This window comes from Ziziphus jujuba, chromosome 10 (genome assembly GCF_031755915.1).
Source record: "Ziziphus jujuba cultivar Dongzao chromosome 10, ASM3175591v1".
Lineage (NCBI taxonomy): Eukaryota > Viridiplantae > Streptophyta > Magnoliopsida > Rosales > Rhamnaceae > Ziziphus > Ziziphus jujuba.
The window spans coordinates 11,047,642-11,108,589 of record NC_083388.1 but is presented as its reverse complement, the minus strand read 5'-3'; the positions used below and the strand labels follow the sequence as shown (position 1 = coordinate 11,108,589).

Sequence of the window (60,948 nt, the reverse complement as noted above, 5' to 3'; positions counted from 1 at the left end):
AAAGTGAGGTTTTAATAGAGCAACCCACAATTGTGGCCAATTATGATGCTACATGCAGAAGCAGATAAAGTGAAATATTGAAATGACTGGAGAGGAAGTAGTCAATTCACCTAAAATAGAAAAACAAGAAAGTGAAGTATAGAGGTGGAAGACTAGATAGAAGCGACGCAACAGACAGATTGTTATAAGCCAATCAAAAGCAGTCCTTAGACTGTATATATACATATCATATTCATGTTATATTTAATTTTTTCTTACCATACAATATATGTCTAAAAAATGTGCACAGAAAGTTGCAGACTATAATCTGAACATATAGGTTAAGCTGGACTGCAACATGTCCACCACTTCTATATGAGTATGTCAACTAATGTAGCTACATCTCTTCCCCATACTGCTTGTGTTTAACCTGATTTGGTTGTAAAAGCTCAGACCTACCGACACCTATATATGCTATACAAATCATTCACTTCATATTTATTTTATCTTTATACAAATCCAAAAAGAAATATAATTTGTTTCCTAAGGGTCAAGTACGTTTTTAAAAAAATTCTTCTTTTCAACCCACAAAAGCAGTTTTCTAGACAGAGTTTGAGTATCATGCACTAGTGAGATAACACCTTTAGCTTAAGGATTTAAACTTTGATCAGGGTAAAAATCCTTATATCCCTAAGTTGTAACAAATACATATATATACATATGTTATGTTTTTTTATTACAAACTAACATTATTCTTCATCAAATTCATTGATTTCCCTGCCTTCATCCTTTATTTATTTTCCATGCTCAGGGATGTCTGTCGATGGAACAAAAAAAAAAACATTTTTTTATAAAAATTTAAAAAAAATATATTAAAAAATGACATTTCGTCTGGGTGTCGTTCATCCCAGACGACATGTCGTTCAATCCATCTTCAACCCTTGTCCGGGTCGACCCGAACCCGCCTAAACCAGTACCGACCCGATTCTTGACCCGGTTATTTCTTCCACCTCCGGCCACCGATCAAGGCCAAACCGGTCCCATTTTTTTCCTCTCTTCATTTCCTACTAATGCCCAATATCAATCTATCCTAAATCTTCAAAAAATAAACCCGCCTAAACCAGTACCGACCCAATTCTTCACCCGGTTATTTTTTCCACCTCCGGCCACCGATCAAGGCCAAACCGGTCCCATTTTTTTTCCTCTCTTCATTTCCTACTAATGCCCAATATCAATCTATCCTAAATCTTCAAAAAATATAAACACAAAAAATATAAATAAAAACCCACACTCCACGGAAACGAAAGAAATAAACACAAAGGTAAATCCACACAAAAACAACCCACACCGGTCCCACGGCAACAAATAAACAAAAAGATTCAACCAATTACCTTATTCCCTATGCTGAGATGAGATCCTAATGTTTGGCTTTTCCACGACAGCTTCGGTTTGGTTGTTTGTATTTGTGTGTTCGTGTAAAGCCGTTTGTTTGCTTTTTTTGTATTTTTGTATTTGTATGAAAGTGTAAAGACGTTAAGAAAAGGAAAAGTTGATTTTTGTTTGGTTTTAAAAATAAGAGGATATGTAAGTAATTGTTTTTTGTTTGAAGGTTATAAGGGATATTGAGGGGTAGATCAAAAAAGATATGAATTGAGGGGGCAAAATTCATGAAGCTTGGTCCTATGGGGGTATTGGGCCAAATTCCCCTTTTTTTAACATTTGAATATTAATGTGAATGATTTGTGGGCTTTAATTGGGCTTTTAATGGTTTTAAATGAGTTTTAATTGTTTCCGTTTTGGGTTTTTGAAAGAAGGAAAAAATCTTTTGAAAAAAAAAGGTGAAATTAAAGAAAAGAGTTTTTTTTTTTTTAGTTTTTCCTCCCTTCACGTGGTTTAAAAAAAAGGTTTAAGAAAAAAGAGAGGAAAAAATTGCTTTTCAATATATTTTGCATATTGTTAGTGTGGTAAAAATAAGGTGCACTGAAAGATCAAAGGGAAAGCTTTAGAGGTGTTGTGTTCGAGAGCTCGAGAATCTGTCGTATCCTGGAGACAACGGTAGGAAAAACGTATGTGGGATGGAAATTATCTTAAGGAAACTGTGGTACCACACAGGCCTTCAACTAGCAGATCACCAAACTAAAGGAGATATAGGTTCTTAATAATTTATTTTATTTAATTTTCCTGTATTTTGATTACATATTTCAGATTCACACGTATTTACATGTATTTATACATTATTTCCAATAATCTTAAGACAATTCCGTATATGTAGATATTTGTGAGTGATTGTTTTGATCTGCCTTTGATGACATTTTTTTAGGTATAAATATATATTTATTTTTTGCTTTCAAACCCGTATACAACATTATGATCATTGTGATGGGCTTTTATTTCTTATTTAATTATTTTGTTTTGTTTAATTAAATTTTTGCCCATGATTGTATGTTGTACAATGTTTGAAATTTTTGGTTTGTGTCGGGTCTGATAAAGGAAAATAAAAATATATTCCCATGGTTTTAATTTTGTGGGTATACAATTTTTGTTTGTTTTATAAAATTTTATTCTCATAAAATGACATGCCATGTTTTATTTTTGCTTTGTTTTTGTTTCGGTTAGAGTTAAAAAAAAAAAAAGGTTTTGGCTTCAAACCTGGGTAGATTGTGTGATGGGCATGTTGTGATTTTTTGGTTTTATTTTATTAAAATGTATATATATAGCTCTTTAAAATATACATGCCCTGTTATGATCTCTTTGTTCATTTGTGTATGGAAGCAAAATACTATTTTTTCTCTCCTGTGGGTTTAAAATTCTTGGGCAATTCATTATGATTGTTTGAAATCAAAATTTTTCCCAAAATTGAATTACCTATGAATTTTTAAACATTTTGATATTTTTCTGGTATTTTTACGTCGCCGGAAAAATGGTTAAAAAATTGAAACCGGATCGAAAAACCCGTTTATCACTAAAATGGGTCAATTTTGATCCGATTGAGGTTGAAGATAGGTCAGAAAACGGGTGGGTCGGAAAAATGGGTTTGGATAGGTTTCTTGGTTGGTGGGTTTAAATTTTAAATTCTGATGGACCCGGTCCAATTCCAAAGCCTAGCCCGTGGTTAGAACAAGCTATTGTTCAGCCCAAAACTTAGACCCAGGTTGGACCCAGGCACAAAAGGAGTCGGCCTGATTAAGAATGGGCTTGCCACATGTTGCAATGAGAGAGTACCACATGGTGAGACGAGGCATCAACAAATGGCGCATAGTGGTAAGGCGACGTGGTCCCCCATGGAGAGGCCACATGTCGAGCCACAAGGGGGCCACATGTTGACCTATAACTGGTGACATGTTTCAACATCTGCCGATGACACATTTTGAATAATGGAGACACCATGTGTCGATTGGATACAGGTGACATGTGTCAGTTTCAGTAGGTGACATGTGTCGCGCTCAAAAGATGCCACATGTCAACTTGAATCGGGTGAAACGTTTCATCCTCTGAAGTACGGTCATCGTGGTGACACATGGTGATGCCAAATCAACTCAACGGTGACATGTGGTAGTGAACAACGATACGTGAATAGTGACTGATAAACAGTGATGCCTAAACAGTAACATGTGAACAGTGACATGTGAACAGTAACATCGGTGATGATATCAGCCTTGTGGGACTTTTGAGGGTGTATACATTAATTTTTGTAGTGTATACAGAAACCTTTCCTTTTGGAAATTGCTTTAATTAGTTTGTTGAGATAGAAAATAACAACTGATTGATTTCTGTGTTTGTGATTTACAGAAATGGCAAGTGGAGATGTGCCTATTGCATAAGTGCCCACTTAGACTTCTGTGTTTCAAGTGCTTCCTTCTAGAAATCATGCAGAGAGACCTGAGAAGTTCAATGGAGCTAATTTTAAGAATTGGCAGCAGATATGTTGCTCTACTTAACTACTCTAGGCCTTATGAGATTCCTGACTGAAGACGCACCACCAAGTGATGAAGAGAGTGACAAAGAAACTCTTATGACGGTAGATGCGTGGAAGAATTATGATTATTTATGTCATAATTATGTCCTTAATGGTCTATGTGATGCTCTATATGGAGTATACTGTGGCACGAAGTCAGCGAAAGAGCTGTAGAAAATTTTGGACCGAAAGTATAAGATTGAAAACGCTAGGTCTGGGAAGTTTGTGGTAGGCAAGTTCTTGAACTATATGATGGGGGATACCAAGCCACTGATGAGTCAAGTACATGATTTGCAAGTGCTCTTCCAAGAACTTCTAGCCGAAGGGATGTTCATTAATGAAGCCTTTCAAGTTGCTGATATAATTGAGAAGCCGCCTCATAGTTGGGGAGACTTCGGAAATTATCTCAAGCACAAGAGAAAGGAAATGTACATAAAGGCTCTTGTTGGAAAGCTTCGAATTGAAGATAACAATAGGAGGTTTGATAGAAGATCCATGAAGGCCGAAGTGAAGGCCAATGTTCTGGAGCATAGTAGTAGTTCCAAGAACAAGAAGAAACTTGGAAACAATTCCAAGTTATGACCTAAAGAGGCATCTTCAAGCAGGCCAAATTCCAAGGCAAGTGTTTTAATTGTGACAAGATGAGTCACAGAACGGTGGAATGCAAATGTCGAAAAGGAAGAGGAACAAAGAGGTAAGGATGATGGAGCACATCACAAGAGAGGTTGATGAGATTAACCTAAGCGCTGTTGTCTCTGAGGTGAACTTAGTGGGTTCAAATCCAAGAGAGTGGTGGATAGATACAAGTGCAAACTGCCACGTGTGTGCAGTAAGAGCATATTCACCTCCTTCGAACCAAAGGAAAATGGGGAGAAGTTGTTCACAGGTAACGTTGCCAAATTTGAAATTCAAGAGGAGAGCAAGACAGTCCTGAAGATGACCTGTGGGAAGAATCCAACTCTTAATAATGTATTGTATGTTCCATTTATTTGTAAGAATTTGGTGTCTAGATCGCTGCTAAGCAAACATGGATTTCACTTAGCGTTTGAATCAGACAAGGTTATCTTGTCCAAATATGGAATGTTTATGGGAAATGGCTATGTAGTCAATGGTATGTTCAAATTGAATGTAATGATTGTAAAGCCAAAGAATATTAATAATAAAGCTAGTACTTCTTTCGTTTACTTGCTTGAGTCTTCTATTTTATGGCATGATAGACTAGGCCATGTTAATTTTAATTCTTTGTAGAGGTTAATTTACTTGAATCATATTCCCACATTTGATATTGATACCAAACATAAGCGTGAAACTTGTGTAGAGGTAAAATTAATGAGGTTATCATATCAAACAATTGAAAGAAATAATGAACATTTGGATTTAATACATTGTGATGTATGTGATTTAAAGTTTGCACCGACTAGAGGTGGTAATAAGTATTTTATCACCTTTATTGATGATAACACAAAATATTGCAATGTGTATTTGCTTAAGAGTAAGGATGAGGCCATAGAGAAATTTATTCTTTATAAAACAGAAGTTGAGAATCAACTCACTCGAAAAATTAAAGTGATCAAAAGTGATCGTGGTGGACAGTATGTGACTCCATTTGGAGAGTATTGTGCCCAACATGGTATTATATATGAAGTTAATCCACCATATTCGTCATAATCAAATGGTGTGGCTGAACGAAAAAATAGACCTTTGAAAGAAATGATGAATGCAATGCTAATAAGTTTTGGAGTACTTCAAAACTCATGGGGGGAAGCCGTTTTGTCGGCAAACAACATTTTTAAATAAAGTGTCCTGAAAGGACCAAGTTAAGACACTCTATGAATTATGGAAAGGAAGATAACCTTCCTATAATTGCTTACGAGTGTGGGGGTGTTTAGTTAAAGTTGTCATACCCACTCCAAAGAGAGTGAAGATAGATCCTAAAACAGTTGATTGTATCTTCATATGATATGCACAAAATAGTATTGCATATCGGTTTCTTGTATATAGGTCAGAAATTACTAATATACACAAAAATACGATAATGGAATCGAAAAATGCGTCATTTTTTGAACATATTTTTCCATATAAAGTGGAAGAAAGACCGAGTTCATTAAATGAATTTATGATACTATCGATGAAGATAATCAAGATAGTGATCAAGAACAAGAAACTGATGTTTAGATTGAGGTTGAGATTAGATGTAGCAAGAGAGTACGAATAGAAAAATTCTACGGTCCAAATTTTTTTACGTATATGCTAGAAAGTGAACCTCACAGCTTTCAAGATGTTACAAATTCTCTTGAAGGGAATTTATGAAAAGAAGCTGTAAAAAGTGAGATTGATTCCATCTTGCAAAATCATACTTGGAAATTAGTAGATCTTCCTCCAGATTATAAACCTTTAGGTTACAAACGGATTTTTAAAAGGAAAATGAAAGCAGATGGAACAATAGATAAATATAAGACAAGGTTTGTAATTAAAGGATACAAGCAACAAAAAAGTCTTGATTATTTTGATACATATTCTCCAGTGAGGAGAATAAATTCCATAAGGATGGTACTGGCGATCGCTGCATTACGGGATCTTGAGGTACATCAAATGGATATGAAAACAACCTTTCTTAATGGAGATCTAGATGAAGAGATCTACATGGAACAATCTGAGGGTTTCTCTGCACCAGGAAAAGAAAAGGAAGAAAGTCTGTAGATTGGTGAAATCCTTATATGGACTAAAACAAACTCCGAAGCAATGGTATCAAAAATTTGATAGTACCATGCTAAGTGATGGATTTAAAATAAATGAATGTGACAAATGTATCTACGTAAAAGATACAAAGAATGGATATGTCATTCTTTGGTTGTATGTAGATGATACTCATAGTAGGTAGTGACGACAATATGGTCTGAACTATGAAAGCAATGTTGAAATCCAAATTTAATATAAAAGATATAGGGCTTGCGGATGTGATTTTAGGAATGAAAATCACAAGGACTTCGAATGGAATCATTCTTAGTCAAATGCATTATGTGGATAAAATATTGGCTAATTTTAGTAAAGATAATACTAATATAGCCAGAACACCCATAAATGTGAGTTTACACTTATCCAAGAATAAATGAGAGAGTGTATCTCAAGTGGAATACAAGGGTGATTGGAAGTCTAATATACTTAATGAATTATACAAGACCAGACTTAGCCTACGCTATAAATAGACTGAGTAGATACACGAGTAATCTAAATGATGATCATTGAAAAGGAATCATTAGAGTATTAAAATGCTTACGATATAATCGTAAATACAGACTGCACTATACAAGATATCCAGCTGTTTTAGAAGGATACAGTAATGCTGATTGGATATCAGATATCAAGGATTCAAAATCCACTAGTGGCTATGTATTTACATTAGCGGGTGCATCTGTAATATGGAAGTACTCAAAACAAACAGTAATAGCTCTATCCATGATGGAATCTGAGTTCATCGCATTAGATAAATGTGGTGAAGAGGCAGAATGGCTACACCAATTTTGGAGAACATTCCAAGGTGGCCGAAACTTGTGCCAGCAATAAGTATATATTGTGATAGTTAATCTGCAATTGGCAGGGCGCAAATGTGATGTATAATGGAAAGTCTAAACACATTCGTCGTAGACACAATTCCATTAGACAACTAATCTCAACAAGAGTTATCTCAATAGACTATATAAAGTCTAAAGATAATGTTGTGGATCTGTTAACCAAAGGGTTAAATAGAAAATTAGTTGAGAAATCATCGAGGGAAATGGGATTGAAGCCCGTGAGTAAAGTCGATACAATGGAAACCCAACCTAGTTGACTGAAGATCCCAAGATCTAGTTTCAATGGGACAATGCAATTGTAAAGACTGGTATAGTTCACTGTGGGAGTTAATCCTCTACCCATTCTTTTGATGAAATAGTGATAGAAAGAGGTTAAGCATGAAATATGCTTTTAATGATTCCTATAAGTGTGTGTTTAGTAATATTTGCATAGTGATGCTGATTACATTGGAAATAGGAGTCACCTACATGAGAGAGAAGAGTGGCAGCTTCAAAGAAGAATTGTTAAGGGTGTAATTATTTAGAAACTCTTGCAGAATCGAACAGGTGTTCAAGGCCAAAATGAATACAACAATGAGAACTGATGTGTACCAAGAAGGAATATGTGTGAACTACATTTTCATTCACACAAATGACTTAATGATTCAAAGATATTGTATCTACCATTACTTAGTAAAGAAGATATAGTCTCATAAGGGAAGGTTCAAAGAGTAACATTTACCTATCCTATGCAGGTTTCAACTGCAGAGCTTTACCACTAGAGTCTTGCATAGTCCAAGTAGTCAAATCATTCATGTGGAGGATTGTAACATTTTTTTTAACGTTTGAATATTAATGTGAATGATTTGTGGGCTTTAATTGGGCCTTTATGGCTTTAAATGAGTTTTAATTGTTTCCGTTTTGGGTTTTTGAAAGAAGGAAAAAATCTTTTAAAAAAAAAGAGGTGAAATTAAAAAAAAGAGTTTTTTTTTCTAGTTTTTCCTCCCTTCACGTGGTTTAAGAAAAAAGAGAGGAAAAATTTGTTTTTTGGCATATTTTGCATACTATTAGTGTGGTAAAGATCAAGTGCACTGAAAGTTCGAAGGGAAAGCTTTGGAGGTGCTATGTTCGAGAGTTCAAGAATCCGTTGTATTTTAGGAGACAACCGTCGGAAAAACATTTATATCGGTGGGACATAAATTATCTTAAGGACACTATGGTACTATACAGGTCTCGGATAATTTATTCAACCAGCAGATCACCAAACTAAAGGAGATCTAGGTTCTTAATAATTTATTTTATTTAATTTTCCTGTATTTTGATTACATATTTTAGATCCACATGTATTTACATATATTTATACATTATTTCCAACAGAAACTTTGGTTTTTTTTTTAAATCTATTTATTATTTTGTTATGATTTTTAAATCTCTGATGATTATCTTCATTAGAAATTTCAGAGATTAAGCTGAAATTGTCACATTTTTTTATGATTGTTTGTTTTATTTAATATATATATATATATATATATATATATATATATGATGGTTGACTTTGAAGAAATTTGATGTTTCTCTTGTCATTGTTATCTATAAAGAATGAATTTCAACTGATTTGAGCTTTGGGTTGCAAGTAATGAGATTAGACCCTAAGTTGCTAATGCAACTTTGATTTATTTTTTTTAAAATATGTTTATTATTATTATTTTTTTTAAAATCTCTGATAATTATCTTCATCAGTGACTAATCTTCATCAGGATTAAACTAAAGTTATCATTTTTTTTTTATGGTTGTTTATTTTATTTTAATATATATATATATATATATATATATATAGCGAATGACTACTATCAAGTCCGGCCGGACGGTGTACTTTCGGACAAAAAACATGCTAAAATCCACAACTATTGGATTGTCACATTTGGCACGGATGGATGAGATTGAAGTGCAACTCACGTGTGATCATCATCATCACCACCACTAGGGAAAATTTTCTAATAGAATAGGGAGCCATTGGTACTACTATCATTCATTGTTTGACACGTGTATTACATTGATAGTCAGAAAATGGCTTTTCTTTCTGCATTTCCATTTGTTTTTTTTTTTTTTCTCTGTTTTGATATTTTATCTTCACCAAACTTTCTGCAGATGGGTTTGAGATTGGGAAAATAATAGAAAATAGGAAAAGGGTGATCTTGGATATCCACCCATTTGCTAACTGTGCAAGAGTTGAGATAGAGAGATATTTCGAACATCAGAATAAAGTAAGCCACTCCACTTCACTAAAAAAAAAAATAGAAAAGAAAAGATAAGCCTTTGCATCAAGCTGCCGCCATTGTTATTCATTGTTGAGCTTTTATGAGGGCTTTATATTGAAATTGTGACAAAGTTTGGATTTTGAAAATGGGCAAAAGAAACACTGAATTTGTTTTTAATAATTTAAAAGTTTTATTTTATTGTATAATTAGATATGCAAAGAAATTATGGAATGATTTTGGAAAATTTTATTTATCGAAGTGTCGATGATGATTCATTTTGGTGCAAAAAATAGAGAAGCTCAATAATTTATGGTGATATGGCTTTCTTTGAAATGGTTAGGGTTGGATTTGGGGGAATTTTGGTACCGGCGGAGCGAGCGAGCAGGAAGGGGAGATTTGGGCCAAACTTTCACATGTGAGTTGCACTTCAATCTTATCCGTTCGTGCCAAGTGTGACAATCTAATGGCTGTGGATTTTAGCATGTTTTTTGGTTCGAAAATACACCATCCGGCCGGATCTGATAGTAGCCATTCCCTGTACATATAGTAGTTATACGGTACAGACTACACATAAATCGACGTTTTTTGAAAATAAATATCGGTTTTGCTTTATATGCTATGTAAACATATATAATAAAAGTCGATATTTTTTTTTTCTCCAAAAATATCCGTTTAGGTGTGTTTCGCATATAGACTAGTCCGCACTATAAAATTTTCCTATATATATAATGGTTGACTTTGAAGGAATCTGGTGTTTCCCTTGTAATAGTTATTTATAAACAATGAATTTCAACTGATTTGAGCCTTGGGGCTGCAAGTAATCAAATTAAACCCTAGTTTGCTGATGCAACTTTGGTTTTTTTCTTTTTAAATCTATTTATTATTATTATTATTAAATATCTGATGATTATCTTTATTAGAGATTAAGCTGAAGTTGTCACATTTTTTATGATTGTTTGTCACATTTTTTATGATTGTTTGTTTTATTTTACATAAGCTCTAGTTGTACTACTAAACCAAGTTTTTATAGTCCCATTATAAATTTATATTTATATTTTTATTTAAAATTATTATTTACGACATTTATTAATTAAACATATTTGTGTTAAGAAGTATACGATTGAACATTTCAAATGTATTTATAAATATGTGATTACACATCTTAAATATTTTTAAAAATATGTGATCGAACGTTTTGAAAATGAATATCTCAGATGTGTTTAAAAATATACGATTAAACATTTCAAATACATTCAAAAGTATACAAGTGAATGTTTTCAGATATGAACATCTCAAATATTTTTAGAAGTATGTGACTGAACATCTTAAATATGTTCACAAGTATACGATCAAATATTTTTAAAAATGTTCATAATTTTGATATTGAACACTTTAACAAATACATTTTTTTATTGTCCAAATGTGTTCTAATCAGATAGAAAATTTTATGTAATTTTATAACTATCAGTTTTATCCAAAATCATTGTGAAAGATTTTTATAGAATAATATTTAATTTTTAAGCGATTTATGAAAAAAAAAATTTTTTTCTTGCTTAATTTAGAGTCTATAGATTGTAGATATTTTAAGTATTAAAAATAATATATATAGTTATTTTTATATTTTTTATATATTTAAATAGTAGTGTACAAAAATAATATTATATAGTATTATTTTAGAGTTATAATAAAAACTTCTTTTCATTTTGATATATATGTAATGATCGACTTTGAAGCTATTTGGTGTTTCTCTTGTCATTGTTATCTATGAACAATGAATTTCAACTGATTTAAGCTTTGGGATTACAAGCAATGAGATTTAACCCTGGTTTGCTGATGCAATTTTGGTTTTCTAATCTATTTATTATTATTATTTTTTAACCTCTGGTGATTATCTTTATCAGAGATTAAGCTGCATCTCACATGTTTTTTTATGGTTGCTTGTTTTATTTTAATATATATGTAATGGTCGACTTTGAAGGAATTTGGTGTTTCTCTTGTCATTTTTATCTATAAACAATGAATTTCAACTAATTTGAACTTTGGGGTTGCAAGTGATGAGATTAAACCCTGGTTTGCTGATGCAACTTTGGTGTTTTTTTTTTTTTTTTAATCTTCTTTTATTTTTTTATTATTATTATTATTTTTAATCCTATTGATTATCTTGATTCAGTCATGGTAGTAGCTTCCTTTTCTTTTGCAGAGAAGAAGCTGAAGTTTTCTCTCAAACTTTACAAGCTTACTTCAGAGTTATGGACTTTCGGTATGTTGTCTTTGGAGAATCACAATAAGTTTTTGGTTAATATTTTTCATGTTTTCATTTAGCTTTTAAATTTGTTGAAAATCCTATGCTTTTTTGTGCTGATCTAACCCTGATGAAACTTGTGCTTGAATAAATGACGCTGTATATATGCTATATGTATTCATTGCCAGATCCTCCAGGATCAATACTCAGTTTGTGGGCTAATTCTTATAATCTGTTTGAACTTTTTAGGCGGTTAAGTTGTGCTTGTTGTATCTGAAACTATGCCTGAATGAGTTTTAACATTTTTATAATTGTCTACCAAGCAGAATATGATCTGCCAGACATAACCTCAACAGCAACATCTACTTTTCACACACCATTCTTCTTAATATTAAGTTCAGTAATCAACTGCATCAAGCTTTGGATATTTGACTTCGCTTCTAATTAGAGCAGAGTCTTTGGTAACAATGGAAGTTGCTCAGAGTTCCATTCACCGTGCAAACTCGAAGCTCTTCTGTGAATATATAGGAGCTAAGTTCTGCAATGTTAAATTTTCGGATGTTCCCATCAACCCAAATGTTGAATTCCATTTCATTCTGTCCTTTGCTATTGACTATACTTCTGATTCTTCATCCCACAGTCCTACTAATGGGAAATTTAACATCTTCTGGGACTTCTATAATCTTAGCCCCTCCAAAGTTCTTTCCATCAAGAATAGCCATCCAAATGTTAAAGTGGCCTTGAGCTTAGGAGGGGATACTGTGGGAGATGTCCATGCTCACTTCAATCCTTCTTCAGTGGACTCATGGGTTTCTAATGCAGTTTCTTCGCTAAAACACATTATCAAAGAGTACAATTTGGATGGAATCGACATCAACTACGAGCATTTCAGTTCTGATCCCGACACCTTTGCTAGGTGTATTGGACAACTCATAACTACCCTCAAGAATGATGGAGATATCTTTTTTGCTTCTATAGCCCCATTTGACGATGCTAAAGTTCAGAAATATTATTTGGCTCTCTGGAGGAGTTATAGCCATGTCATAGACTTTGTTAATTTCCAGTTTTATGCTTACAGTAAAGGAACAACTGTGAGTCAGTTCATTAAGTACTTCGAGACCCAAAGCTCCAATTATAATGGTGGAAAGGTCTTGACTAGCTTTCTCAGTGGTGGAAGTGGTGGATTGTCACCAGAAAATGGCTTTTTTACTGCCTGCAATCAGCTCAAGAGTAGCAAGCGACTTCATGGTATCTTTGTTTGGTCAGCAGATGACTCAAAGGCAAATGGCTTTGTCCATGAGAAGCAATCACAAGAGCTATTATCAACTCTCAACTAGCCTCTCATTAAATTAGACCTTGTATTGTATGTTATGAGAGTACGTAAGTTTTCATGCCTGTTTTCTACCTGACTCAAGAGTACTGTACTACTGTGTGCCGTTGCTTATCTTCTCAGACGTACGAATTTCTGGTTGTGTTTCTATTTATGTGTGTGTAAAAAGATTGCATTTTGTGTAAGTATTTGTGAACGAATGAATAAAATTTCTCTATCTAATGGATGGCAGCACCAGAAGCCGAAGCAGAAACAAATAAACCTCCCTAAACTAATTATTCGTTTGAAGTTGATCAGTGGATAATTTTGTTTATTAAATGTTTGGAAAAGTATGTTGGAGTTTATGAGAAAGCTCAAACTTTCTGAGCAGATAACAATATAATAATTGTATTTTTATAAGTCATGATTGTTTCTCAGGACTTCAAATCATTTTACAGTCCTTAGCCATGAATCTGCTGAAGTGCATGCCTTTTTCATTTTACCCAAGTTTACTAAATCATTAAAATTTCAGTATGGATGAGCATGAGTTTGTTCTAATCTTCTATTTCTCAAGAAATAATCAACTACAACATGTGTGTCAATGAAGTGAGATGGATATTATTTATTTATTTTATTTTGGGATGGTCGATTAATTGATGACCTTCTACTCACATTTTCCCTCTGTTTCTAGGAAAATTAATAGAAATAAACATGCAGATACATATTTATACATGTTATCTATTTTATATATCATAGATTCATCTAGGTTGCTGTTTGTTGTTTTACAATGTGAAACCAAGAAATACAAAGATAGTTTTGAAATATAGGTCCATTGCAGTTCACCATTGTAACACTCATTAGTGTTCTCTGTTTCATGCATATGATTTTCTATAAATATTTTAACTAATGCAGAATGAAAATATAGCAGCAATACATGGAAAACAGAGTTTTCATAAACCAAATAGTAAAATATCTATTACTTAGTAAAACTGCCCCAAAAAGAGATGGTTGATGGGTCAATATGGCTCCAAAGTTAGCTTAAACTGCAAAGATCATATGGATTCAAAAAAACCTAGATCATAATGGAGAAAACAATTTACTCAAAGGAACCCAAAAAAAAATAAAAAAAAAATAAAATAAAAAAGAAGAAGAAAAAGCAGTACAGTACAGTAAGGAAACAGTTTATTGAAAAATACAGTAACAGACGAATTATGAGTAAACAAATACTTGAACAGATCACTATCATTGTTGAAAAAGTTTCCAAGTAGACATATTCTTGCAGTAAAAAACAAAGGAGGATTCAAACAAGTTAGGCTGCTTTCCTGTAGTCAAAGATAATCTCATTCTTTCTTTAACATAGTGTGAAGTGGAGTAACGGACTTGCATCACACAGCTACGTCTACGGCACATGTTTAGACCGATTGGCATTCTTCTATTCTCTCATCCACTATATAAATCAACCTAACAATTTCTATTTCACTCACAGCCACAAAAACTTTAATCTTCAACAGCAATGGAACTCTCAAAGCTTTTCATCACCCTTTTCTTCCTTCAATCAATCTTCATCTCCCACATATTGATCCAAGCGTCCCCTTCTAATTCGGACGTCTTCCGAGAATACATAGGTGCTGAGTTCAACAATGTTAAGTTCTCTGATGTCCCCATCAACCCGAATGTCCAATTCCACTTCATTCTCTCATTCGCCATAGACTACGACACCTCAGGTTCTTCCCCTACAAATGGCAAATTTAACATTTTCTGGGACACTCAAAATCTCAGCCCTTCCCAAGTTTCGTCCATAAAAACTGAGCATTCGAATGTTAAAGTAGCGGTGAGTCTAGGAGGGGATAGTGTTGGAAGTGGCCATGCTTACTTCAATCCGTCCTCTGTGGATTCTTGGGTTTCCAATGCAGTTTCTTCACTCACAAAGATTATCAAAGACTACAATCTAGATGGTATTGACATCGATTACGAGCATTTCAATGGTGATCCTAATACATTCGCTGAGTGCATAGGACGACTCATAAAAACGCTCAAGGCAAATGGGGTTATATCATTTGCCTCTATAGCTCCATTTGATGATGATCAAGTTCAAAGCCATTACTTGGCATTGTGGAAGAGTTATGGTCATCTAATAGACTATGTGAATTTCCAATTCTATGCATATGATAAAGACACGTCAGTGTCACAGTTCTTGGATTACTTCAACACACAAACCTCAAATTATAATGGAGGAGAGGTTTTGGCAAGCTTTATCAGCGGTGGAACTGGTGGATTATCCCCTGAAAATGGTTTTTTCAAAGCCTGCAATAGGCTTAAGAGTCAGAACAAACTTCATGGTATCTTTGTTTGGTCTGCAGATGATTCGAAAGCAAACGGTTTTCGCTATGAAAAGCAATCTCAAGCACTTCTGGCTACTCCCCACTAGCCAGAGACAGACCTTTATATTTGATTCCATGGTATTTTACTGCATGATGCTGTGTATCTTCTAGTATGCAAAACATTTCTGGTTACATTTGTATGTCTATGTAAAATGATACATATCGTGTTAATTAATACACTTTAATTTATTGTGTGTTTTTGAATGAATGAATTTAAAATTTCACCGACTACAACACCAGAAGAAGAAAAGAAAATTATTTTTCAGACAAAATAAAGCAAAAATATCAAAACCGAAACGAAAACAAGACAGAACATCTGAGGGGACAAATGGATGAATTTTCATGGACATAACTTGTGATCTTCTCCTATCCTTGAAGCTATAGGATATATTTATATCGTCTTCAATCATCTCGGATTTGGAAAAGAACATATTATGAAACAGCTAGATTAATTTGGTTGGTTTGATGAAGTTGAGTCAAGCATAGTTTTAATAATGTGCTCCTGCTTTGGATGATTAAGAATCATAGGACTAATATTATTAACAATCTCCTAAATTTCCCCACAGTGGGGGAATCCAAAGAACATTTGAATAACGTAATTGCTAATTGTTTAAAATGGCAATGAGATTGCTGTCTGTTTATAACTAGTAAGCAACAAACAAAGAATAAACTTTGTTACATGTGACGGTCAAATAAAATATTTTTCACAAAAGTATCTATGCACAAATTTTCTTCTTCTTCTTCTTTTTTATTTATTAAAAATACCTCAATTGTGTGTTGTTCTTCAACTTAATCCACATATTAATTGGCCAAAATGTTGGTTGAGAGCAGAAGAGAAAAAAACACACAAAAGTTTAGTTCAATTCAATCAGAAGTAGCTTAAATCCTTCACATATTTCAAGCTTCTAAAAGAAACATTTCAAAACCAATTAAGGGCAATGAAATTAATTTTACGGAACCATATATATATTTCTAGGTAATATCTGTCTAATTTATATGGGATCTAGCGTACAAGGTGGTACAACATGACAGAAAAACCACATAAGATAAAAAGGACAAGAATCCAACATCTATAATGCAGTTCAATTCTACTTTTACTGAAACCGACAATATTACTGGCTTTGACAATTATTTGTATTTTTATTTATTTTTTTAAATTTTTTATGGTACCAGCTTTTTGCTTTACCATTGGTCTAAGCTCCCATTGTTCAGTTCATACACTTGGCGACCACTTTTATTATTATGCATTCATTTCTACTCTCATCAAGGCAACAAGGCAGAGATAAAGTTAGTAAAATTATAGAAATACATATAATATATACACATTTATACAATACATATAATATATACACATTTATATATCCATATAAGAGAGACAGAGGAGAATGTACTCTTGGCGGTAAGAACAAGAGCCCTCAGCTACTTCTCATGGCAGAATCCATATTTTTCACCACTATTATAAATTTACTGTGATGGGTAGTACTAATGCAGTCTCAGGTTTCTCATCAACAAACATATTGGTAGTGCATGGAGTTGTTGTTCACTACCCTTTTGGTCACCCTCCTCTCCAGCACTCCAACTAAGAGTAAGCATCCTAATTAAACATGCTTATGCATAATCAGGAGAAAAATAAATGCAAAAATCTTTATTTTAATATTAATGGATCTATAATCAAATCATAACAATATATGTGTATGGGATTGTTTTTTTTTTTTTTTTTTTTTTTTGTAGGTGCCAATTCCAAACTCTTCCGGGAGTACATAGGGGCAGAATCTGATTCAATAAAGTTATCTGATGTGCCAATTAATTCCAATGTAGAATTTCACTTCATCCTTGCCTTTGCAATTGATTACTCAACTGGTAGCAATCCATCACCAACAGATGGAATATTCAATGCGTTTTGGGAAAGCAAGCATATTACGTCTGCTAAGATTACTTCAACCAAACGCAATCATCCCAATGTCAAGCTTGCTCTAAGCTTAGGTGGTGATACTGTTGGCAACAAGAAGGCAAATTTTGCACCCAAATCTATAGACTCTTGGGTTCAAAATGCCATTTATTCGCTCACCAAAATGATCAAACTATATAATATAGATGGTATTGATATTGACTATGAGCACTTCATCACGGATCCCAACACCTTCGCGGAATGCATCGGACGGCTCATATCGAATCTCAAGAAAAGTAGGACCATCAAGTTTGCTTCCATTGCCCCTTATGATGATGATGATGGGCCTGTTGAAAAGCATTACAGGGCTCTTTGGAACAAATATGGGCATGTCATAGACTACGTGAACTTCCAATTTTATGCTTATGACAAGCCAAGTGTGTCTCAGTTTGTCAAATACTTCGACATACAAGCTTCTAACTACAAAGGAGGTCAGATTTTAGCCAGCTTTATCAGTGGTGGTAGGCAAGGTTTGGGCCCTGAAGATGGGTTTTTTGAGGCCTGCAAAGAGTTGATGGGCCAAGGGAAGCTTGGGGGTATTTTTGTATGGTGTGCTGATGAATCGGAAACGTATGGTTTCAAGTACGAGAAGAAATCTCAGGATATGTTGGTTTCCTGATCTTGATTGGGCTTGTGGGCCCATTTTTATGTTTTCATGAACAAATAATGATGCACACCATATGATGTTCTCTTTATCTTTCATGGAAACAGTAAAGACAATAATCTTTCTTTACCTTCACTACGGAAATCAGAAACTTAAGTGCAATAGTTTTACCCTTTAGAGTGCCAAAAAACCTTTTTATTTCCCTTTCGTAGTTATCGACACATATATGTGGGATGTGTTGACTTTTCCATATAATTTTTTTTGTTCTTTGGTTTTTATGAATAGTTTTCCATATAATTGATTTTAGTATTATATTTGTTTGAAGTTGAACCACCCGTCGGTATACTTTTATTACACAAGATGCTACTATCTCATGATTGGCCTCTTTATTATGGGCAGTGAATATTGCTTCCCCCTTATAATTTTTTCTAGACACTACCTCACACCACCATTTTTATATATATATATATATATACACCAAGTCAGATTTATATTATATTAATATGATAGTTTTGATATCAATTTTTTTTTATTAGTAGTTGGATTATTAAGAGGTGAAATTGAAAAATTAATTAATAATCTAATATAATTTTAATTATATACTAAAATACTATTTAGAAAAGATGAACTTATAAATATTTGATGAATCATCAATCTTTTTTAAATTGCCTATACCCAACTTATATTGTGGCATCAGACAATAATATATATATATATAATTGTAATTCTATCAAGTCAACTTCTTAGTTTTATTATTAAAATTTCGTTTTTCAACCATTTGATCACTTTAAATGTTAAGATTAAAAAAAACTCATTTATGGTCATTTGAATTTTTATAGTATTTATTTTGCATAAATAATATTTTAGTATGTTATTAAATCAATATTTAATCAATAGTTGAATTTTTAAAACTTAGCTATCGGTGAAACTCAAACACTAATAAGGAAAGATTTGATTCTAAAACAATCAGATCAATCTTATGTGAGTATAAATCTCTCTCTCTCTCTCTCTCTCTCTCTCTCTCTCTCTCTCTCTCTCTCTCTCTCTCTCTCTCTCTCTCTCTCTCTCTCTCTCTCTCTCTCTCTCTCTCTCTCTCTCTCTCTCTCTCTCTCTCTCTCTCTCTCTCTCTCTCTCTCTCTCTCTCTCTCTCTCTCTCTCTCTCTCTCTCTCTCTCTCTCTCTCTCTCTCTCTCTCTCTCTCTCTCTCTCTCTCTCTCTCTCTCTCTCTCTCTCTCTCTCTCTCTCTCTCTCTCTCTCTCTCTCTCTCTCTCTCTCTCTCTCTCTCTCTCTCTCTCTCTCTCTCTCTCTCTCTCTCTCTCTCTCTCTCTCTCTCTCTCTCTCTCTCTCTCTCTCTCTCTCTCTCTCTCTCTCTCTCTCTCTCTCTCTCTCTCTCTCTCTCTCTCTCTCTCTCTCTCTCTCTCTCTCTCTCTCTCTCTCTCTCTCTCTCTCTCTCTCTCTCTCTCTCTCTCTCTCTCTCTCTCTCTCTCTCTCTCTCTCTCTCTCTCTCTCTCTCTCTCTCTCTCTCTCTCTCTCTCTCTCTCTCTCTCTCTCTCTCTCTCTCTCTCTCTCTCTCTCTCTCTCTCTCTCTCTCTCTCTCTCTCAATGTAATGCTTTATTTCTAACAAAAATCACATAGGGGAGAGCTTCCTATTATTAGGTCTCTCATCGTTGGGGTTGAACATTAAAGGTTGTGTTATTCTTGATTTGTATTATTAGAAATCCTATATTTAATAATTAGTATCTATTTAAGTTAGTCTTGTAAAGTAAACCTAATAATATTATACTAAAACCTATGACATAAGCGTTTTAAATTTATTTTAAAAAGATAAGTCCAATCTAATTAATTAAATAAATCCAAACAAATCTAAATATTTTGATAAAAGACTTTTAACATGATGTTCTCGTTATCCCCCTGGGAAACAGTAAGGAAAATAAACTTTCTTTACTTTCACTACAGAAATAAGAAACTTAAAGGCAATACTTTTACCCTTTCGATTGGGATAAAAAAAAAAACTTTTTTATTTCTTAGGTAAATATCAGCTTGTATCCTTTTTCTTACTGAGGTATGTGGGATGTATTGACTTTTCCGTATAATTGATTTTAATATTAAGTCAAATATTAGATTGAAGGTGAACCACCCAATATACTCTTATTATTACATAAGATACTATTATCTCAGGATTGGCTTCTTTATTTTGGGCAGTGAATATTGCTCTTCCCTTATAACTTTTACTAGCCAGCGTAACTCATACCACAATTTATATATAAATTTATAGAGTCATATTTATATTAAATTAACATGATAATTTTAATATGATATTTCTTTATTAATTCTTAAATTATTTTCAAAATTGATATTTAAAAAAGTAATTAATGATATAATATAAAATTAATGATATACTAAAATACTATTTACGCAAAATGAATGATAAATATTTGATGAATTATAAATGTAATTTTAAATATTAACCATTAAAATAATTTAATAGTTGGTGACGAAAATTCTAATAGTAAAATCGTTAATATGATATGAACTTGATTATATATATATATATATATATAATTTATATATAGGAATATTTTATCAGGCGACGTTGGGTAACTTATGCTGCTTGACTAGCGTTCAATTCCGGGTAATTCATGTGAAAATTATTACTTTCTTTTTGAAATTGCTTATGCCCAGCTCACGTTAGACGACATCAAACAATACTATATATATATATGTATATAGAATCTGATTTCTATCAAGTTAGCTTGATGGTTTTACTGTTGAGATTTCTTTTTCAATTCTTTAACCATTTTAAAGGTTATGATTAAAAAAATTATTTATGGTCATTTGAGTCCTTATAATGTTTACTTTGCACAAATAATGTTTTAGTATGTTATTAAACCTATTTTAATCAATAGTTGAATCCTAAAACTTAGATATCGATGTGATTAAAAGGCTAATAATGAAAAATTTAATTTTAAAACCATCAAATTGATCTGATGTGAGTCTAATTTTTTTTATATATGTACACATGCTTTATTTCTAACAAAAAAACATAGGAGAGAGCTTCTGATTATTAGTTCTCTCATCTTGCAGCTTGAATATTAAAGGTTATGTTATTCTTGGTTTGTATTATTGGAATTCAATCGGGTTATTCTATTCCATCTGTTAGAAAAAAAAGAATTTAAATAAAAATACTTAATAGCATGATGATACATTTATACAAAATTTCTATCCTGAACACATGCAAAGGAGCCGTAGACAGTTAAGAAAAATCCAATTCACAAAATCATTAACGCCTTCTTTTTCCCTCTCATAGAAGTTATTTGACAAAGACTTGTCATGGTAAGAAAGAAGGGAGGAACAAGCACACTTGGAGTGCGCAATACAACAGTGAGTTATATGCTAGTTAGTCTTGTAAGATAAATCTAATAATATTATACTAAAGACCTATTAGATAAGCCTTTTGAATTAAATTTAAATATGTAAGTCCAATCTAACTAATTAAGTAAATCCAAACAAATCTAAAGATTTTGATAAAAAAACTTCAATATTATTGGGTTGACTAGGTAAAATATTTGTGGTATATATCTATACAAAACTCCTCAAACTAAGGAAATTCATAACCTTATTAAAAAAGGATTGCTTATGTGATAAATGTTAAGCATTTTCATCCTTTTAAATCTAAATTCAATAACGAATTGTCAATCCATCCAAAAATAAATTTGCTACATAAATATGTCTTATTTTAACTAAATTTGAAAATCTTAATTATCATCGTGAAAAAGAAAAACCTTAGCCAATCTAAAATCATAACCATTCATCACGAGTTGTTGTAACTTATATAAATTAATAATGGACTCAGAATGGTAATATGCATGAAACTTTGTTAATTTTCTTATATGTTGTACATAAGGAGAGAGAATATGTCTTTTTTTTTGTTCGTATTTCTTGGTGTTCAACATACTCTTTTTTTCTCTTTCCTTTTTTAGGTAAAAAGAGGAAAAGAAAAGGAACAAGTTCAAATGCAATATCACCTATCTAATCACAAGCACTTAGTATTCCATATACCATGATTTTTTTTTGGAGAATTCCATACATGATGATATGAGTTTGATTGTATGCCAATCGTATATCTCTCAAATAATTTCCTTCATTTTTTTTTAGTCAAACCACTCAATAAATGCATAATACATATATGTACAACAAGAGCAATACTACATATACCAAATTTTTTACCAAAAATTTGGTAACTAATTATGTGACAGTTTTTTAATGGTGTTAAATTGATATTATCATATATATATATATATATATATGGGAAGACAAACTTTTTAAAAAATGCCAAATTATGGATATCAAAATTTTGGTAAAAAAATTTGATCACTCTAGATTTATCCATACAACAAAATCAATATTGTTTATGTGCAAGGTGATTGTATGTTAATTAATAGTTAAAGAATAATAATGTTAGAGCTATTAAAATATTTATTAAATTTATTTATCAAATGATATATATTAAGTTATGATAAATTGGTATTTTCATATAAATTAAATATGAATAAATTAACCCTTAAATAGATAAATAAAAAAAAAACCAATTAAAAATAATGTGACACGCAGCATACGCACCATCTGGTTTACCAACATGTTTACCAAGAGTATACATATCATTGATTAATTGATTAATATATTACTATAACTTAAATATGGATAAGTGAACAAGTTATTGAACATAAACCAATCAAATAATAACATATGTATTTTTGGTAAATATATTGATATATTATATGGTATCTCTAATATTATTCTTTGATGAAATCTTTTGATAGATTTTTAACATGTGAGGATCACATACTAGCAACATGATGTTTTTAATATAAGGTCTTCCTTAATTAGTATTTGGATCACATTAAATGTTAAAATTTAAAATTAAAAAATAATAAAATATGAATTTAATGATATATTAAAATACTATTTAGTTAAAAATGAGTTTGGATTAGTGATTAATAAATGTAATTTTAAATTTTAGCTTTTAATATGATTTAAGGGTTGAAAAAAGAAGTTCATACATTAGTTTTGATATTAAAAACTTGATTTGAACTTGATTGAATCTTTAATATAATATATTATTAAATCAATTTTAATATAGTATAGATCAAGGTGATAAAAAAATTGATGGTATATAAAAATGTCAAAATTAATTTGAGGTGAGAAAGTCAATAATAGTCCATTAGTTGGACATTTGGGAGTTTTCTTTTGATAGTTTACATAAGAACATACAAACAAAATGAAAAGGAATATAGTCGGTGTTGAAACCCTTATCTTAATTAAAGGGCATGCGCCACATTTGCCCCTGTATCATTTTATTTGACATTTTGTGTCAACTTGGCACCGAAATTCTATAGAACCTTTTGGAGCGTGAAATGACCCCTGATCTTGATGTGGAAACTCGACACTGATCAAGATGGATTTCAACTTAGAAATTAGTAATTGGAAGTTTGATATCTAGGTCAAACATCTAAAGCATATAAATCATTGTTAATATTGTCAATCATTTGCCAAATGTAGGAGTTGGCCGTAAAGATTGAGCCACTGGCTCAAAAATTAATATTGAGAATTAGACGCTCGTCCTAATTAGGATTCTTAATTAGGATTTTGAGATTTAAAGAGATTAACCAGAAAATTCAATCATAATCATCAAACCTCACAGCAAACATATAAAATATTAAAAGAGAAAAAAGATTTAAGATAATATGGAGATCAATGTAATCCCTACTTCCATCCACTAATCAAGAAGTTTGAAAGTTTGATGACTACAAAAAAAAAAAAAAAAAAAAAAAAAAAAGGTTCAAAGGTGAGAGATGAAACTTCTCATCCCTCAATTTTTGCTGCTCCATTTTTTTCTTCGAGGACGTCAATAAAAGGGTTGAATACAATAACCCTATGAACCATGCGTAAACATACATTCAACGTAAGACTTATTAAATAAAATTGTCCTGCGGACGCTACCCCTTAAGTTCTAAACTTTATAATGATGAAGTTTCGCAACTCTTAAGTTTTGCTGCTCTATTTATTTATTTATCAAGGATGACGATAAAGGGAAAATTTTTTTTAGATCTCTTCAATTATGCTTTAATTATATCTAGATTTTATATTTTTTGAAAAATAATTAGGTATTTTTTTTTATATCAAAATAGATTTATCTGTTAGTTTTTATTAATTAATTTTATTAGTTAAAAATTGAAACTTTATTTGTAAAAATTAGATTCATCTATTAGTCTTTACTAATTAATTTCAATAGTTAAAAATTAAAATTCTATTTTTACAATGTCATTCATTTATAAAATATTAATTTTTAGTTTCCATTTATCTTTTAACTGTCAAAATTAATAAACAAATACTGACAAAAACTTATATATATTCATTTTGATAAATATAGAAAAATAAGATTTATGATAATTTTTAAAAAACAAAGAATATAAATATAATTATAACAAAATTATGAAAGTTTAAATGAAATTTATCTTAAATAAATTTGTCATCTGGTTGCTACCCGCGAAGTCATAGCTCACTGGACAACTCGACCCTGTACACTCTCTAAGCCATTCAACAAAATTGGTTTGGGCATTACAATCCAACATAATAAAAAGCTTATGAATGTCTTCTAACTAAGTAATTAGTTGCTGGTTCAAGAATGATCAAATATTTTTCTTAATCAACAATTCTGATTTCAAAATTTTCTCACTTCTAAGTAAAAGAAAAAAGATAATTAATTGTTCCACCCTAGAGTTTTTAGCTTTCCTTAATTTTATTTTATACATGTTTGGCTACAGAAAAACGATTACTAAACTATGTGGAAAATTTTGAATATTGCATGACCTCTCAGTCTGGCACACCCTCACTAAAGAAATGGACAAATACTTGTCGATAGTCGTCCTCACATATTTGCAAGAAATAATGATAATAGATTCATATATTGTCAATCAAGAAACTAAATATATATAATAACAGTGAAACATGATATAATTGATTCATTTAAACGAAGAACAATAGGGAATTGAAGAGTGACGGCTACTATTACCAGAACATCATGGACTATTGCAACCATTTATTCTAGCAATCATTAGAGCCTCTATATATGCATATATTAAATCAAAAACAAAGAGAAGAATGATATGCTTTTGAAATTTTTTGGCTAATTTACCGCAAATAGAAGTCACTAGTTAAATTTATTTTGATTTATGGATTGCCATACGGCATCTTGGCATCATGAGGCTGATAACACATTAACCACATGGGTCAGAGAATCACTTACTCTAGTGGGGAAAACTATCAATTGGCTTGTTGACCCATATTGACAAGCCGATGACAACCCTATATGGGAATGTTGGGTCACACCCAGTTTCAATATTATCTTCATTCTTTTTCCTTTTTGGTAATAAAAATTATCTTTATTTATATTGGCACGAGAGTTCACCTTTTTCTTTTTCTTTCTTTTTTTTTTTGGGTAATTGAGAGTTCACCTTTTTCATCTAAGAAGAAACCCCACCTACAATATTTTTCAATGTTTCACACATGAAAGAAGACATTATTGCCTAGTGCGTAGGATTATAGGGCTGGGATTGCATTATGTTTTGCAAGCCTAGGATTTTGCTAGGTTGGATACTGAAGATGCTCTTCTTTTCTTTCTTTTGAGTAACTAGCTAGGCTGCTATTTGCCCAAAAAAAAAAACTAGGCCGCTAGCCATATAGAAAAAAAAAAAAAAAAAGTTCATTTCATCTAAACCCATAAGAGTCAAACATTAATTTCAGTGGACATATATATATATATATATATAAATTGCCATATTATTTGTTCTTGTCATTAGTACTTCAGATGTTTTAGGTCCTAAATCCTCCGTAGAAACTTTCGGAATGTGGCTTGAATCTTCTTAAACCATACACACTTTCACACTTTGCCTTCTATATTTTTTTGCATACCCTAAATTTATTTTTCGTTGCATCAATATGACTTTTTATATTTTTTTCTGTTATTTTTTTTAACAGGTTTATCACATGAATAGGACATAAAACGAAGAATGAGGAATCAAAATGTAATTTTAAATAGTTTAAAATGAAATGACACAAAAAACGTCAAGTACAAAAACTATTGAAAAACAAAATTATTAAAAAGGATTATTATTGTTATCATCATCATCATCATCATCATTATTATTATTATTATTAAACAATTGGTAAAGTACTAAAAAAAAGTGCAATTTCAAAAATAAAATAAAGATCTTTACATATAATAAAATAGAAATTTTCTCAAAAACTGTACTTTAATCCTTAACTGTTTGTCCTACTTGCTATTTATGTGACAAATCTTTTAAAAAATTGACAGCAAAAAACATAAGGGACTAAGAGTGCAATTAAAAAAAAAAAAAAAAAAAAAGGAAGCAAGTTTAGGGCCTATGGTACCAAAAATAGCCCAGGGAGGCACAGTGTCAGGCCACCATTCCAAACCTCTTAGATCCACTAAAAAATTTTGCTATATAGGAGGTAAGAGATTATATTATGGACAAAAATTAAGGCATTAAAATGGGGTAATAGTCTGTCGTCCCTATATCTATGCATACTAAAGTATAGCTCATAGCCTCTCAAGGCATTATAGTAGAACGAGGATTAAAATGCATGTCTATTACTAATGAGAAATTAAAAATTAACACCAAGAGCAGGTTTTGTAGTGTTTTTGGATTTTCAATGAGTGAAAAAATAAAAAATAAAAAACATTTGACTAGCTACACGTTGGGCAAAGAGTAAAGTAGTACTTTTATTATGTAAAAAAATAGAAAATAAAATAAATACTCTGGGTGCTTCTAAAAAAACATGATGGTTATTACTTCTTCAGTAAGTGATGTAAGATGAAAATAAGGCATCTAGTGCATTAATTAAAATAACAACATATTAAAAATAACTTTAAAAACGCTTTTTATTGTCTGTAACAAAAAATTCCACCATTTTTTACAAAGCTCTTTTATTAGATAATGCTATAAAAAATTGTGCTACAAAAAAATAAATGCTAATGAAGAAACATTTCCAAATAATATAGCAAACTCTTTTATTAGATTTTGGACACCAAAAATGCAGAAGGATGTGATATTATTTTGTTATTCACCTTTTCATATTTGTATCTTATATTAATTTGTCAACTATCAATGGCACATCTCTCTCTCTCTCTCTCTCTCAACTTACAAAAAAAAAAAAAAAAAAAAAAAGAACTTCTCTCTCTCTCTCTCTCTCTCTCTCTCTCTCTCTCTCTCTCTCTCTCTCTCTCTCTCTCTCTCTCTCTCTCTCTCTCTCTCTCTCTCTCTCTCTCTCTCTCTCTCTCTCTCTCTCTCTCTCTCAACTTAAGAGTTCTTTAAAAAAAAAAAAATTATGTGGGTATGACGTTTTTGACGCTCAAACTTTTAGAGCCATATCTTTTTTTAGATATGTGCATTTACAAGAAGATGTGAAGATCAGGAATATATAGCTCATCAATAATAATAAAAAAAATAAAGTTTCTCTCTTATTCATAAAATTTTGAGGGAAAACATGGAATATCTATGCAAAGCAAAGTATCTTGAATACTAGCACTAGTACAAGCATAAGAAAATAATGGGTTTGAGTCTTTTAAAAAGGAAAAAAAAGAGGGTAGGTTTGAGCCTTTGAGGGGACATGGTACATCAAGTTGGTAGATTATCACTGTAAGCTTTGCTAGGATACGCAATGGGAAATCGCAGAGTGATTGAATTTTGTGGGATTTATGTATATATACCAGAATTTTTATAGTGACATTATTAATATTTTTATTAAAATGTAAACGTCAATTTAGATAATAATTTTTTAAAAAATTATAGTTTAAAGTATTATTATTGATGATATATTTTTTTAAATTATTGTTTAAATTTATATTTGCATTTTAATAAAATATGGACGTCAACATTGGAAATTAACTATATATATGGAAAAGTTTCATATAGTACCTTTTGATTTTAATTATTATTTTAACGGTTAAAGATTAAAATTATATTTTTATAATATTATATTCAAATTCAAATTGAATTTTTTTTTTGAACTTAATGGGTAAAATTAATTGGGAAAAACTAACAATTATTGATAAATGAATCTATTTTGATAGATATAGAAAATTAAAAGAATGTTAATGATTATTTTTCAAAATATAGGATTTAAAAATAATTATACAAATTTGAGAGAGTTTATATAAAATTTGCTCATATATATACTTATTTTTATTTTTTCTTTTATCAAATCGGTAATGATAATATTATACAAATAAAAATACAAATAAATTCAATGGTTGTGATTAGAGAATTTGAAATGTTCCCAAGAGACTCTTTATTTCTTTATTTGGTTAATATTCTTTATTCTAAAAAATCAATGGGTTCCTAACGATTTCTCATTTTGATTTTTAAATTTGGTTTGACGCTCCAAATGGATAAATTCAAATCCAATCCCTATTTTCATATTATGTTATTTAAGGAAGAAAGCAAAAAGGAAACAATATTAAATCCTCAAATTAGATGTTGTTTGCATATAAAAAATATCAACTTAATCACCTAAATCACCAACTGTTCGTTTTGCATTATTATTGGGATTTTTTTTCCCCCTTTGATAGAACTTTCTATATGGTGTAACTTCTCTTTGATCCTTCTTTTTATTTTTATTGGTTGAATGACAATAAGCTTCTTGATTATGTGCTTGATTATGTCTATCGTGTCTCTTATCTGATCATGCCTCCTCAAGTTTGTGGGTGGTGTATAGTGCACCCAAAGCTTGGATTGGAATTAGCTGAATAGGTTTCCAGATAGTGGTTTTGTTTGGAATAATAACAATATGAATGTGAAGAGGAATGTATTTGGTAATGAGATGATCGATACCAACTTTCTCATGGATGAAGCGGTAACCGATTTTAATGTGCTTAATGTGCCCATAGAGAATTGGATTTATGGTTATATGTATCGCATTAATGTTTTTGTGAAACAAGTAAGGTGGTCTGTGAAAGGTAACACTAACATCACGTAAAAGGAAAATGATCGATTTAATTTCAATAGTGGCAGTTCCCATTAGCTAATTGATGGAGGCACAGAAGCAACGACAACACTAGTAGGAACAGCAGCAACAACGGTACGAATAACAACAACATCAAAACAACACCATTGCCAACAGGAACAGTAAGAACATCAAAAACAGGGAAAAATATACTGCTACAATAGCAGAGAAACAAACCCAATTCAAATAAAATGACCGTTGGGGTGGTGTACTGGTACGAACCTAGATCGACTTATTCCTACACCCATATTATATTAGCCTAGATTGAAATTAAGTTCAGATTTTAATGGTCACCTTGACCCTTAATCAACTTGTAATTAGAAATCTTGGTATATGATGAAGACGCTACAATAAGTGATGGATGTCTTATTGATAAGTCAAACTAAAATACGCGATCTCTATTCGATGTTTTAGGTTTTCAAAGAGAACAAAGAAAAATATTTTCACAAATAATTTTTAAATAATAATATAAGCTGCTATTCCATTAAAAAAGAAGCCCTTAAATAGGATAAAGGTACAAGAAATCAACCCTAAATCAGTTAGGTTAAATTCGGCCAACATAGAAAAGGAATAGGAAAGTAGCCGAATTTCCAAATCTTTTCCTAAACTAGTTTGGATTAATTAATTCCTTAAGTTTGAAATAGAAATTAATTAATTTACAATCAAAATAATAAAATATCAACCTTCCTAAACTAATTTTTCTAGCAAACAATTAAATAAAAATCAAATTAAGAGACTATTTCTTAAAACAAAAGTCAAATTTCAGATTAGAAAACTAGTTGACTAGTTTTCCAAATAAGCTGTCTTTATCCAATCATCAGTTAATTAAAGCTCTAAATCAGACCAAATATGCCATGTAGGATGCGAAATAGGATTAGAACTGGTCCTACACGTTGTCTTTAATTGGAATGACCAAAACTTGCTTGGATTACAAGTTATCTCCTTCTCGACGCCAATCATGGTCATTTCGGCCTAAATTTAAGTGTGTGCACAAATGTTGTTCTTGGACAACTTTGCCTCTGCCTTTGCATAATTATATGATCCCTTGGTGAGTTTAATCATGTTCATAAGCTAACAAAGGCATTCCTTACTGCCCAGAGTCCATAAATGCACAAAAACAGCTTTCCGAGTTCATTTCTGCCTTCACAACTTAGATGCTTAGCATGGGTTTAGAATCTTCAGGTATAATCATGCCTTCTTGCAATTTAATCACACATTTTATGAAGCTAACTAGATTATCCTTAAACCTCTTAGCTTGTGCCATTTGTAATTGGTTTAGTCTTCAATTGCAAAGGATCAACACCCTAGTGGATTGTAGGTTGTACGGGTGTAGACAGATTCTCATCATGTACGTACCAATGTCATATGAACCATCTGCCATGAAGCCAAAACACACCATTCTGATTTGTTTGATTTTCTTATGAACCATCACTCATGATGCACCGTTTGATTATTAGGTTGATATATATATATATATACATATATAATAGTTTGCCACCTTTTGTTTAGATCCTCATCTTTTCTATCCATTATCTGCAATAGCTTGATGACCAAGATGAGTTTTCCAATATCTTTGCATAGGATGCTTGTTAAATATACAATCATTTCTTTCAATTAAAATCTTTTTCATCAAATTGCCATAAGAGCTTGAAGATCACTGAGAATTGTGCTATGGCTAATTCTGATGAGGGAAGCAGCCGTACCATTGGTGAAGATCAGGGAACGAAGGCTTCCGGCCATTTGAGGTGTGAAGCAGCAGATCAAGAACCTTACTTTAGTCATCCAACAATTCCTGCTTCAACATACCTCACCACCACCTTTAATACTGATGGTTGCTCGATCGAGAGTTAGCTTGCCACCCATCGGCACCAACCTAACCTCAAAGCATGCAGCCACCTACATTACAACCAGGTTTCCTTTTATGATCCACCACCACCACCTCACTTTCCATGAAATTTTTATCAAACCTAACTACCATTACCAAACATGGACTCTGATGATGACATTGAGGTAACTCTCTTTGAACACCCATGGCATCGATTTAAAGATCCTCTTCCCAACCAACACTTTCGACAACGAGGGGCACCACCTAGGTACAATAAAAACCAAGACACAAATTACAAACTTAAGATTGACCTACCTATGTTTGATGGCCAAGTTAATATAGAGAGTTTCCTAGATTGGATTCAAAATGTTGATTCATTCTTAGATTACATAAACATTTCTGAGGCTCAACAAGTTAAATTGGTAGCTTATAAGTTGCATGAGGGTGCTTCTGCTTGGTGAGAGTAGTTACAATCCAATAGGCACAAAGAAGGTAAAGAACCGGTAGGTCTTAGCAACGAATGAAATATTGCTCATGGCATATTTCTTACCAGAGGATTATGACTAATTACGCCATGGACAATACCATAGTTTCCATCAAGGTAATAAAACAATGAATGGCTACACCACTAAATTCTTTTGTGTAAGCTCACGCAATAATTTGCAAGAGACTGAACGACCACAAGTTGCTCAATATATTCTTGGGTTCCCAAAACCAATTCAAGAGAAGGATCATTTAGTCCCCATTGTTAACCTTAATGCAGTGTGAACTTAGTCAATAGAGTAGAGAGGCAATTATCAGTTCCAGACTCGGCTACCTAACCTCCCCACAAATGGAAATCCCTTTCTAAATTCTACTCTGATAAGCCAAGGCAATACTATCAACACCATATACCAACCAATTCTACTTTATATCCAACCCATACTAATTCTAAACAGCCACAAGAGCAAGGCAAAAAGTTGCAAGGAAAGCACCAATATTCCAATATAATTACAACCAACCCCTAAAACCATTCAATCGCCTTACAAACACTAATCCTTATGCATGGCCATACTCACTCAAATGTTTTAAATGCAACCAATTGGGACATAGGTCCAATGAGTATCCTCAATGAAAACTAATGCATATGCAAGAGGAATTGAGGAAATTTAAGATTAAGTAGACAAAATGGGTGTTAAATTCGTAGAAGCATTGATGAGTTCAGTGGAGATGACACTGGAGGAGACCCCGTGATATGTATACTACAGAAAATACTTTACTTGCCTTAGAAGCTTACCTCTACTCAGGGACATGCACTGTTAAAAAAAGTGCATCCTAAATAGTAAGGTGCATGAAGTAATCATCGATGGAGGCAGCACTGAGAATGTCATTTTAAAAGCATTAGTTAATGCTATACTTTTGCCCACTAAACTCCACCCTAAACCTTAAAAGATCGGTTGGGTTAAACAAGACTTAGAAATTCAGGTAACTAAAATATGTAATGTCACATTCTCTATTGGCAGCAACTATGTTGATTTTATTGAGTGTGACATCATTCGGATGGATGCCTATGATATACTACTAGGGAGACCTTGGCTTTTTGACCGAAATGTATAGCACAATGGAAGACAGAATACAAACTTATTCATCTGGCATGATAAAAAAATTGTCCTCTTACCACCAATGCCACCAGGTACAATCCCAAAACAAGCTTCCAATACTAAATCGAGACACGCACATCAAAACTTGCTTGGATAGTGTCAGGATCAGTCCAAAATTTTTCATCGGAACTCTAGACAAGCTTTGATCGCAGAGAAACCCTACCGGACCGTTAAATGGAAAATCCGGCAGAACCTTCCCTAAATGTTGGACTTACCACAATTTTCCTGCATTGAAAATACACTTCTGTATACACCACCTTATTCCTCCCACCCTACTACAAAATATTATCACAAATTTCAGCACTTCAAATAAATGACAGGGAACCAGTGCACAATTAAATAAATAATCATCCAAATATACAGAGCGTTATCAACTACAATTGAATATGAAATTTAATACAATATAAGATAAAAAGAAAATAATACAAGATAGAAAGGAAAGGAAAAGCCTCTTGGACTTTCAGTAACGAACCAAGACGTCGAGTTTGCCCACGAACAATCAACATTGACTATCCTGGACCTAAGGGAATGAAATTTTAAAAATATGAGATGTTAATCATCTCAGTGAATAACCCAATCTACTATACAATAATAATAATAATAAAGGGGTAAATAACTTAGTCAATTGATTAATAAGAAATAAGTAAATAAATAATAGGTAGTTAAAAATAATATTTTCCTTTAAAACCCTCACGATTTACTCAGTTGGAAAAGTTCCATTTTTAAAACATTTTTTGCAAAACCCAACATTTTATACCCAAAAAATCTAGAAAATATTTAATTAATAATTTACAAATAAAAGACAATAAATTAATAATCCAAAAATTTTGATGAGAAATAATTATAAAAAAATAAGTCTAATGACAAATATTAAATTGGGAATAAAGTATTGTAAACAATTAATACGAAAACATAATAAAATTTACATTAACAAAAATGATCCAAGAAATATTTAAATAAATAAAATAAAAGTAAATAATTAATAATAGAACTCAATTTAAAATGCCAAAACAATTTAATTTATAAAACACTATTAAAAAACATTTTAATTTAAATAAAATTCTAAAATATTATATGATTAAAATCACGTCGTGAAAACCATTTGATGCACCCACTATATACCAGTGGTGCCAAAGGTATCCAGCGTCCCAAGCACCGCCAGACAAAAAGTTAAAGAGAGAAACTGGCATACGATCGCGTGGCGTCCTACCGCACTGCTGCAAACAGACGTCCCGGCCATGGAGGGGCGGCCTACATTTGATGGCAACCATAGGACAACCCCATAATCACCTGTGCGCTACTCACACCCACTTGCGCACTCATCACATCCACCTGTGCGCTAATCATATCCATGTATAAAGAACACTAGTACGTGTATGGTGTATCTAAAAATCATAAAATCAATATATTTATTTTCAAATCTCAAAATCTCATAAATACTACCAGATTCATTCCATCCAATTAAACCCGTAAATTTTCCACAATTCCATTATAAACCATCGTTATAAATCCATCGCATAAATTTCTTCAATTCCTCAAAATTCAAAATATAATTAAATCACATAAAAATTCCAAAATTCGTAAATTCATATAAATGCATTTTTATTGCTTGAAATAAACTCACAATAATTTCAACAATAAATCAAAAATGTTAAAATCATAAGTCCCTTAAATATCAAATTTTCATAAAATGAATTTCCATAATTTATAAAAATCAAAATATGCTTTAATGCACATATACATTTCAATCTATTCAAATTTTGCCATCAAAATTTCAAATATAATTTTGTTAAATATTTAACACATAAATATTAAATCCAAACATTTAATTATCACAAAATAAATATAATTTAACACCCGAAATTAATTTTGAAGGTGAGTCACTCATCTCGAGCATGCAATCCAACCAAGATCCTCCATAGGATCAATTCTACGGCTCACACATGATCCTAGAACAATAATATTACACAGGATAAAATAAATTAATACTTTATTCGGATAAATAATACCCAATACCCGGGAGGCTAACACAAATGGTATCCAAAATTCACAAATAAGGTATCAACGGAAGGTTTCAGCCGAATTTTCCCTTCTTCTATCCCACAAATGGCTCAGAATTTGGGCAAATGGAGGTTATTTTCGAAATCAGGGGGTTGAAATCTAGGGAAAAGGACCGGTCTCACAGTCGGAAACCGCCGAAAAAGGGGTCAGCCAGAGGACCGTCGGTCGATCCCGGCGCATTCGCTAGCCAAATGGCCTGAAAATTGGCCCCTGATGTTGGCTGACCATGGGCTCTCAAGCCCACCGGTGCGTGTTGCCTTCCAGCCATTGAAACCCGACCAAAATGACCGGTCAAAGAGAGAGGGGGAGAGAGTCAAGAGAGAGAGAGAGAGAGAGAGAGAGAAGTCACTATGTGTGTTTTGCTGGTGTTTGTCAGGCTCGGGGAAGAAGAAGGAGAAGGGAAAGAAAGGAAAAGAAAAGAAAAGAAAAGTGTTTTTCCCACGTGAGGAAAGGGAAGGAAAGGAAGGAAAAAGACAAAAAGAAAAAGAATAAATAAATAAATATTAAAATAATAAAATAATAATATATAAAATAAAGACAAAATAATATAATATAGTATTTTCTTATTGCTGACATATGTCACTTCTAAAATATTACACATGGTGCATCCCACTTGGTGACATGTGGCACAATTATTCATACTTTTAAAAATAATATTAAAATAATACTGTATTTTAAAAACTATGTAGGTCCATAACTTTTTAACGAAATGTCCAAACCAGATGTGCTACTAGTTTATGAACTTGTGACAATGCGTACTTCATAGCAGTACTTCGGTTAACGTGAAATTCCACCGGGAGCAAAAGTCAACATTTGATCCCTTCTCGGTCAACAACAGTCAAACCCGGTCAACCTCGATCAAATTTGAGAAATTTCTAGTGTACTTTGAGATGGGGTGTTAGAGATAGATTGACACTCAAAGTGTTAAATAGGACTCCTCATAGTACAAGCACTTTGATGCTTTAATTGCCTTCATTTTCAAGGATGCAAAGATGACAGGTTCCATCAGTATCATTACTATTCCACCAACCATCCAACCACTCTTTGAAGAATATTGTGACCTTTCACCAACTGAACAACTTGATGAATTACCTCTTCTCCATGACATACAACACAATATTGATTTAATCTCCTATGCAAGCCCCCAAATTTTGCAAGGCATAATAGATGATCTTTTGCCCAAGAACTTGGTCCATCCAAGTTTTAGTTCATGCACTGTTTAGCTCTTCTAGTCCCATATAAAGACAAAACATGGTGTATATGTGTAGACAACCGAGCTATTAACAAAATCACCACTAAATACACATTCCCAATCCCAAGTTTCGAAGACATGTTGGATAAGCTTGAAGGCTCTAACATATTTTCTAAACTGGACCTCAAGAGTAATTACCATTAGATTAGAATTTATCTAGAGGATGAGTGGAAGACCACATTCAAAATTAGAGGTATGAGGGGTAGGTAATGCTATTTGGCCTTTGCAAATCCTCAAGTACCTTCATACAACTCATGAACCAAATTCTTAAACCTTTTATTGGCCAATTTATAGCGGTATACTTTGATGTCATTTTTGTGTTCAGCAAATCCAAAGAAAACCACCTAACTCATTTGAGAAAAGTTTTACAAGTGATGACAGAGAACAAGCTGTATCTCAGCATTTAGAAGTGTGAGTTTGCCATTGACAAACTCTTCTTTCTTGGCTTCATAATTAACAATGAAGGAGTAGATATTGAAAGCTATAGTAGATTGGCCTCTACCTATGAATGTCATTGAATTAAAGAGTTTTCATGGCCTTACCACTTTCTATAGGAGGTTCATCAAGAACTTCAGTGAAATAGCTGTACCATTAACAGCTAGTCTTAAAAAAAAATGATTTTAATGGGGCCAACCCCTACAGGATAGCTTTGAACTATTAAAGAAAAAACTCACCAATGCACCGATCTTAGCTTTGCCAAACTTTGACAAGGTGTTTAAAGTTGACACTGATACATTATTGGAGCTGTTCTCAAAGAAGGCTGAACAATTGAGCTTTTCAGTGAAAAACTCTATCCAGCACGCCAAAAATGGTCCACTTATTAGCATGAGCTTTATGCTATCATTCGTGCTTTTGGTCACGAGGGACACTACTTTATTCAAAAGGATTTCATTCTTCACAGTGATCATCAGCCTCTTAAATACCTCAACTGCCAAAAAAAACTCAATGACCTGCATGCTTGTTGGTTTAAGTTCCTTCAAAAATTTCATTACACATTTAATCACAAAGCTGGTCAATGCAACAGTCTAGTTGATGCACTGAGCCAAAGATATTCACTCCTCATCATTTTGAAATTCAACTTACAATATTTCAGCAATTTTAAAGAATTATATGCTACAGATGAATATTTTTCTTTCAGAGCAATGCCAACTTCATCACAACATGGATGATTATCACATTCTATATCGCTATCTCTTCAAAGGTAATCAACTGCGTAATCCTAAAACATCACTACGTGAGTTCATCTTGCATGATCTCCATTCAAAGGGCTTGGTTGCATATACTAGACATGATAAGACCACATTGGCTATCACCTAACTTTTTTTTTGGCAAAAAATGACTGCCCAAATTTCCTTTTTTATTGCCCGTTGTCCCACCTGCGAAATTGTCAAGGGGCATACACAAAACATTGGACTATATACTCCTCTACCAACTCCTATTACCATTTGTGAAGATCTTTCCATGGATTTCATCCTTGGTATTTCAATGACTATATATTATGTTAATTCAATTTTTGTGGTCGCCGATCGCTTCTCCAAAATGGCTCACTTCTTTCCTTGTAAGAAAGCCTTAGATGCAAGTTATGTAGCTCACTTATTCTTTCAAGAGGTAGTCTATCTACATCGTATTGCAAAATTATCACTTCTGATAGGGATGTAAAATTTGTTAGCCAATTTTGGAAAGTTTTATGGAAGAAGTTTGATACCAAGTTGCAGTATAGCAGCCTTTACCATCCACAACTTGATGGCTAAAGTGAAGTTATTAGCCATACACTTGGTACAATGCTTCAAACCCTAGTTTTAGATAGACCAAAATAATGGGACTCTCTTTTTTCCCAGGTTGAATTTGCCTATAATAGCATGGTCAATTGCTCTAACTGTGTTCAACCTTTTGGCATTATGTATACCAAGATGCCTAACAATACCACTGGTCTCATTTCATTACCTTTGTCAAATCATCAAAGAGCTACCACCTTCGTCAAAAATTATGCCCAGCTTCACAAGGAGGTTCAAAATAGAATTGAAAAAGCAAACCTTAAGTATAAAGCTGTTGTCGATGCCCATCATCATGATAAAACCTATAATGGAGATGATTTAGTAATGGTTTATATGAGAAAAGAACGTTTTCCTGTAGGAACTTACAACAAGCTGAAACCTCAAAAACTTGGTTCTTTTATCATCTCCAAATGTGATGGGCCCAATGCTTACGACGTTGATTTACCTGAACATCTCCATATCTCTCTTGCATTCAATGTTGCAGATCTCTGTCCTTATCTTCCTCAAGATGATTCTCCCACACTCTCTTTTCAACTCGAGGATGAGTTTCCTAATACCGAGGAGGATTTGGTGGAGGCACAGAAATAACAGTAGCACTAGCATGATGGCAGCACCAGCATGAATAGTGGCAACAACGACAGCACCAATAGGAATAGCTGTAACATGAAAACAACAATAGCACTAGCGTGAATAGTAATAGCATAAAAATTAGGGAAGAACAGAGTGCTACAATAGCAAAGAAACAAACCCAATTCAAATAAAATGAACGTTAGGGTGGTGTACATACTAATGTCATGTAAACCCTATGCCATGAAGCCAAAACATTCCATTTTGATTTGTTTGATTTTCTTATGAACAATTGCTCATAACGCACCGTTTCATTATTAGGTTGATATATATATATATATAATAGTTTGTCACCTTTCGTTTAGATCATTATCATCTTTTTTCATTATGTGTGATAGTTTGGTGATAAGTTGATTTGTCCAGTACCTTCTAAATGGGATGTTTGTTAAAGATACAATCATTTATCTTAATTGAAAGCTTCTTCATCATTAATACTCACTTTGGTGTTTGATCTTGCCATATTTGGATGTTTCTTATGATTATGACACGCAATTGGCAACAAGAAAAATATAGTAACCACTTGTCTACGTAATATAACTAAACAATAGCTGAATCAACATCATAAAAAGCAAAGAGATTAATGGAGCTTTAATGAATAAAATAAAGACCAAAATACATGGTTACTTTAAAGTAGTAAAGGATGCATTAAACTTCCTTGGGATGATGCATTGTAAGGTTTTGAAAGTGTTGCCATATTCTGCTTACTACATGAGTGATGTCAAGTTTTGTAAGTGTAACATATTGGAGGTTTTCTACTAGTCAACATTATTCGGTTGGATTAATAGGACTTTGATAATTGGATTGAGAGATGGTTTTGATAGTCACGAGAGTTTGGAAATTGGCAACTTCAAGAATTTTTACATGTGAGAAGATATTAAGCATGTGTATTTGGCTTGTGTAAGAAACATGCCCTTTGGAAAGTAGCAAGCTTACAAGCCAAGGAAAAAGTGTAGCTTGCCGAATTCGATTCCTAATTGGAGTATAGGAATGTCATATGTTTTTAACCATCCTTTGCTAAGAGGAAATTATCAACATAGATGAGAAATAATAGAACTAAATCTTCTTTACGAGGAACAAAAAAAGAAGGATCACCTTTACTACATGTGAAATCTAGTGAAAGTATAAATTGAGTAAACAATTAAACCATGCTCTAGGGCTTGTTTGTACCCATACAATGATCAATTTAAAAGGCATATATGATATGGATGAGATGAAGAGAAAAAACTTGGTTGTTACTCCATATATATTGTTTCTTTAATTTGACCATGCAAAGAGGCATTCTTAACGTTGAGTTGTTTAATTGTCCATCAACAAGTGATTACAATGGAGATGATTGATTTGACAATGGTGTCTTTAATGACTAAGCTATATGTTTCATCAAAATCTTATCCTTCATTTGAGTAAATGGCTTTGCCATGATGATGTGAACCCGCCCGAGCTTACACCACCGACAACTCGCTAGGGTACTGATCCAATACGGATGAAGACTGGACCGATCACTAGGACTCAAGCTAAGAGATTTAAGGATAACCTTGCTGCCTTTATCTAGAGAGTAATTCATTCTCAAAAGGGCTTGTCCATAGCTGAAGATAAAAGACCTGTTTTAAGTATCCAAGTGGTGGAGGCTAATACATCGGATACTCTTATATCGGACACCCTTGTCTCAGACATCGGAGCTTTACCTCGGACATCTGGTCTCGGACATCAGAGCCTTGCCTCGGACATCTGATCTCAGACTTCGGACATCGGATGTAACTTAGCTCGGACAGACATCAGTTAGCTCAGCCATACACAACTTAGCTCGGATAGACATTAGTTAGCTCGGTCAGACACAAGTTGGCTCGGATAGACATGAGTTAGTTCGGATAGACATAAGTTAGCTCGGACATCAGGCAGACATAAGTTAGCTCGGTTGAAGACATAATTCAGCCTAGATGTCAAAGTCAACTTGTTACCTAACTTGCGATTGACTTTTATTTCTTTTTGGGTTTTTGTTTATTTATTTTCTGGACAAATAACTTTAGGAAAGTTTTTATTTTATTGTAAATTAATTAATTCCTAATTTAATATAAAGGAATTAATTAATAAAATTTAGATTAGGAAAGGAAGTATAGTTGCGGCCAACTAGGTTTCCTTATGTGTGTGGCCGGTTTTATCTAGGGTTTTTAGGGTTTATTTTGTTTCTTTCAAAGCCTATTTAAAGGCTTATTTTTTTAATAAGAATACAACTTTGATTTGATTGAGAAAATACTTGTGAGATTAATTATCTCTTTGTTCTTTGAGAACACCTAAAACACCATTAGAGAATTGGTTGTCTTAGCTTGACTTATCAATAGGTTTTCCATCCCCTATTGTGGCGTCTACATTATACCAAGGTTTCTAACCACATGTTGGTTAGGGGTTGAGGTCAATTCCATTAGAATTTGAACTTAATTAAGATTCGGGCTAATATAATACGGGTTTAGGAGCAGGTCGTCCTAGGTTCGTATCACATGAGATGAGAAACGATATACAAATCCATCTTCCTTGAATATGGTGCAATAAATCCATTTGGATCCCACTATGTTGGAGCTTGGTGATCATGAAACCAATATTTATGGGTCATTATCATTCAATGCAGAGATTTCTTCTTACATTGCTTTAAAGCAAGATGGGCTACACAATGCAGATTTAAAGGATCAAAGTTTTGAAGTGGTAAAGAGTAATGTCATTTAAGATTCCAAATTTGTATTTGATTGCACTTGAAATTTTCTTCATTTGATGATTTTTTATTGCTGGAGCTATGTCATCAGGTATGAGTGGTATTTGTAGATTAATAACAATATTTTCTTGAATACCTTTGAATTATAGACTAAGATATTGGTTTGGTTGTGATTCAAGTTTAATGATGTGGAATTAGAAAGACTTCGGGAATTTAAAGGTTATGAAAGCTGGTTCATTACTATTCTATGAAAATCATAGATTATTTGTTAATTTATATGTATTAGAGTATAAACATGGTCTATGAGTGGCAATGCATTGTGGTTGGTTTGAACTAGTTAATTTGTGATATTGGGGGTCATTGGTTCAAAGACAACTAGTATTGTTGTTGCATGATGATTTGTTGGTTCTATATGCTTTGTTTTGTTTTCTCAGATGAGTGTCCACATTCATGCTTAGGAAAGACAAGCTCAAAGTATCCTTATAAGCATTTTTGCAAGTAGACAAGTATGGAAGATAGTTTTCATCAAATACCACATATCTAAAATATAAAAGCGATTTGAAGAGTAGTCTAGGCATTGAAAACCTTTATGTTGTGTATTGAATTTGATAAATCCATAACAATAAGTTTTCCCTGAAACTTGTCCTTTACATAATCTCATAGAAAAGGATAATATTTGAAGCTAAAAACTTGGTACCTTTTAAAATTTGGATTTTTTTTGTAAAGATGAAAATATGGTCTTTCTAAATTTAAAACAGAAAGAGGTAAACGATTGATGAGGTAGGTTAATATTAGGAATGATTCTACCTATAGTTTCAATGGGATAGTGCCATGAAAAATTATGGTTAGTCCCATTTCAACTATATGTTTATGTTTCCTTTAAAAAACTTCATTTTATTTTGATGTACCTTTACTAGATAGTTGATAACAAATTCCACATTTACATGTTCTTGGTAGCATGCAAATTAAACCTCATGTCCACTATCTGTAATATTTCAATATGATGATCAAGTTGGTTTTCTACTAGTTGTTGGAACTTTAAAAAGCATTCATAAAAAGCAAATTTTGACACAAAAGAAATAGCCAAGTGTATTTGGAACAATCACCAACAAAAACAATATAAAATCAAAATTTTTATGAGGAAGTAACTGGGGTTGTTTGTTATAATTCTTAATAGATCTTTTCAAAAGGGTGTTTAGAAAGTTCATTATATAATCCAAAAGAATGTTTGCATCCTTTTCCAATTTGACAACTTGCACAAATATTAAATATATTTATCCAACTAGAAACATTATTAGTGTCTTTAGATTCCAAAATTCTTAAAAAAATTTGGATGCCCTCTGTGTTGATCACAGATCTATGAGGATGGATTTGTTGCATTTGGAGCTTTATGACTTTTTTCATCCAAGACATAATGCTTTCCTTTCTTATGCCCTGTTACTAGGAATCTTTTACTACAATCTTTTATAACAAAAGCATTAGAAGAAAACTCAGAAGTACATTCACTGTCTTTTTTCGATTAGATAAAATATAAAATCTTTTTTTTCAAGTTCGTACTACGTAAGTATTTTGAAGGTTTAAGATTATTTAGCCAGTTGTTAATTGTTATCTAAAACACTTTTAAGGTGTTTGGCTTCATTTTTTCAGAACAATTTCTGAAAAGGAAAACAATGAAGAGTCAAAAGTTCAGAAGCAATATTTTTTTGTTTTACCTTGTTTTGAAAATAATTTTAACATAATAAAAGTCATCTAAACCACTAATTTGATATAACCAACAAGATCAAGGCCCTAGATTGCTCGAACAGGGTTGGGGCATGGGAATGAGGTAATGAGGTAATGATTCAAGAACACCCAAATGGACTCAATGTTTAGGGATTTGCCTAACTGGACCCAGGGCCAGGGATCACCCAAACAAGCCTAACACCAGGATTGCTCAAATGGGCCAAGTACTGCGGATCACTTGAAAAAGGTTGGCACCTCGGACTACCATAACAAGTTTAATATTAGAATATTGCATTTTTTTTTATTCTCTATTTTGAAAACAATGTTTTAATAATAGAAAAAGCATTATTCTTTGTTTTAACCTTGACATTGCCATTGTGTGTTAGTGCTAGACTATTTCTCTTTCCAACATATATGCTATAGTTACAATTATATGGATAAGAATTATAGACCTTAGTGGTTGTCTACAATAGTGAGGCTGCAAGTGCTTCTGGAATCTTTTTTTTATTGTATGAGTAGTAAAACCTATGCCAATAGTTGATAGAACTATATATTGGTCTCTTGCATATTTCTTTTTTTTAAATTTCGAAGTAAATGGGCTTTTAGATGCAATATTTCTTTAGTGATTCTTTCATAATTGTGACTTATTACGTGAATCTGAAGTTCATATTTCTATATGTGAAAAGAAGTATAAATATCCTCATATACCAAACACTCATTAATAAGTACTGCATTATCAGAATTCTAACCCTCCCATGGCATATATTCTACAAATATGTTTTTTTTTTTTTTTTTTGGTTCCCTAAGGTCGTCGCAAATTGTAGCTAAAAAAGTTTACCTTCGGTGTTTAATCCAAAGCCTTGACCAGTTTTTGGTTTATAATCATGCTTCTTTTCATTTGCGATTTCATCAAACCATCTGGCTGGCTGGGGGTGAAACTTCTCCCTCTTGAGTTAAATCAGCCATCATGTCTACCACAACCTCTTCCTCGGTCATATTGCCCAATAAGGCTTGGTTGTGATCATGATTCTACTTGTTTCCTTCATCTTTATTATCTAGCAAATGACTAAAGTTTGTACTGCCAATATGAAATGGTTGAATGATGGATATGATGGTTTCACAAGCATCATAATTCTAATGTCTTTGTGCTTTGGTCTGAGCCTATAAGCTAATGAAAACACCTTGTCAGTGTTTGAAACTAGAGCATTGATTGCAACTAGGTTTTATTTGCACTCCTCAATAGAAAGGGCCTATTTTCAAGTGAGACAAGTCAATCTTTATTCTTGCACTTTTGCTAAGAGCATCAATTATTCTTTTATGAACCACCAAAGTAAATTAACATTGTCAATAGTTACATTTAGACTCAAAAGTTTAGTAGACATAAAACTAAGCAACCAAGTTGCAATTAATCTATTATTGTTGATCCATATGTTATGATTTGAATTCAAAATGATCACTTCTTTATCATTTGTAAGAACTTACATGGTGTTTCAATGTTGGTAAGGTGATCATAAACTCTAAAAAATTGTAGAAGAATTTGCAAACACCAAAGAAAGAAATGTGAGGCACTTAGTTTCACATATACTAAAACTGGTGCACTGATAAAATGATTAGATTGTGGGGGTAGGTTGTTTTCAAAGAGATTACGGAAAATTTTGGGCTAGTTTTTGTCTAGGATAAAATTTCGATTTGTGAGTCCATCAGGGTAGAGATTGTGTGGAATTAAGTTCTAATGCCAAGAAAAAAATGATCAATTTTATTAAATCAACCGTGATTTTACAAGATGTATATAGATGGTATAATAGATACTGTGGAAGAAAGAAGAAGGAAACAATATTAGATCCTCAATTAGAGGTTATTTACCATATACAAAAAGTCAATTTAGTTACTCAAATTGCCAATGGTTCTTTTTGCATTAACAGCGCGATTCTTTCCTTAGATAGAATTCTCTATATGGTGGAACCATGGCCCAACTCTCCTTTAAAGCTTCTTTTCTTTTTTTTTTTTTTCTTTTTTTTTTTAACTTATAATTTTATGTGACAATTAACTCCTTGATTGTGGGATTGATTATATTTATCATATCTCTTCTCTTATCAGTAGTTTATGACCAATGTAAGCTTGTAACATTTGTAAAAAAATTATGTATATTAAAATATTTATCAAATGATACGTATTAAAATATTATTTGTTGGCAAAATCATATAACTTAAATATAAAATGAAAATTATTTTTCAAAAAACAAGCATTAAAATATTATTGATTGTCCTATTTATATAATTTAAATATAGAAAAATAAACTTTAAATGGATAAATGAATTAAAAAATTGAATTGATTAAATTTTAGCACATCATCTGTCACATTATTCGCTAAATAAATTTGATAAATATTTTAATAAGTATTTTAACTTTTGTGATTGCCTTAGATTAACTCATAAACTCAGTTCTACACTGTAGATTCATATAGGTGCTTTATGACCAATGATGATATGGATTATTTTTTACCCTCAGTAATTTCCACATTAGTAAACTCCTTGCATAAGAAGAGAACGAATCAAAAACCTGAATGTATTGCTTTTCCTTTTTATAAACAGCTAGGGCAAGTACTAACAAAAATTGATTCCCCATTGGCTCACATTGTTGGACCTAGTTATTGACCAACCGAGGAACGAAATGTCTATTATTATGAGTTAGTTACTTTATCCACCAATTTGGTATTGGGGTCTTCATGGTAATTGATTTGGTGACTGAGTTTTCCCCAAAGACAGATAACCTTTTTGAAGTGATATAGATGATTCTCATGGACCTACTTTGAAGAAGATGCCGTGGAGGTCCCCCACCGGCCCCTATATGGTCTATATGTGTGTGTGTGTATATATATGCATGTTATGGCAGAATTAACTTTGTGAAAATTTTCAAGGTTTGCATCATTTCATTAAGGAGTTGAGTCAATCTTCTGTATTTCAGATTCTCTGTAGAGAGAAATTCAATAAGATTGGAAAACTACTAGAAGATTTTCAATATATGCAGCTAGCTCGATAGTACTTATCAGTCAGTATATATCACGAGTAGATTAGTGGAAAAGGTTTATGACTAAATCATACAGAACCTAAGCTAGCTAGTAACTCCACTGGACCTAGGAGACTGTTCACTATTTTCTTTTGTTCAAATATATATATATATATATATATTGCCTTTGCTATGGTGACAAAAGACAATAATGGTTTCTTGGCTGGCTTTTGCAAGAACATGTCCTAGCTCGCTTGCCCAAATCTTTTTTTTTGTTTTTTTTTTTTTTTTGGTGAATAAATCTTCTTTAAAGAGCTTGCGGCTGTAAAGTTTATATAATATAAAATTATTTTAATGGACATGTAATCTATTTAAAAATTATTAAGTTACTTTTAATACATAGAATGATTATTTATAAAATAAGAATAACTATTAATGAGAATAAAAAAAAAAGGAATAGTTAATCCTATTTATATGTTCGGTAAAAATATTAGCTAAAAATAAGACTTAATCATTTTAAAATATTTTTAGTTTAAAATTTTTTTATATTCAATAAAAGTTAATTAAAAGTTTATTTTTATATTTATTCATGTATTTTTACAGTATGATAATTCTTATAAATTTAAATTTATTAAAACATAATAAATAATATCTAAACTAGAATGCATGAATTCCAATTTTAAAGTAAAAAAATAGTTAATCCTTTAAATAAAAACTTATTTATTCCTATGCAATAACTATTTTTAAATTTTGATAATATGCTAAATGGAAAAAAAAAAAACTAAACCTTTAAAATGGCTATTTAAATTTAAAAAGCAAAATTAAATCTATGAAATAACTATTCTATTTTATACATTTATTACATAAACTAAATGTGCCCTTAATCTCTATTTGGAAAGAGATTGTTTTATGTCTAACATAAAATGGTTGAGGTAACATAACGGAATAAAACTATACATATATATGATTTTTCCTCTTATCATAGACTAAAATCTAGAATTTGTGGGACATAACATATTTTCTACTGTATCTTTTAAGATACAAGTGTAAAAATTTTAGATTAAAAAAAAATTTGTTGTCTTGAATTAATTCTAAAAAGAGCGTTTTGGATGAAGAAAGTTATTATTATTATTATTATTATTATTATTATTATTATTGTTATTATATATAACTAGGAATATATATATATATATATAATCTTGTATTTGTAGAAACTCTCTTAAATATATAGGAAGATATATTGAAATAACATTTGATATGGGTGTGATATCTTAATTAATATATTAAAGCTAAAGACTTAGTAGAGTAAGTGGTATTTTTAGTATTTATGGTTTTATAAAAGCAATTTTTAGATATTTTTATATCTCCCAGCCATTACAGGTTGGGGGAAATAGTTTCCAAAAAAATCATATAAATATATATATATATATATAATACGATTATAATTTTATGGGTATTAGTGTGGTGAACATGTCCTTTATCAGTCGCTACATATATCAGTCGCTAATATCCTTAAGCTATTAAAATAACAAATAAACCCTTCAACCATGACTACATATACAGATAATGCATTGCTCTTTTTGAACCAAAAAAAATAAAAAAAATAAAAAATCTAAAACTTATTTTAATACGATTAAAATACTTCCTTTGGCATATCCATTTGATTATCTAAACTACTATTAAACCGGTGTGACGCATGGGAAATATAACTGCGTTAAATACTTTTTTATATATAATATAATATATTATATACAGATGTTGTACATTCTTAAACCCTAAGTAACAATGATAATAATAATAATAATATTATGTAATGCAAATTAAAAAAAATATATTCAACCATTAAACCCGTTTCAACATTATTAATCTCTAATTTATTATTAACGTTTAAGATCTCCTAAAATTTTAGAATTTGAACTTTGAATATCCACTGCGTCTTGTTAGCATTAATCTAGTTTATAAAATCGACATGTTCGATCATATTTGAAAACTTATTTAAAAATTTTAATGTTAAAAGTATATTTGAATTTTTTTTCTTTTTTAAATCTATATTATAAAATTTTGTTAATAATTTATTATTATCTATCCTATAAACAAATTTTTATCTTGTAAGGTAAATTATTAATGAAATTCAAATTAAGAAATGTCTATCTATTTAATTTTTCTTATCTATAAAATTTAAATTCAAATGTAATTATAAATTTAATTCAAATTCAAATGTATTTATATAATATTTTCCATTTATGGAATTCAAATTCAAATTCAAATATATATTTTTTTATTCCTTACAACTTATTAATTTTCCTATTTAAATACTCTTAACATAATTTAATTACTTATTATTATTATTATTATTATTATTATTATTATTATTATTATTATTTATCTTATAAATACATTTTTACCTTATAATTTATGTAATTCAAATAAAAAAAAATTACGCATTTAATTTTTCCCATCTATGGAATTCAAATTCAAATTCAAATTTATATAAATATATATATATATAATTTAATTTAAATTCAAAAATATATTTATATAATAATTTAATTTAAATTCAAAAATATATTTATATAATAATTTTCATCTATGAAATTCAAATTCAAATTCAAATTTATTTTTTAATTCCTTGCAAATAATTAATTTTTCTATATTAAATCTTTATAATATAACCAAATTAATAATAATTTGAATTTAGAAAGAGGTATATATACTCAAACTCAAATATATTTAAATAATATTTTTTATATGTGGAATTTAAATTTAAATTTAAATGTATTTTTTGATTCCTTGTAAATAATTAATTTTTTATATTAAATACTCATGTATAATTTGTTTATTTATTTATTATTATTATTATTATTATTATTTATCCTATAAAAATATTTTACCTTCTAAGGTAAATTATTTATGAAATTTTCAATTACAAAATGTTTACCTATTTCATTTTTCCCCATCTAGAGAATTCAAATCATATATATATATATATATATATATATATATAATTTAATTTAATTTTAAATGTATTTATATAATATTTTTCATTTATAGAATTTAAATTCAAATTCAAATGTATTTTTTGATTCCTTACAAATAATTAATTTTCCTATATTAAATACTCATAACATAATCTAATTATTTATTATTATTATTATTATTTATCCTATAAATGCATTTTAACCTTATAATGTGAATAATTTATGGAATTCAAATTAAAAATGTATACTTATTAAATTTTTTCTATCTATGAAATTCAAATTTAAATGTATTGATATAGTATTTTCCATCTTTAGGATTAAATTCAAATTCAAATGTATTTTTTGATTTTTTAAAAATAATTAATTTTCCTAGGGTAAATTCTTATAATATAATATAATTATATTTATTATTGTTATTATCATTATAATCTAATTAATCATAATTTGGATTTAAAAAGAGGTATATGTATATGTATATACGGTTAGCATACCATATGTGTTGACTTATACATTAGGATACAGATCAGCACTAAATTGTATGTAGTTTATAGTGTATTATATATATTTTATTTCAATATTATATATAATTTGATTATGACCTACATTTAATGTGCATGTCAATATTCATTAGAACAAAATTTTATATGTATATATATATATATATACACACACAGTCTTCTATAATGGATGACATAATTATCAATTTATGATTATCAATATTTTAGAAAAAGTATGTTTATTTAAAATTTATTTCAAAACAAAAAAAGTTATATTGTATATATTTGGGAACAACTATAAAAGAAGAAAAATCTTATATTTTTTTCAATTAATTATCTAATATTATAATAATAAAAATATATATTTTTAAATACAGCCAATAAAGATAAAAAAAAAATAGATTTTTAAATAACTGATCAATTTAGTATGAACTAATATTTTGATAGGATCATAAATAATTAATGCAAGAGGAGATGATTTTTTTTATTGATGATTTTGAAAGAAATTTAGAATGATAATATGATGAAATGTGTCGCAGATTCTTCTTCTTTTATATATTATATAGATATTTAAAATAATATTTTCTCAAAAAAATAATATAGTATTTTCTTCAAAAGTAAAAATTAATATTTTCTTCAAAAACATAAAAGTAATATTTACCTCAAAATATATTAAAAATTATATTTTTTACAAAAAAAATCAAAAACAATGTTCAAAAAATAAAAATTAATATTTTCTTCAAAAGCACAAAAGTAAAATTTTATTCTAAAAATATTAAAAATAATATATAAAAATGTTAAAAAATAATTGTTTTCTAAAAAACTATTAAGAAAATATTTTTCAATAATTTAATAACAATAATATTTCTTAAAGAAAAAAGATATAAAAATTATATTTTCTCAAAAAAATAATATTAATATTAATTAAACAAATTTATTCATTATAGAAAATATTAAGTAATTTTAAATATTGTAATTCTTATAGAGTTTTTTATACGATTAATTGTATCTTGATGAATACGTTTTCTTTTGTTTGTAAATCTTTAATACTTAAAGGAAGTTTTCCATAATATCCCAGGATTATCTGTTAGTGTCAAATCATTCATTAGTAATGTTACAAATATAAAAAATATTGACATACTAATATAATTTAAATATGAATAAGTAAATTTTTACATGGAAAAGTAAATTAAAGAATAAATTAACTAATTATTGCCACATCATTTGATCAAAAAATTCGGTAAATATGATCATTCTAGCATTATTGATATTTGACATTATATTTTGATGGAATAAAAAGAAAAAGGATAAATTTGATAAGAAAGAAATCAAAAAAGAAGGAAAATATCTATTTAAAAGGGATCTTATATAATTTGCTCTTTTGATTATATAGAGTGCTGGTTATCAAGTTTACTTCATAAAGTTTGTCATGAAATTTAGACCTGGCAATTTGGATCATGACACGGCGACACGACTCGAAAACGACACGGAATAAATGGGTTGGGTTTATTATAAATGGGTTCGGATAATAATCGGGTCAACCCGTTTAACACGATTATTAATCGTATCATTTTCGGGTTGACCTGTTTAACTCGAAATTGACCCGTTACGACCCATTTATTAAACGTGTCAGTTTCAACCCGACACGATTATATACCTATTACAACCCATTTAAATTAATATTTTATCACTAATATAATATTTAATAACTAAAAAATATTATAAATTAAAAATTTTATAAAAATAATTTTCTATTACTAATTTTTTAAAAACAAAAAATACATCTTTAATAAAACAAAAACATAAAAATAAAAATAAAATAAAATTTTTTTTCGGGTTAATAGGTTAATTTTCGGGTTAACGGGTTAATAGGTTAGTTTTCGGATTAATAGGTCAATTTCAGGTTAACGGGTTAATAGGTCAACACGACCCGTTAAAATAATCGTGTTAAACGGGTCGTGTCGTGTTGACCTATTTATAAACAGGTCGGGTTAGTGTTTTAGGTACCTGACACGATTAATAAATGGGTCGTGTTTGGGTTAGGCATTTTTGACACGATTATTAAACGGATTGACACGAACACGACCCACCAACCCGAATTGCCAGGTATAATGAAATCCTTATATATCATCAAAAGATTGTACATATATATACACTACCCTGCTACAATTAATCAAAACAACGGAGTGAAAATTGCAAGGAAAGTGCGCTTTGTAAATTTCTTTCTTTCTTTCTTTCACGGTTTAAAGCATTACCGTGATTCGACAGTCACGTAAAGAAAAACTATGGAAGCCATTTGGAAATTTCGGGCACTTTTTACGATAAAATATTCTTCCATTAAAGTTATATCACATTTTTTTTTTCTATATGTAGCACAATTGGAATATTAATAAAATAAACCATAATCGAGTTTTAAAAAATCAATTAATTAATAATGATTAGTAAGTCAGTTGTGCATTTAACGTAGAAAATTAAGTTAATTCCAATTAATTATGATTGCATCAATGATGATGATGTCCCTTGGTCATATAGATCCTAATATTTCTAATATTTTTTAAAGTACTAATGCTAAGTGAAAGGTTTTGTTAATTATGTCAATCTAATGATTATTTAGATTATTGAAAGACATTTTTTTGTGCTACAAAATCCTGATTTAATCTTTCTTAACTTTATTCATATGATTGGAAACAATATGCCCCTCACATGGAGCTACACACACACACACACACACACAAATATATATATATATATATACATACACACACACACACACACACACATAATATTATATGTTAAAAATATTGGACTCTCTCCTCTCCCTCCCTCTTGTGGATCTAAAGTGGTAGGACCAGGTCTTTATTTGTTGTCAGATGCAAGTTGGGTAAGGTCTGAGATCCCTCGTGGGTAATGTATTAACAAAACTTAGGGAAGAAATATATACATAGGACCACGTTGAAAAGTGCCTAACTCCCTTGTTGCAATTCATTGTTTGACCGAATGTGTGTTAGTGTTAAATTTCCAATTGGTTCACAAAATAATGATCATGACACCTTGCAATCTATAATGGATATATTTTTATATATTTTCTAATATAGGCCTTGTCTCAAAAGTTCTTATTATTCCATGTACCCTTTACTTTTCTGTCTTCTAAATTTAACATAAAAGATGACCGCCCTCTCTAAAGTGAAATCTAACTTTGTCCAAGAAAAATTAATTAATGATTAAGAAAAAGAAGAAAGTGATTGAACTAATTTAAACGACGAATTAATATTTTGTAACATCGAATACTGATGTAATGAGTACATATACATTACAAGTAGTCTTTCATTAGGATGTTTTGATGGATTTTCCATTAGAAATTTATTTATAAGTTTTTGAATCATTTTGTCCAAGAAAAATTAATTCATGATTAGGGAAAGGAAGAAAGTGATTGAACTAATTTAGACACCAAATTAATATTTTATAACACCGAATACTCATGTTTATATATACACATACAGATATCTTTCATTTGGATATTTTGATGGATTTTCCATCAAACTTCATTTATAAGTTTTTGAATCACTTTGTCCAAGAAAGATTAATTAATGACTAAGGAAAAGAAGAAAGTGATCGAATTAATTTAGACAACAAAATAATATTGATAACGTTGAATACTTGTGTATATATACATATACAGATAGTCTTCATTTGGATGTTTTGATAGATTTTCCACCAAACTTCATTTATAAGTTTTTGAATCACTTTGTCCAAGAAATATTAATTAATGATTAAGAAAGAGAAGAAAGTTGAACTAAATTAGACAACAAATTAATATTTTATAATGCCGAACACTCGTGTATAAATACATATACAGATAGTCCTTCATTATGTTTTAATGGATTTTCCATCATAACTTCATTTATAAGTTTTTGAATATTTTCATTGATTGAAATTTAAAGAGGTATTTGAGGTTTATACGAGTTTTGATTGGGTTCTTTTCTTGGTTTTAGTATTTCACCAAACGTCTATAAAATCTAATCTTAAAGAAACTTAAAAGCCGATAAATGAGATCTTAATGAAAAATATCAAGATGTTCCGATGAGAGATTTGGTTTTGAATCCACGACTTTGAAGTGTAACAGATCTCAAGAATGTGACCTAGACGTCTATGATACGGGCAATAATTTAGACTGTCCATCAGGTCTGCCTCTAGGATCAAATAAGGTCCTTAATATAAGATCTAAGGTTCTTAGTATGAGATCTTTTTTTTAGCTCTTAAATCGCATCAAAAGTTGAAATTTAAAATTATATTTATTATTCACCATATCCTGATAAGGTTCATCCTTCATAAAAAAAGGTTTTAAAATGCCATTAAATACATATTTGATTTTTTTTGAATTTTAAATACTAATGTTTGATGTGATCTAATCATTAGTAAAGAAAGATCTTACTTTATTAAAATAAGGTGGACCTTACTTAAATCTCACTATATATATATATATATATTTATCATTACAATAATTTATAATCAAAAAGGGAAAGGGAACTCGTTCCCATGATTTCATGAGTATGAGTGTGAGGAACATAGTAACTGAATAAGAATATATTTATCATAGAGAAAACATAGGCAGTTTTAATCTGCTGGAAATATAATTATCACCTTGAGCACTTAGTGATGTGCCAAGTGCTAAGGTTTGTTATTTGTCCAACTCAAATTTTAGTATTAAATAATTAATTAATATATCACCATCAACATTTGACATGTTAATAAATTCTTATATTATGTTGGAAATATGTTTCCAACAAATGATTACTTTAAAACTAATGTCCACTATTGATGACTATTAAATTACATTAAAGACTATAGTTTAAATTCAAAAAGTGGTCAAATATATATATTTACTAGTATACTAAAAACCTATTTAGAAAAAATAAATCCTGCCGAAATCGAGTAATTAACAAATATAATTTCAAATCTTAATCTTTAATGTGATTCAAAAACAAAAAAAAAAGATCTTATGTTAATCCTTATATTAAGGACTTTATTTGAGTTTCACTCTCTCTCTCTCTCTCTCTATATATATATATATAAATATATATATATATATATATATATATATATATATATCATATGATGATATTTAAGATTAAAGACTCTAAAGACTTTATGACAGTCAGAGTGATAATCCACATCATCAATGTCCACTATCAAATAAAAAATATAAAAGATTAATTAAGGGTTTTTTTTTAATAAAGAAAATTAATCTAGTTCAAAAAATATTCAATCAACCACTAATAATTATTTATAGACAAAAAAAATCCATTGATAATAACCATAGTATTTCAAGCACCAAGCTGTTTACTAAGTGATATACGACAAGAATCAAGATTCGACAAAGATTCTTTCCATTTCTATGAAAATGAAGATTTTAAGTTGATTGAAGCTTTTTATGCTATATTATAATTTAAACGAAATGTTTGTTATTTATCAACCTTTTCAATCATTCTAAAAACTTCATATTTTTCTTTTAAAAAAAACTATAATTAAAAGATCATTTTAGTTTACAGTTTCGGTGGCTCCTTAGTTTAGAAATTTATCCATATATATACATATATATTAAATTTATTCATATGTATAAAAGTGATTTTGTATTTTGTATTTATGTAGAAAATATTTATATTTAATCTTAACCAAGAGATTTAAGAAGAATGTCATAAATATAGAAGCTATCAACTATATGATTTATTTTCTAAAATTATTTAAATTATTAATAATTATAAATAGGGTTAATTACACTGGACACTCTTGAGATTTCCTTTAATTACAATCAGGTACATTCAATGTTTCCATAATTACATTGCACACCCTCGAGATTTTCCTTAATTACAATTAGATATCTTTATGTTTCCATAATTATATTGTACAGTCTCAAAGTTTTTTCCTTAATTACAACCAGATACCTTCATGTTTCCATAATTACATCCGTCTCCCTTTTGACAAAACTTTATCTATAAAAATGTATTCTTTCTCTTATGTGACAATTAAAATTTCATTAATTGTTCCTTATATATATTAATTAAATATAGATTTTGATTGATTTGAAAAATAAAATTTTTTTAATTTGAAAATGTTGAAGCCCAATGGATAGTAAGTACAAGAATAACTACCAATTTTTAACAGTACCCTTTGGAATGTTTAAAACATAATTTTTATGTTTTCCATTTTTGTTTTTTTGTTTTTTTTTTTTTAATTTTTAAATTTGTTTCCAAAACTTGTTTTTGAAAATGAATGGCCAAACCAGTTTGGCCATTCCTGTTAGGCCAAATTTGGGTCATCCTTTAGAGTTGTTCATGGAAAAATTTTAGGAAGTTAGCCAAATATGAAAAGATAAGACTGACATGTATTTTGCAATAAATGGATGTGAGATTTTAGGCATAAGATCCTTAATTATACATATATATGAAGTTTATTTTCTGTATATAACCGTTAAAAATTATGTAGGCTATCAATGACTATAGAATTTTAAAGATGTTTCTTGCACATTACGATATTTAATATGTTATATAACCAGTAAGAAAACAGCTACAAACTAGAATTACTAGGAAATGCATAATTTATAAAAATATATAATATCACAAGGGTGACCTAGTTATTCTTGTACTTATTATCCGTTAAGCCTCAACCTTTTAAGATAAAAAAAAAACTTTATTTTTCAAATTAATCAAAATCCACATTTAATTAATATATACAAGGAACAATTAATAAAATTTTAACTGCCATATAAAAGAGATAGTACATTTTTATATATGAAGTTTTGTCGGAAGGGAGATGGATGTAATTATAGAAACATGTAGGTATCCGGTTGTAATTAAGAGAAAAATCTTGAGGGTGTGCAATGTAATTATGAAAACATAAAGGTATCCGATTGTAATTAAGGGAAACCTCGAAGGTGTGCAATGTAATTATGGAAACATTGAAAGTATCTGGTTGAAATTGAGGAAAACTTCGAAGGTGTCCAGTATAATTAACCCTTATAAATATTATTTTAGGCAAGTAAAATAATCCAATGGTTTAAATTTGTTCAAAATATGTGGCGTTATCTTGTTTATCTAATTTGAGATTCTCCATTTCCATACAAACAAAGAGAATTCTAATCTGGCAAGATTATTGTTATTTTAGGCATTAATTAATGCTACTTTTTTTATATTATTTAAAATTAAAAATAAATTAATAAAATATGATTACCCAACTATAATTGCAAATTAATTACTCCTAAGGAAAAAACAATCCCAATAATATATATTTTTTTAAAATATATATATATAGACATACCCAATAATAATTATCCCTTAATAATATTTAGAATTAAATAATAAAACAAGTTAAAACTAAATATGATTGTGAAATATTTTATATATGCTTTTATATAGTATATATAAATACACTAAAAATTTTAACTCTTTTTTTCACCATTAGTAATCTTTGTGAAAAGAATTTAAATACTTTAGGCTCGCCGTTATTCCTTTTTGAACAAGCTATGGTGATTTCTATGAGTATGCAGATTAGATCTATTTGGCGGACAGCAATTGTGACAGGTTTTAATGTTATTTGGTTTGCTAGATGTCAGATGTTACATAATGATTCCTTTGTTCTGATTGATTCTTCTTTTTCAATTTATTAGTAGTGCTATCAGGGATGCAAATAACAGTGGATGATTTTTTTCTGGCTTGTCGTTTGGGTGTTGATCCTATTTCTCGTGAGGCTCTAAAAATCTTGAAGATTGAGCGTTACTGGATTAAAGTAAATTCTGGTGCTAATGGTAATCCTGATCTTGTTGGAGGTGGTGGAATTTTTAGAAATAGTCTTGGGTTTGTGAAATGTGCTTTTACTACTCCTTTAGGTTCTTGTTTTGCTTTTGAAGCTGAACTGACATCGGTATGTATGCCTTAGAAGTGGCTTAGCCGAAGGGTTGGGCTAACATTTGGTTGGATTGTGAGTCTCGGTATGTGGTTGATTTGTTGCATTCAAGATCTTTCAGGGTGCCTTGGCAATATAGAGCACATTGGATTTTGTGTTTAGAGTTTATTTCCATTATTCCTCAGAGAAGTCTCTTACATTTATCATGAAGGCATTAAGGCTGCAAATTAGCTTTTAAAATTTGCTGTTTTGGCTTCAAAGAATGTTTGGTGGTCGACTATGCTTGATATTTGTTCAGAGGCTCATTGTGGTGATTTGTGGGGTGGATGGTCATTTCATTTTCGTAATTAGAGTGGTACTTTTTTTTCCTTGTTATTGGTTTTTCCCAATTGGGGATTTTACAATAGCAAGGTTTTAACGAGGCCACTAGGTTGCTTATTAATGTTAGAATTTTAAGAATCTTAATACGCATAATAAATTCCAATTAAGTATAAAATACTAACATCCGAACGCAGCCATTGATAAACTATCAATCTAGTATCTGCAAAACAGAAAACAATGTAAAGTAGTGATTATGGACACACTACTCTCAAACCACTATCAGATCTCTGAAACCCTAATCTCAATAATAAAATACAGTATATGTTGTTTGCTTGCCCTAGACCCTTTTATAGTCTGTGCAAGTCAATGCGCTTATAATAAGAGTTGGTCCTCCAGTCGAAGGGTTGGGCTAACATTTGGTTGGAGTGTGATTCTCGGTATGTGGTTGATTTGTTGCATTCAAGATCTTTCAGGGTGCCCTGGCAATATAGAGCACATTGGATTTTGTGTTTAGAGTTTATTTCCATTATTCCTCTTGAAGTCTCTTACATTTATCGTGAAGGCATTAAGGCTGCAAATTAGCTTTTAAAATTTGCTGTTTTGGCTTCAAAGAATGTTTGGTGGTCGACTATGCTTGATATTTGTTCATAGGCTCATTATGGTGATTTGTGGGGTGGATGGTCATTTCATTTTCGTAATTAGAGTGGTACTTTTTTTTCCTTGTTATTGGTTTTTCCCAATTGGGGATTTTACAATAGCAAGGTTTTAACGAGGCCACTAGGTTGCTTATTAATGTTAGAATTTTAAGGATCTTAATACGCATAATAAATTCCAATCAAGTATAAAATACTAACCTCCGAACGCAGCCATTGATAAACTATCAATCTAGTATCTGTAAAACAGAAAACAATGTAAAGTAGTGCTTATGGACACACTACTCTCAAACCACTCTCAGATCTCTGAAAACCCTAATCTCAATAATAAAATACAGTATATGTTGTTTGCTTGCCCTAGACCCTTTTATAGTCTGTGCAAGTCAATGCGCTTATAATGAGAGTTGGTCCTCCAGTCCAATGGGCCAACTGAAGTCTTATAGAGAGTGTGTAACCAAAGGCCCTACTACAAATAATAAAATAAGTCAGTCCCATTAATGACATAAATGGGTCCTATAAGTGAGAAATTGATTATGCTAAGTCCATAAATTATTTATTTATCTAACATTCTCCCACTTGGACTGCATAATCATCATCATATATAATCCAAACTCACTTACTACAGAATCTCCCGAACCATAATACCATTTCATCTAAATATATAGCATGCCAACAGGACACAACAATATACTAGATTAGGCAGTAAAGATTCTCTCAGTAAATCTCCCAAAACATGATACCATTTCAGTTGAGCACTTTGCATGCCATAAACTTAGTCTAGGTAGTAGAGATTTACCTAACCACGTGCAATCCCCCAAACACACAATACCATTTCATTCGAGCACATTGTGTATCGACAAGATACATCAATATATCCAAACTAGGTAGTAGGGACTCACCATGGCACCTGTGGATCAACATACACATATACATAGACTAATAATCTCAACAGGCTGTAAATATAGGAGCAATAATATGTGTAATAAATCATCTCATAAATAAATAATGATCCACATACATCAATGTATCAAAATACTTAAATAAATAAATAATACTCAACATGGATATTACTGCAGAAAATATAACAAACTCCCACTGATCCACAGCAGTCTCAACTGCCTAAGAATTCCATACGGGACACATGCTCCTTAAATATGCCTACTGGTAAGGCCTTGGTCAGTGGATCTGCCACCATGTTGTAAGTAGGCGTGTGAACTACAGTAATGAGGCATTTTTCAACTTTCTCCTTAACCACAAAATACTTAACATCAATGTACCTCACACCAGGGGTACTTTTTAAATTATTGGAGAAAGATACTGTTGCAGTATTGTCACAATACATCATAATAGGCCTTTCAATGGAGTCAACTACTCCTAAATTACGGATAAAATTCCGTAGCCAAATTGTATGACGGGTAGCCTCATAACACGCCATATATTCTGCCTCCATAGTCGAGGATGCTGTCACTGACTGTTTGGCATTGCGCCAAGATACAGCACCTCCTGCCATGATAAATATATAACCAGTGGTAGATTTCTTATCATCCACACAACCTTTATAGTCTGCATCACTATAACCAACTACTTCAAGAGAGTTGGTGCGACGATATGTCAACATATGATCTTTAGTACCCTGAAGATACCTAAAGACCTTTTTAACTGCTTGGTAATGAATAAAACCAAGATTGCTCATAAATCTACCTAGGATATCCACAGCAAAAGCTATATCAGATTGTGTATATACTTGAGCATACATCAACCTACCCACTGCTGAAGAATAGCGAACATTCTTCATTGCCATCCTTTCTCTATCATTCTTGGGATATTGATCCTTAGAAAACCTTTCACCCTTTGTGGCTGGCACACTTCCAGGAGAACTATTGTGCATATCAAACCTCTTAAGGATTCTATCTATATAGGCTCTCTGAGACAACTACAACACATAATTAGTTCTATCTCGAACAATCTTGATGCCCAAAACAAAAAAAACCTCTCCAAGATCTTTCATATCAAAATGGTTGCACAACATCTTCTTTGTCTCAGCCAACAGGTCAGTGTCATTAGTAGCCAAAAGTATGTCATCAACATACAACACCAGAAATATAAAATTGCTCCCACTGACCTTTATATATATGCATCTATCAACAACATTCTCCTTAAAGCCATTTTGGATGACAACCTTATCAAACTTAAGATACCATTGCCTCGAAGCCTGCTTAAGACCATAAATTGACTTCTTAAGCTTACAAACCATATTACTATTCCCTGTTTATTGGAAGCCAACTGGTTGAACCATATACACATCTTCAAATAAATCACCATTCAGAAAAGCAGTTCTGACATCCATCTGATGCAACTCTAGGTCATAATGTGCCACAATTGCCATAATGATTCTAAAAGAATCCTTTGAATCCTTTGTGGATACAGGAGAGAATGTCTCTGTGTAATCAATTCCTTCCTTCTGGCTAAACCCTTTAGGTACAAGTTTAGCCTTATACCTCTCCACTTGACCATTGGAGTCCTTTTTAGTCTTAAAGATCCATTTGCACCCAATAGACTTGCTACCCAATGGTAACTCAACCAATTCCCAAACACCATTTGATGCCATGGATTTCATTTCATCTTCCATTGCATCCAACTAAAAGTTTGAGTGTGAACTGCTTATGGCTTCCTCATAAA

General features: G+C 30.9%; 3 protein-coding genes across 15 annotated transcripts; all 3 read left to right on the top strand.

Annotated features, from left to right (window-relative positions):
* The first annotated feature begins 9,525 nt into the window (after nt 1–9,525).
* LOC107411118 (chitinase 2) lies at nt 9,526–13,555 on the top strand. Of its 13 annotated transcripts, none has more exons than XM_060811757.1 (4): nt 9,526–9,749; nt 10,084–10,158; nt 11,944–12,003; nt 12,439–13,555. In XM_060811757.1, exon 4 carries the CDS (start codon nt 12,453–12,455, stop codon nt 13,320–13,322), a length of 870 nt encoding a protein of 289 aa, XP_060667740.1. In that variant the 5' UTR covers nt 9,526–9,749; nt 10,084–10,158; nt 11,944–12,003; nt 12,439–12,452; the 3' UTR covers nt 13,323–13,555. The 13 variants fall into 13 exon arrangements, with proteins under 13 accessions (XP_060667740.1, XP_060667741.1, XP_015874127.1 ...); XM_060811758.1 differs by having other exon boundaries at nt 10,084–10,300; XM_016018641.4 differs by having other exon boundaries at nt 9,527–9,749; nt 12,312–13,555.
* A 1,204-nt stretch (nt 13,556–14,759) lies between these two features.
* On the top strand, nt 14,760–15,864 carry LOC107411119 (chitinase 2). Its single transcript, XM_016018646.4, has one exon. It carries the CDS (start codon nt 14,808–14,810, stop codon nt 15,720–15,722), a length of 915 nt encoding a protein of 304 aa, XP_015874132.3. The 5' UTR covers nt 14,760–14,807; the 3' UTR covers nt 15,723–15,864.
* Nucleotides 15,865–17,202: 1,338 nt separating this feature from the next.
* LOC107411116 (chitinase 2) lies at nt 17,203–18,242 on the top strand. The gene is made up of 2 exons (XM_060812117.1): nt 17,203–17,266; nt 17,422–18,242. Exons 1-2 carry the CDS (start codon nt 17,203–17,205, stop codon nt 18,240–18,242), a joined length of 885 nt encoding a protein of 294 aa, XP_060668100.1.
* The last annotated feature ends 42,706 nt before the right edge of the window (nt 18,243–60,948 follow it).

Coding starts and splice junctions, on each gene's coding strand:
- LOC107411119 (XM_016018646.4), top strand. CDS start 14,808: ATGGAACTCTCAAAGCTTTTCATCACCCTTTTCTTCCTTCAATCAATC.
- LOC107411116 (XM_060812117.1), top strand. CDS start 17,203: ATGGAGTTGTTGTTCACTACCCTTTTGGTCACCCTCCTCTCCAGCACT. Junction 17,267..17,421: donor CACTCCAACTAAGAGTAAGC/ATCCTAATTAAA, acceptor CCAATTCCAAAC/TCTTCCGGGAGTACATAGGG.
- LOC107411118 (XM_060811755.1), top strand. Junction 12,004..12,438: donor TTCAGAGTTATGGACTTTCG/GTATGTTGTCTT, acceptor TAATTAGAGCAG/AGTCTTTGGTAACAATGGAA.